Genomic DNA, 72,089 nt, shown 5'->3' on the forward strand with positions numbered 1-72,089 from the left:
TGAGATGGTATTTGGCGAGATGAAGAAGAGGATTCTTCGTAGATTACCTGACATCCGGGGAAAAAAAAACCCAACCAGATAATCATCCAAAGCGGAAATTGAACCCACGCTCGATCGCAACTCCGGATCAGCAGGCAAACGATGTACCGCCCGAGCTACGCCGGTGGCTTTGTATCCCTCTATAAAGATATTAATTGCGTATTGTAAAATGAATTTTGGATTCTGAAAAGAACATTAAAATGTAGTGTTCCGTTCTAAATAACACAACGCATGGCCACGTGTTAAATAAAATAAATTTGAGATACTGTGAAAGCTGTTTTACTACAAAGCGTTGAAAATTAAACCTCAGTTTAGTATATAGTCACGAAGCTTGAGTTGTGAGGGTACTAGAAACAATAGACCGTGCAGGTACTATTTCGCATTGTCTGTGATGAGGCGATAGTAGCGATTCTAGTATAGTGAGGATCAGGTAAGAACAGTTCCTAAACAGCAAATATTGCCGTCTTCTCAGTGTTGCCAACTGTTACCAGATATCACACGATCCTACGTACTGAATGACTTATTTACGTACCGTACTTTACCTTAATGTTGAAAGGTTATTCTAAATAATTCAATAATTAGTAACATATTTTCGTAGGCAAACTATACGAGAAAGGGATCAACATGTTAGGTATTTTGTCTGGCAATATGAAATTCATTGATTTGACTAAACAACTGATTTACGAGACTTAACCTAAAAATGTATTTTGTTTGACCACATAAAATTGTTAGTACTAACTCCGAAAACTTACCTGACTATAGTTTTGAATTATAACCACAACGCAACACACAAAATAACTATTATGTATTAATATTAATTAATTATTATGTTCAAATTTCACTAGCTTCAAGTAACCGGTTCAGAAATCTAGTACAATTTTAATTTCATGGAACTCCAGTACTGACAACATTTGTCTCATCTGCCAACATAACAGTTACAAAATCACTACCATTTGTAGTATTTATCAGTATCGAAATTCTAAACGAAGTTGGTAAAAGAAAATTCAACCTGCAAACTAGAAAATCACCACAATCCACTAGCATATGTAGTAATGGGGGAAAAATTGTTAGGTTTCACCCTTAGGGTATGAAGTAAGCTGACCCGGACTAATAGTTAGCAACTATCTATGGATGCATATTTACTACGTATTGAGCTTCGTGACTGTATATACTAGACTGTGATTAAACCGTAATTTGTTCACTCTTCTTTTGCGTTCTTTCTGGCTGGAAGAAATATATGACTCTAGACAGGTAGCACGTTGCCGCACGCAAGGTCATTCATGCACTCTTTTCTTGACATCACTGGTTAATAGCAACCCAAATCACGCCATCAGGGATGGGTAAAGCTGCTGGTTTATCGACTTTTAATAATGACTTAACTAATAGCCTATACTGAGTAGTTCATCGCTAGGTTTTCCTTAATCAATGAAGCAGAATTGCTGGGTAACTTTCGGCATTATACTTCGGATTCATTTCGCCATTATTACACTTCCCCTCTTTCATCGTCATCTCCATTTCTTTCTTTACTCCGATGTAGAGTCGCCTGCGGACTGCCGCCGAACTTGGATCCCGTGGATATGTGGTCATTCGTTGTTGGTGGTAGTGCTATGCACAGTGGGCTCTTCACTTGCCTCATGGTAACTCACGGGAGTGGGGATGAGGGCTACGTGGAATTATAAAGGAATCGTGTAGGCTGTAGGGGAGTTCGGAGGCTGCGCGCAGGGGAATCTCTAGCGCTGAGGGCCTTAGGGCATGCACATCGTTTCATCCCGGATAGTACAATGGATCTACTCGAGCGGCCTGCGTGCGAGGACAGTCCCAGTCCGTATCCTCCTCAAAAGGGGGAATAATAGATAGAAAATATACTGAGTAGGCCTATATGCTTCATTTACTTCCCACAGATAGGTGTACATGTTAAATTTACTCCATTTTATTTCGAAGACTAACCAAGCATTAGTAGGTTATTGTTGTTATTATTACTAATGTCCTCTTCTTTCGCTTTCCGTGTTTCTGTCCTTACCACAACCGTCAAGGACACTGAACGACACGCACTGTCGCTCACTAAGGGTACGTACGATAAGCGATAAAAGAAATGAGCTAGCGACGCTTCGGTATTATCAAAGAATCAAGTGTTCATATCAAAGCAACGAGGACGCGAGAAGGGAACATTTTGATTTATCAGTAGAAGATATTCTATGCACCCACTTAATGAAATAAGATATATAGGAAATATCTGCTGCTCATTCATTTATTCATTTTATTCCATAGATCTTACATGAGCAATGAAGCTTTAAGATGTGGAACATGTCAACATTTTACAATATTACAATTACAATTTTTACAAATTTTTATAGTTTTACAATTTAGTAATTTTCTACAATTTTTACAATTTTGTACAATTTTTTTACATTTTGGCGAGATGTAGTGAGATGAGATGAGGTCCGAGGATTCGCCAAAATATTACCCGGCATTTGCCTTTTCGGTGGCGGAAACCTCGGAAAAACCCAACCAGGTAATCAAATCAAAGGGGTTGATGCCAAGGACTCGCCATAGACCATCCGGCTTCAGTCCCACGGCTGGGGAAAACCTCCGAAGAAACCAAAGTCCAAAGGGGGATCAACCCAAGCCCGAACGCAGCTCCGGATCAGCAGCCCAGCGAGTCTGCCGACTGAGCTACATCGATGGCTCTACTGAAAGTATACAATACATAGCCAATCAAATTATTAAATTTACAAACGCAAACGATCATTCATAAGTTGAGCTATATTATAATACAAAACAATTTAATTAAATTTAAGGCATAAACAATTCAACCAGTTGTGATATGCAGAAATTGATAATACATATCATGCAAACTACTTCAAATTACAAACACAAACAATTTATCAGTAGAGCTATATAGATTACTATTCAATTTAAAGCATATACAATTCATCGGCCAAAACTATACAAATATATACAATACAAAGTAACATACTTTCATTAAGCTATACAAATTTGTGCAATTAATATCAAGTAGATTAATTCAATTTATAATCATAAACAATTCATCAGTTGAGCTATACATATTACCATTCAATTTACAGTAGGCCTATATACAATTCATCAGTAGAGCTACACAGACTAGTAATCATTTTAAGAACATATACAATTCATCAGCCAAACTATACAAACATATACAATCAAATTAGTTCAATTTACAAACTTATTTTCGTTAAGCTATACAATTCATATGAAGTAGATTAATTCAATTTATAAGCTTAAACAATTCATCAGTTGACCTATACAGTATACTATTCAATTTACAGTACATACAATTCATCAGTTATGCTAAACAAAAAATACAATACATAGTAAACAGATTAAGTCAATATAAAAACATATTTTAGTTGAGCTATATAAAATTGTGCATGTCATTTAAGTAGAATAATTCAATTCACAAGCATAAACAATTCATCAATTGTGTAGAAGGTATGAGTATGTAGAAATTTGGTTAATTCTTTTCTGAACCTTTTCTCGTTGTTCTTCAAATCTTTAAGATAATTAGGCAGTGCATTGAAGACTGTTATACATGAATAGCGAACTCCTTTTTTAAAACAGCTTAGACTAATAGAGGGTAGATGAAGATCTGATTTATGTCTTGTATTAAAATGATGAATGTCTTGCTAAGTTCAAGGTTAATATAACTTAAATACGTACAAAATTAAACCCGTTGCTCATACCAAAGATAGTATAAATTCGTTATGTTGTGATTGGTTCTTGTGATCACATAACATATGACGAATAAATACACAACTAATCAATTTGCCAATATCTACAATAATTAATTTAATACTCCGAAATAATAATAAATCGATTAATATTGGGATATATTGATAACCACCGGTAATTAGACAGATTAATATTATCTTAATCAGAGACCGTATGAACGACAAGACCGAAGAAAATGGAACTTTTCATTTTCGCCGCTTTTATCGTGTATCTTCGCTTTTATCGTTACTCCAATATGCACACCTCAATGACAATTCTCTCTGATATAGCATCGCTGCTTCTTTTACCGTTTATCGTCGCTCCAACGTGTACGTACCCTAACACGGCATGCGGTTACGAGGGATATCTTGGCTTGGCTTTTGCGTGGACTGGACCAGGAAGAGGTCCCTACACTTACACACGGTTTGGCCCTTTGTGAGCCCTTATATGCGATGATTGTCCAAGTCCGACAGGTGGCCTAGGTGGCATTCGTGAATCCAACACTGTCAGGTGGGTCATCCTGCCTCAGTCCCTGATAGAGCCAGGTCCCATCTACATTCGAGTAGCCTGACGAGTCCCATGGGCCCGGATCCCCGAACTTTTCCTGGTCAGCCGACGCTGACAGATGGACCATCCTGCCTCAGTCCGGGATACAGCCAGGTAGCCTGATGAGCCCCAGGGTTTCGGAGCCCCAAACCCTTCCTATGTCATCGTCAGAAACCAGTATTAACCCAAGACTTCACTCTAGCCCTAACCTATTTTTATTATTGTGGGGGGAGGTGGAGAGTGTTGATGGATTGATAGAGGGAAACGGGAGTACCTCGAGAAAAAACTATCTGCTTTGTTCATCACTAATATCATCACGACCTGGTCGGGGATCGAACCCGGCTGGGCTGCATTGGCCAATTGTATGCAAGTGCATATCTGCGATAATTACCCAAGTCCGAGAGATGACATGAATGGCATTGTCCACACCTGTGGAGTAACGGTCAGCGCGTCTGGCCGCGAAATCAGGTGGCCCGGGTTCGAATCCCGGTCGGAGCAAGTTACCTGGTTGAGGTTTTTTCCGGGGTTTTCCCTCAACCCAATACGAGGAAATGCTGGGTAACTTTCGGTGCTGGACCCCGGACTCATTTCACCGGCTTTATCACCTTCATTTCATTCAGACGCTAAATAACCTTAGATGTTAATAAAGCGTCGTAAAATAACCCAATAAAAAAATTAATGAATGGCATTCGCGAAACCGACACTGACAGGTGGGTTATCCTGCCTCAACCCCCTATAGAGCCAGGTTCCATTTCGCATACGAGTAATCTGATAAGCCCCAAGCACTCAGAGTCTCTCCTATATATCAGCATCGGAAACTCGTACTACCCCCAACACATCTCCCTAACCTGTTTTTACTATTTCAGACGAAGAAATGATACATGATATGAAGGGGAAGTAGAATGTGTTGGTGGAATGATAAAGGGAAACGGGAGTACCCCGAAAAAATCCTTTGCAATGTCTGCTTTGTCTACCACAAATTCCACCACGATCTGGTTGGGAATCGAACCTGGACCGCTTGGCTCGTTAACACTTGAGCCACAGACGCGGCCACCACAGTCATCACTGATGCATATGCCTGTGTTTACCCCTTCCTTCATGTCCGCGCCACAGCGAGCCTAGCCCCATTGACAAGACGCTGACTTGCCTCATTCCTCGAAAAACGAGTGTTGCACTTTACTGGTCTCGACCATTCAGCAACTGCAGGAATAATAATAACAATAATAATAATAATAATAATAATAATAATAATAATAATAATAATAATAATAATAATAATAATAATAAGGGAAATGCCTATTATTATTTGGTTGAGAAGCTTCTGTAATCCAGTCTGCTCTCAAAAAAGCTAAAAGTTAGGATTTATAAAACAATTATATTACTGGTTGTTCTGTATGTTTGTCTGAAACTTCCACTCTCAATTTCACAGAGGAAGAGAGGTTAAGGGTGTTCGAGAATAAGGCGCTTAGGAAAATATTTGGGGCTAAGAGGGATGAAGTTACAGGAGAATGGATAAAGTTACACAACGTAGAACTGCACGCATTACACTATAGGAGTTAATTATGCTATTCTTACTGGAGAAACCCTTCTCTACCCTTTGAACTTTCCATTTCAAATTCTACGCACTGGCCTGCTGTAATGTTAAATTTTAAATTACGGTTTATTTAACGACGCTCACAACTACAGAGGTTATATCAGTGTCGTCGGTGTGCCGTAATTTTGTCCCGCAGGAGTTCTTTTACATGCCAGTAAATCTACTGACATGAGCCTGACGCATTTAAACACACTTAAATGCCATCGACTTGGGCCAGGATCGAACCCGCAACCTCGAGCATAGAAGGTCAGCTCTATACCGACTACGCTACCGAGGCCGACTGCTGTAGTGTTAAGAACCACTATGTTATAAAAATAATTTTATTGCAAGCATTCCGAAGAAAGTAAGAATACTTTTTTTTTCTTTTTTCTTTTCGATGCGGTAACTTTCACTTTTTTTACTGGGAAAGATTCTGACATGTATTGTTTATAATGAAAAGCGAACTGAGAGATCTAATGTAAGATTGGCAATACTGCTTACAGCTGTGTTTACAGCATCAGTATCGTTAACTTTCCCGCTAACATCTAACGGAAGTTGAACGGCTGGTTCCCTTGAAACTTATTATTTTAGTAGGGACTAGGGACCGGGATTAACCGGAAACGAATCTTGATCGTAGCGCATCGCGCAATGTAATGACAAGGTCTTACAATAGAGGGCATTAGGTTAGGACATTTAAAAATAAACAGCTGATTTTATTTCATCTTGTACGAGGATACTCTTCCCACGAAGTCACGTTGTTCCCACTCGTTTCCACTCCCTTGGTAAAAATTAACGAGTAAAACGAAGTAAGTGAGTTAGGTGTGAGTGAAATCAGTTATATAATGCGTGATCAGTGCATGCTTTGTTAGATAACCAGTACCATCGTAGCGTTTAGAATATAGTGGTCATTATAGCATAGCTTTCCTGTGTTATTTTATTTTGTTGTTTATTAAAAGTACTATTCCGGAATTAATTAGTGTAATCATAAAGCAGGTGAAATATACAAGGTATTGATAGAGCGTGGAATATTTTAATGATTAATATAACAAGAATGTTGAATTGTAGGTGTGTTCTTTACATAATATTGGAGCAATCAACAAGAGGAGTGTATAAAGACTTCTGTTGCTCGATTTGATTTGGCTCTTTTTGTAGTCTGGCAGTATATAGGTAATAAAGTGGCGTAGTGCCAAGTATTATTTATAAAAGGGTTAGTGAGGTTTTCACTTTTTATGACATGTTATTTTTTTTTAATAATATAGGGTAATAGACTTTTGAAAAATTTTTTGCAGTGCGAATTGAGTACTTCATACCAAATGGCATCCCGGCTTAGAAGGTTAGCAGTAGGAACTGCAGCAATTGGTGCAGGTGCTTATTTGACATGGTTTTTGACTGGAGACGGAAATGTAAAGGTATGGTTTGTATTGAATTATTTTACAGAAAGTAGTAGGCATTCTGCACTCTTACATATAGAGTACCGGTAGTAATAGACTTTGCGTGTACATACATCGAATGGAACATTTAATTTCATATTCTTTCAAGAATAGTGTTTTGCAGCGTTATAACTCTTTCAATGATAGACTACCTCTGTATTCTTTGTAGTTTAATGGTTCAATCTATGACTGTCATAGATATACATCAATTCAGTAGTAGTTGTAACAAATTGGGATAACATTTAAGAATAAACAAAACACTTTGATTCGGGCATAATTTCACATCAGCAATAAATATATTATGCTGATAGGTAGCAATAAACCGTGCTTGCAAACTATACGCAGTCTTATCACATAATCTCTATCCGAAGTTGACAGTTCCGAACTTTCAGATTTCTAATTTGTGTCCAGTTTGAAAATCCACTTCGTGACTCAATAAATAATGGGAAAAGTTTAAGTGCCAGAAATATGTTAGGAATAGAAGCCAGCAGATTAAGTATTCTACTTTAGATGGACGAATTTTTAAAGTAAATTAATTTATTTATATGATTGATAAACTAGTTACAACTTTGATGGTGAATGATTCCATTTGCCAGTTGAACAACATTGATCAAAATAAAAGGAACAGACTTTTGTAACAATTAAATTATCATCAACCAAAGTATTTCTTTCTATCTGTTTTTATATTATTCATTGTATTTCATATTATTATGAAATTTCAGTGGTCAGAAAACCACCTCTTATCAAGTACTGGGTAAGAAGTTGAAGGGTCATAGATCCACTATTAAGGTTATAGCTCCAGTATTTTAAGAGGTTAAAGGTGACTTCATCCTCATGATTGATAGAAGTCCAGTGTAATCTCGTGACAACCGTATTGTTCCTTCGCCGTAATATTGTAGAACAAAAATCACTAGTTCCCGAGTTGGTAGTTACTTTATATATCAGCCTCAGAGCTTGCATTACCATCCTCCTGTATTTTCCATTTCACTGAAAATATAAGCTGTTTCACTTGACTTGGTGTGTACTTAACCAGCCAGTATCAAGTCTTGCTGACTAATGCAGAATCTGGGTCCACCGCAAATGTGGCAGAGAGTTTTTTCTCGAGGTACTCCCGTTTCCCTCCATCATTCCACCAGTCGACCTGGTTGGCGAGTTGGTATAGCGCTGGCCTTCTATGCCTAAGGTTGCGGGTTCGATCCCGGGCCAGTCGATGGCATTTAATTGTGCTTAAATGCGACAGGCTCATGTCAGTAGATTTACTGGCATGTAAAAGAACTCCTGCGGGACAAAATTCCGGCACATCCGGCGACGCTGATATAATCTCCGCAGCTGCGAGCGTCGTTAAATAAAACATAACATTTTCATTCCACCAACACACTCATTCTTCCCTCATTTCATCCATCATCTGCATTAGTTAAAAATAGGCTGGGGTGAAGCCTTGGGATCGCACAGGTTTCCATGTTAATGTAGGAAAGGGCTTGGGGCTTATCAGGCTACTCGTCTGAGAATGGGACCTGATTCTGTCGGGACTGAGGCAGGATTGCCCACCTGTCAGCATCGGATTCTCGAATTACACTCAGGTCACCTGTCAGACTTGGAACATGGACAGTCAGCACATCATGTTTATATAGCTATAATATATAGAGTCCAGGCCTCAAGAAACCAAGCCAAAATATTATATATCTGGCAGTGGCGGCTCCTGCATATTTCTTAAGAGGAGGAAAGAAGTTAACAGCGCAAAATGACACCTTCTTGAGAGAAACATGCTACAAATTAGCCTACATGCATACATGTAAGACCAGGTAGTGTTGGAGTTGGCCTTCCTCCCTTCTGTATAGCAATAATCTGTTCTTGTGAACTGAGTTTCCTAAATTTTTCAAAATATAATATGTTTTCACTTCCATTCATTGTTAAATAATTGCACAAATTAACAATTACAAGGAAATTCACAATCTCGCAGCATTTTTCAGGCACACTACAGCATCACACATGTTGGAAGAGACCAGCTACTAACACATAACCGGAACCGTTTTACAGAAATGAGAATGAGAAATAATCTGTTAGGAAAGTGAGAAAACTGCACCCACCCACGTGGTCTGTGTTGTCACATGTACATTTTACAAGTTCAGTATGACATGCTTTTGAAGAATGTCAGTTCTTGTAAAGTCATACTACCATTATTGTTCAAAGCTGCCGGTGGCTGATTCATTTTTTTATGTTAAAAATAATGTAGTTTGCAGTACTTTCAATTTCAAAGATATTTGTGCAAATCTGACAACTTGGCTGTTGTCCTGTCTAGTAGACAATGAATGGAAGTGAATTTCAGGGGCCAAAAAGATCTGCGATACTAACGTAGAACTACTTCCTCTTTGTTTTATATAAATCCAACTTCAACTTTCAGATATCCTCGAAAGTTTCAAACCATGAATAGTAGCTTTTATAAAGTGCAATGAATAATACATTTTGATCTATAATTAAAAAATATATATATATGGTGTCTTTCATAGCTTTGCGTTGAAACTGTTTTTATTGTGCCTCCTCCTAGATGTGTTATAGTCTGGTTGAATGCAGCATCGTTAGATGGCAGCGGTAGCGAGCTTGCTGTAGGACCAGTCGGTTTCTATTTCCCGCCCATGCACTGATTCAGAGGTGGATCTCCTCCCTATTCGTTCATTTACTTGCTTTGAAACTCTGCTTCTTTCTTTGGCCACTAGCGTGCTATTATCTATGTGTATTAACTGCAGTAAAGGAGGAATGGATTGACATTCCTCCACACAAACAATCTCGCATCTTTCTCACAGTTTTCTAGTAGCACATGAGTGCGCGTCGTTAAAAACTCGATTAACCGAGGTTTTCTTATAGCTGTGAACTTAAAAATTATCGGATCTTCCTCGAATTTCAAAGCATATATTTCATTTGGTATTTACTTTCAAAAGAAGAAAAATGTGAGGAGAACATTCCTCCCTTCCCTCCCCCGAGGAACCACCACTGATATCTGGTGTATGAAAGCTAGAACACTTATACGGATATACAGGTTGAATCAAACCAAAGGGACTGACACTCCGATCTGTGGGCACTACATTCTGGTAAGCAGATCAGTAGCTCTTGAAGATAGCATTCTTGCTGTTTTGAAAGTCATTTTTCTTGTAACTACAGCTGTTGTAGCTAAAGAAGCGACTTTTGAAGACTGTAGCACGTGAAGCACATGGAAGGTACAGAGCCAGAGCACAGTGTTGCATCTAGTAGCATTCCCCTCCCCACCACAGAGGCAGACAGTAGTTGGGAATTATTGATAAGCACAGAAGGAAGTGTGTACATTACGATGATACTTGAGGATGTTGTTGTTGTTGTTTTCTAATGCCAGGCGTTTGATAATAAAGTCATTTGACTTGCACTCCAATATTTTTCAAAGAGTATTGGAGTGAAAATGGCAAGTTGTGGCCGATTTAAGTGAACACCATATTTTAACGTTTTGGTGGCTACTTCATTCACACACAACCCCCAGAATGTCTGGAGGACCACACCTGCTGTTGGTCGACGGGTCCATTGGACCTAGCTGGGAGATCTTGTTGATCACCAGCTTTCCCTCCTTAAGCCACTGGAGGACGATTTTAGTGCCATAGCAGGTCAGCACTAGGAACAGAAAAGCAGAAAGAGGAGGAAGGAAAGGGAAATGAACCCCTAGGCCTCGAATGCTCTAATGCCGTCGGGGTCGAAGAAAGTAAGAGTTCAGTCAGAGGACTGGATAGGAAAGGGTAAAGAGGGAATTAAGTATTGAATAGAGGAAAATTATACCAAATTCAGTCATTAACTCATGAAGCTGACCAGTGCTAATTGATGAGTAGCCCCTCCCTTTAGTTCAGCTTGTAAAATTATGCTTACTAACAGCTGCACCACGGGAAGGTAGGGATGGGACATTGGGTATTTGTCCAGGAAAGCCTTCAATGGGAAGGATTAATGGCTCTCCCCTCTGTATCCGACAGATACCCTTTTGCAGCTGACCACATGACTGCCCTGATGGAATGCTCTATTCCCCTAAAAAATATCGTGGTCTTTCGTTAATGAAAGCATCTTGGGAGGCTTATGTACAACATATAAATATCTGTAATACTCTTCTTCGTGTTGATGACTGCCATCAACTGTTGATGACTTACTTGAGGATGTAAGATGGCAACGCCATTGTGACCAGTGTTGTGGTGTCAGAAAGGCTGCGAATTCAGTTTGTTTGCTGTTTCAAGAGGGCAGCAGGTAGGAGGAAGTTAAAAAATAGACTTACGTATGTATCAGAAGTCTGTTCTTTGCTTGCAACAGCTTTAGTGAATTACTTATTTAAGAAAATGGAGAAAATCTTATCTGAATTTCAGAGCAGATCCAAAATGTCCTCCATTACATTCTTTACACAACGATGTCTGAAGTGCTGGGACACTCATTGGAGCTCATTCTCACTAATATTATGTATTTCCTTTGTTATTTTATCTTTATTAACACTTGTTAATTAAATAATTGATTAAATGGTGATCTTACTTGTGTTAATTATGTAAGCATGTGCGGCTTACAGCTGTTTCGGTGTTATTCGACACCATCCTCAGAGCCTACTAGATCTCTGTGCTATCTCAACTTCGCTGCCTGTTGTGTGGATGCGTTCATGTGATGAAGAGTTGTGTCAAATAGTGTGTGTGTTCTGAAATTGATCTGTGTGTTGACACTATTCGACACAACTCTTCATCACACGAACACACCCACACAACAGGCAACGAAGTTGAGATAGCGCCGAGATCTAGTAGGCTCTGAGGATGGTGTCGAATAGCACCGAAACAGCTGTAAGCCGCACATGCTTACATAATTAACACAAGTAAGATCGCCATTTAATCATTTATTTATATTCAAGTGTTAAAAGTAGTGTACGAAAGATTCAACATGGATTATCAAGACAACTTGTTAATTAGTTTGACAACGCAATGTTTCGATGGTTGTGTAGTTCCTGAAATGGGCCACCAAAACTTGCCTAAACACAACTTCATGGATTTTTGTATAGTCTAATATTAAATGCGTTTATTTAGTAGATATGTCTCTGTCTAGAAGTTACTCATATTTTCCTCGAGTTAAATGTTGCATTTCTCCCTTATTGGCATTCTAAAAACCTGGCATGCTTGCTTGAGTATAAGTTTACCTTAGGATGATACATTTTTAAGAGTGATAAAAATTCATAGCATGACTTTCTTTGGAAGAAAAATAAAGGCCCATATTGTGGATTTACAACACCTGAAAGGAAAAGGAGACTTCAGGCAAAATTTTCCAACCATTTCTCGTCAATTTTTTTAATTTGGAGGTTCCATAAGAGTGGCCCAAGTCACATGGAATTGTCCCATATAATACGAAGTGGTTTTCTTGTACGAAAGTAGCTACTGTAACTTACAGAAATAGGTTTAATACAGCTTGCGGCTATAATGGAGAGAAGTGCCTTCGTGAGGTGTGTGTTTACCAATGATATTTAATTATCATATGTGAAGTATACTCAAATATTTGAACCTTGAATGTATACACTTCTAACAGCAACATTATACAAAGTGATGTACTTTGTCATGTTGTTGGTTCTGGATGTTAAGACTTCGTGCTGTTAAACGTGAAATATGTATATGAAAAAAATATGTCAGAGGTTGTGTTTCTGGGCTGTAAGTTTATATCAGATTTTACTTCATAGTTTGTAGGTAGTATTAATTTTCTTGTTTGAGTTAATTGAATAGATAATGATGGTATACACAGATCACTTCATTATTATTATTGTTGTTGTTGTTATTATTATTATTATTATTATTATTATTATTATTATTATTATTATTATTATTAACTCACAAGGAGAGGACATGCTCTGTATATCACCAAATAGAATAAGATTGTGTGAGATGAAAGTACAAGACGTGCTGTTTAAAGTCATACCTGGTATAGGTGGCCAATGACCCCTCGTTTTGGAAATATTGGCTATTGTTTGTGACATACTTCCGTTAGGTGCTCAATAGGGAAGCATTAGCCTGCGTACCAGCGTAGCCCATATGATTGGCTGCTGAGTTGTTATCCAGGCAACCTGAGTTCGAATCTTAACTGGATCTATATTTTCTTCTTTTAATAATGATTAATATTGTGATCACAGTTATCTATTTACATACCTGTATCATATTTCTCAATGTATTGAATGCTTCATCAGGTTTTAAACAAATTACTAATTAACTAACATTGTATTGTAAAGGATAAACAATGAAATACTGCTCATGTAGGAAGGTAAGATGTGTCACTGGCGTCTGTTCTATTTCTGTAGCAGCTATTCCATTTCATTTTGTATCCGATTCATTATGATGTCATAAAAACACACAAAACATACATATTTCCTGCACCATGCACAGCAAATGAAAGAAGGTTGTCCACAGTCACACACATTTTTCCGCACTTTTGCTGCGAAACAGATATCCTTCACATTCGCAAACACTTCTCGTTCGTTTATCAATTTTGATGCATACCACGCATATTTCAACATGGCTTGGAATATAGGAACTGACAACTGAAAGTGAATAAAAGTAATAATAATAATAATAATAATAATAATAATAATAATAATATCAAGCTTTAAAAAGTGAGAAGGCATTAGGATTCGAACTCGGGTTGCCTGGATGACAACTCAGCATCCAACCACATGAGCTACGCCCTTACTCAGTCTAATGCTTCCCTATTAGGCACCTAACGGAAGTATGTCATAAACAACAGCCAATATTTCCAAAACGAGGGGTCATTGGCCACCCATACCAGATATGACTTTAAACAGTGTGTGTTGTACTTCATGTCACAAAATCTGATTTAATTTGGTGATATACAGAGCGTGTCCTCTCCTTGTCAGTATGAATTTTATGAATCCAGTTTATTGTGCATATAATTTAAAATGAATTGTATTACTACTATTTCATAGTTCTAAGAAATGTACAGAAATATTGTGTTATGGCAAAAATTGATTGAACTATATTTTGAAAATAAGTGTTTTAAGTCAGCTTGGCTCTTATTACACAAATAGTTTTTTGCACACTGTGTATAGACCTTCTCTTGACTTAACGGGATAGATTTTGTTTGCAGTCAATATTCAGCATCTGTAGTGTCCGCAATTTGTCAATGTTTACATGAATGATAGTCTCAGAATGGAATAGAATATGTACTAAAGAAATGTTAATAGAACGTAATACAGAGTTAAAGACTGTATTATATGTCGCTGTTAAAGTAATGATACCTAATTGAAAGGTAACGACAAAATGAATATTTCTCTTGAACAATTTTTTTTATAGCTTTTGGTATGAAATTTCTTCCAAAAAAAAATATGAAACACTCTTGAAACAAAAACACATAGAAATACAATATTAAAATGTACAGTAGAACTTGCTTATAACGACATCCAAGGGACCTTAAAAATTATGTTGTTATAAATGAGTGTCGTAGTAACCGAGATTCATGTTATCAGTCTAATGAGGTGGAAAATGAAAAATTACAAATTTAAATAGGCTTATTTCAGATTTATGTATTCACTTTTAAGCCTACCATGAACTTAATAAAATACGCGTACAATTATAAATACAGTATTCTATATTAAAATAGTTTGTTCAGTACTTACCAAACTTTTTTACTTAGGAGTGAAGTAATCAATCATTTTACTCTGTTGTCTCAATTTCACTGCTCTCTCCTCTACCTTCGATCCATTCTGTTCAAATGCAGCAACAATTTTATCCTTGCTCTTCAAAATCATTTGGACTGTGGAATTAATTAGGCCAAACCCATGATAGACGTAAGCTTTTTAAATTCCATTCTCAATTTGATGAATTACTTCAACTTTTTCTTCCAATTTTGAAACTTTTCTTTTAGTGCCATACTGCGTTAAAAGCGTGCACTTAGTGAAAACTTACTGTCGAAACTGACCGCACACAGATACCGTTAATACCACATGAGTTTGGACAGATTACAATGGGATGGGGAACCTGCCTGTCTTCCAGAAATCTATGACAGAAGGAGAGAGTAAAGAATATGCCAGGTTACCAGATTTCAACAAAATATTTCTTAAAATACTTTGGTTCTTAGAAAATCGTATTCTAAACTGAAGTTGAAAATGACGTTATATGCGAGGTAGAAAAGCATATGTCTTATGGGGAATTAGTTGGGACCACAGAATATTTGACGTTATAGGCGAGGTGTCGCACAAAACGAGGTCGCTATAACCAAGTTCTACTGTATTTTAGTGTTTTGTCTTCCTACGTTATTTAATAGACCTACATAACATATTTTGATAAATCAATTATAAAATTATAGAAATGAAAACTTCTGGAAGAAGCATTCAAAGAGTCCTCACCAATTTCATTCAGAATCCCCATAAACTTATTCCAATCCACTCTGTCAAAAGCCTTTTTCAGGTCCACAAATACTATATACACTTCTTTATTTGTCTCTAGATATTTTTTGCCGATTGTTCACAGCAGTTCAATATTGCATCTCTCGTACCTTTTCCCTTTCTGATGCCAAACTGCTCTTCTTCCAACTCTCCTTAGAATATAAATGTCGATTTAGCATTCACAGGAGAATTTTCGCCGAGTGTGATATCAGGCTGATAGTCCTGACCTCATTAAATTTCTTGGTATTTTTCTTTGGTATTGGCAGCAACACTATCTCGGTGAAATTAGCCTTTCTCATATATTTCGTTGTATAATGACTAGGGCTAGGATTTTAATGACCTATAAATCATGAAAAAATGTCCTAAAAACAATGCATTTATGACCTAAAAATCTAAAAAAAATGCACTTAAAAATGCCCTAAAAATTGATCTTACATAATTGCCTTAGTAGGAAAAGAGGTTTTGTACTACTTATTATTTAGACTGGTAATTAAATTAAATTTTACATAATTTATTCTAAGTAGTACACTTTAATTAATTATTTTATCTGATGTAGTTTTCATGTATGATCATTCATCTCAGCTTCGGCATGTGGACGTGAGGTCAGCAATCGGCTGGTCTGTCTTGGCCCTTCATGGATTGTAGCACCATGGATTTACTTTATATACTTTTTAGTTTCCGTGTAGTCTACCACAAGGCCACTCTTATCTGGAATTAGCAGGTATAGAGGAGTCTATATTGAAGGGTGGTTGGACTGGTCCATTACGTGGGATGTACTACGTTTTAATGACAATATTTGTGTAGAAAAACGATTGAAATATTATACAAAATAATGAGTATTAATGGACAAAATATGTAAAGAAAATATCAAAGGAAATAGACATTATTTTACAATAATAATGGGGATTTATGGCCAAAATCAAATGAAAATGGCTAAAAAATGACCGAATAAAAGAAAAGATGCTCTTATGAGTTGAAACAGGCAAAAAAATGCCCTAACAAATATGTCTTAAAACACTCAGTTTATTACATAACACATAACTACTAAAGCAGCTATGTTTCTGGCTTACTAGAAAAAAGATGCAATTTCATCAAAATCCTAGCCCCAATAATGACAGAATTTCCTTTTTGTCTTCACCCAGGCATTTCACTAATTCAGTGAGAACTCAAACTTCTTTTGCTTTCCCATTCTTCATTTCACTAAGCGCTGGTTCAACTTCCCCTTAAAATAGAAAATCCTTTTCCGTCCTCTCATATGGCTGCTTCATCTTTTATAGCCAAGTTATTCGTCCAAACATATTGCTCTTGTACATATTTCGTCGATCTATTCAATATTCCTTGTTTGTCATTTCATTGTCGATTTCATCTTCTATCAATCACATGGATTTCCAGTTCTTGTTTATGAAGTTCAAACATTTTACTTTGCGGTACATTAAATCATAACTCTCTTTTCTCTCTAAATTTTGTTTTCTTTACATTTCTGTTTCATCCAGTCTTTCTTCGCCTTATCAGTTTCTCTTCTTAGTTCGTTGTTTAGTTTCCTATAGTTTCTTCTACTGTCCTCTGTGTTGATGATTTTCCATTTTTTTCCTTTCTTCTATCTTCTCCAACATTTTTCCTGTGGTCCATGGTCTCATCATGCCATGTTTGCAGTTTTTGTTGGAAAAGATAAATGCAGTAGCTTTCCATTGCTTTCCGCACACCACTCTCTCTTTCGACTGTTACTAAATCTACGTATTACTCTGTGAAAACATTTATTAAATCTACATACTTAGATTTCAACAAACAAATTTTGATAACACAATCTCAAGGGAAAAAATGGAACTCTCTGCATCATAATCCAGAATTAATTCCCGATTTACCACGAAAATCGTCTGTAGCTGCATTTAGATTGGCAACAGGCCATGACTGTTTGGCCAAACACCTGCATAGAATTGGAATATATCAGTCCCCTAACTGCCCATTGTGCAACTCAAACCAAGAAATGGATTCGGAACACCTCAAAATCTGTGCTTCAGTGGCTGGCCATGATAATATCTTTGAAAAATATTGGAGTGCAAGAGGTCAAATGACTTTATTGTCAGACGCCTGGCATTAGAAAACAACAACTACTCTCTCTTTCAAATCTTAAAAGATCCCAGAGGGTCCCAATGTGGAAGTGAGGAGAGTGGATTTGACTAATTAGGCCCTCTGTACTTCATGGAAATTCACCACAAACGTTAAATACCATTTTATCAGGGTTCCTGACCAGATATGAGACCAAAAAATTCCAGTTAGCCTTTAAGAACTTACTTGTTGCATGAAATAGCCACCATATTGACAACTTATTTTACAAAATACCCACTGAAGGAGTGGCAAGTTTAACACTTGAATTGCCCATTTTATTTAACCAAACAATACATTCCCTAGATATGTGACATCTTATCTTCACTAGTAATTTCTGAAAGCAACTGCTCGCTTATGGATAACAGTCTAGGTTAAACAAGAGATAAGGCATACATTCTGTGCAATTTGTATAATACCATGTCATTCATGTCTCCAGATAATAAGTACTTTATTGCGTTTAGAATATAAAGTCATTTATGCTCGACCATGCCGAAATGTAGTAATTATACACCTAGTAGCAGCCCTTTAATGGACCTCATTAAAGTACACCTATTCATTAAAGTTCAGGTGTTCCACCAATCAGAAAACACCATTGTAGCAATATGAAAGTGCAAGTATCGATTATTCTCGGATATGCAATCGAAAGACAACTAGCAAAACGTCACGGAGGCTGGAAATCCAATACTGTCGCAGAAGGTTATGTTCTGTTACTATAATAATTAGCGTTAATTTAAATAATATTCAAATAAATTCAGTTTTTCAATGTCTAAATCAATTTCAAGGTTATATCAAGATTAATGTTTATTTTACTCTCTAGATTATATGCAGGTCAGTGACATTTGTTTCTCGGAAAAAATCAATACTTTCGCGTCTGCACACAACTCACAATTTACGAGATATTGCACAAGGTCAGTTCCGCTCCCCAGTCAGATAAGAATAACATGAATACTTATGAGTAATTTCAAGTTAGAAATATGGTCGAGCATAAAAAGTCGTATGAAACTTGCCTATAATGGTAATTAAGACGCTCGTATGAAAATTATGAAACTCGCGCTCATTTCATAAACATATTCGCGTCTTAATTACTACCATTATAGGCTCGTTGCATAATGTACTATTATGCTCGACCATGCCGAAATGTAGTAATTATACACCTGGTAGCAGCCCTTTAATGGACCTCATTAAAGTACACCTATTCATTAAAGTTCAGGTGTTCCACCAATCAGAAAATACCATTGTAGCAATATGAAAGCGCAAGTATCGATTATTCTCGGATATGCAATCGAAAGACAACTAGACATTTGTTTCTAGGAAAAAATCAATACTTTCGCGTCTGCGCACATCTCACAATTTACGAGTTAGGCTATTGCACAAGGTCAGTTCCGCGCCTCAGCCAGATAAGAATAACATGAATACTTATGAATAATTTCAAGTTAGAAATATGGTCGAGCATAAAAAGTCGTATGAAACTTGACTATAATGGTAATTAAGACGCTTGTATGAAAATTATGAAACTTGCTTGCGCTCATTTCATAAACATACTCGCGTCTTAATTACTACCATTATAGGCTCGTTGCATAATGTACTATTTCATTGTAATATCAGGAAAAAAATTCATGCCATATATTTATCTTCACAAAATTAATATTTGTTTTTCTATAGGTTGTATTTTGTTTTTACTCATTTTAAATGCAATATTTGCTTTAATAATAATTTTCGTGTTAGTTGGAACAGATTCACGCAGCTACAGCACCGAAGGAGAGACGCGCTAAAAGACATCTTCCAACAAGAGATGAACAAATAAAGTCTCTACAAACAGAAAGCTTTGATATCCTCATCATAGGAGGTGGAGCTTCTGGATCAGGATGTGCCCTTGACGCTGTTACGAGAGGTACAGTGTAATGTGCATTGCACACTTCTGTAATAGTTGAACTTACAAGAAGTAGATGTATCCTTAGTAACCATACTTTGTTATATATATTTAATAAAACATAATTAATGAATATAGACAAATTTCCACACAGTTTACCTCGTCCTTGCATAGAAGAACACACACACTTTTGGACATGTTATTAGATACTCCAATTTAGATGTTGACGGTGGTTGACGTAACATTAATGTTTTATGAAACATTTTATTTGAAATCATGTCATCTTCCTGAATAATTTCCAAGAAAAAATTGAACCCGAGACCTCAGACCCCGGCTCTCTTATACCCACATATATCAAGTGGGTTGACAAGACGTCAGAGACCCAACATTGAGTGCACACTTTCTGTGTAACTTAAATTTGTGGTTTTGTGGAACAATAACGTGTATTATACAAATCTGTCTTTGATGTTGGGTCTCTGACATTGTCACCCCACTTGATGTACGTGAGTATAAAAGGGACTAATTGAGCTGGAGTCTGGTAGAGTTCCTGGGTAGCTCAGTCAGTAGAGCATTGGCGTGCTCAACCAAAGATCTCGGGTTCGATACTCGGCCTCGGAACAATTTTTCCTTTGAAATTATTCAAGTTAGCTTCACAGGGAGCTATATCATCTTCCTGGCAGGGAAATTGGGTTAAGTGGCTTGTTCCGCTTTCATACCATTTTTTTCAGATCTTTCCAATCTTCTATTTCCATCTGCTACTAAGTTACAATTTGTTTCGATAATCTTATGTATGCATTGGAGAGGGAAGAGAACTGGCCACTCTACCTCATTATCTCCTGGCCTAGTTGTATCATGAGTGATGCCTTATTGGTGTTAGTTATGAGGTTCAAACCTGTCTTCGGATAGTTGACTAAACAACAACAACCATCTTGAATTTTCCATTCTATTAATAATTTGAATTCTTTTATTTTTTCTGTAATTTTGAAGATGTTCTAATGTGGGAGTAACTTTCAAATTATCTCTACATTCTTTTTCTGTCCCGTAACATATTATATTATGTAATGTTACAATGGTTTCAATTACATGAGTTTTATGTATTTCAATACTCAATAGAATATAATTAGTTATACAATGTAGACTTATTTATAACTTAAAATTGTTTAAAATACATAAAACTCGTGAGTCATTATTACATATTACTACTTATTATTATAACACCAATTTGATGGTTTACTATAAGAGAAAACAAAAATTCCACTATATATTTAGATATCGTAAAAGCAAGTTGTATCTGATGATACCATAAAAGGTGAAAACGTGTATACATTATTTATATTCAACATCTATTAACAAATGAAGAGCTTGCAGGAAAAACGATGAATGTCACATTTCTATTAAGGATTACATAATAATCTAATTGAGTCTATAACTGGAAGATGTAGTGCTGTTTCTATAGAAAATAAAGGAAAGGATTACTGTATTCGTGGTGATAATTCTCCTTTTTACCATTTTTCATAAGAACAACTTTAAATTTCGCAGTAATCCATTGAATTAGATAATGACATCAACCTTAAGAAAACTGTGACATTCATCGTTTTTCCTGCAAACTCTTCAAATGTTAATATTAAATTGATAAATCACACACACACACACACACACACACACACACACACACACACACACTTCTTTACTTGAATTCTTAATTGATGAAAATTTCTTGTTACCATTGTTTTACTTCTAGGTTTGAAAACTGCTCTTGTAGAGATGGACGACTTTGCTTCAGGAACTAGTAGTCGTAGTACCAAACTAATTCATGGTGGTGTACGATATCTTCAGAAAGCCATAATGCAGTTTGACATTGACCAGTATCGTATGGTAAAGGAGGCCTTACATGAACGGGCAAATATGTTGAACGCTGCTCCACATCTGAATCATCCACTTCCTATTATGCTGCCAGTCTATACGTAAGTATATTTGTTATAGTTGATGAACTCTTGCATTATGGAGATTCCTTCAAGGTGAATACAGTGAAATTCCGATTTTATATTCTCTGAATTTACGTTTTCCTAGATTTTATGCTATTACTTTACAATCTGTATTTTGACGTACAACAAACTCTCGATTATTCGTGATTATCACCGGATGAAACAGCACAAATAAACGAAAAACACGAATAATCGAAAATGTATATTGATTTGTCACAATAATGGTGTAGGATAAGAAAATCATAAACATATAATATGTATTTCTTGTATTGCATACCTTTACTTGAACCTGGTAAACCAACTAGATGACGCACTGTAAACCTTCTAGTCCTAACCTTTTATGGAAGGAATTTGCTTTTCAGCACACATTACACCGGATACTGGAATTCCTTCCAAACGTTTCTGATGGAACCATCATAAGACTGCAGTATCCAAATTTTCGTATGTTAATTTTTTAATTGATTTACGCTTCAAAGGACCAGTTACACTGCCACAGTTCCGTGCAAATTCGATAAATTTTTCTTTATTTGTTTTAATGTCTCTAATAATCACTCGCTAGTTTCTTTACTGATTCACCTATCTATCAATTCTAACTTTTCTTTCAGTGTTAGAACCACTTTTTTACGTTCCTCAGCCATTGTATTGGTAGGTGCCACAAAGAACACAATACTGTTCACCTCACCACCTAATCACATCAGTTGAAATCTCAATACTGTACAGTAATAATCTATAATAACCACGATATCATTTATATTGTATTGTTTCTAATTACAGTACTAAATACATTACTGCATTGAAATTTCTGTACTTTACGTTGTCAGATTTAGCTTTAATAAGTTTTTCCAGTAAGATTTTATTTGTGAGTGCAAAAGTATTTTTGTAATTTTAAGCAAATTACATTTTCAGCATATACAATACAGTTTCTTGCAAATAACAAAATATCTGAGTTTTTAGTCTTTCACGGTGACTCTGATTGGAATTAGGCCGTTTCTCTTCATGTTCTTCATAGAACAATTTGAAAGTGATTTTTAGAAGTAAATTGTCGGTGAACCTTAAAAGTACTGTGGTTTCTAAAAATATATTTCTTTACGAGATATGATTATTGAACTTGTTTCTTTATTTGCAGATGGTGGCAGATTCCTTATTATTGGTTTGGTATTAAAATGTATGATTTAGTTGCTGGATCGAAGACTGTGAAAAGCTCATATGTTCTGTCAAAGAAAAATGCCTTAGAATTGTTCCCTATGTTGCAAGGAGACAAACTATGTGGTGCTATTGTTTATTATGACGGTTAGTATGATACTTTTGATGTTATTGAACTTGCATATTTTTTTTATACGAAAGTAATGCACAATAATTAAAAAAAAACCTTTAATAGGTAAACAAAAATAAAAAATACACAAATGAACTCACATCTTTTAGCTACTGTTCTACATAGGCTCGAAGTTTCTCGACACATTTCTTCCAACATGGTACCAGTTTCAGTATACCCTGTTCATAGAAGTCCGTTCGGTTGGAGTGCAGACAGTTGATTGCACTTCTGCATTGGTCGCAAAGCAATGGCCGACCAGGAACTTCTTCATGGGACCAAACAGATGAAAGTTCGATGGGACAAGGTCTGGACTGTATGGTGAATGCTGGAGCACTTACCAACCAAATGTGTTGATTTTCTCATGAACAGAAGCCGCAACATGGGGACGAGCATTGTCATGAAGAAGTTTGATATTGTCAGCATTAATGATACGACGTTTGTCACGAAGGGCACGATGTAACTTTACCAACGTGTGAATGTAGGCTACAGCATTCACAGTGGTCCCATGTTTAGCAAAGTCCACCAACAAAACACCATGCATATCCCAGAACACTGTCACAAGCACTTTCTTAGCAGATTGCGTCACTTTGAATTTTTTCTTTACTGGGGAAGCAGCATGTTTCCACTCCATTGAGGCCTCCTTTGTTTCAGGCGTATAGTGGTATGCCCAGGACTCATCACCAGTGACAATTCCTTTCAGAAAGTCATGTCCTTCGACAGCGTAACACTTTGAGTGGTCCAAGCATATCATTCGCTGGCCCTTATGGTCGTCTGTCAGGTTCTTAGGCACCCAGCGGGCACTAACTTTATGAAATTTCAATGTATCATGCACAATATCGTACAACGCACTGTATGAAATGTTGAACTGCTGAGATAAGGTTCGCAATTGGATCCGCCAGTCGTTCAAAATTGCTGCCTCAATGCCTGTGACATTCTGCTGGGTTGCAGCTGTTACTGGCCGCCTGGAATATGGCGAATCATAAAGGTTCTCATGGCCATCTGCGAAGAATGTGCACCACCTGGAGATGTTGCTATGGCCCATAGAGTCTTCCTCGTACACGCCACACATGTCCCTGTGAATTTCACTCGAATTATGCCCTTTAGCCCACAAAAATCGCACAACACTTCGCTGGTCTTCACAAGTTGACAACAGTAACATGCGCGTCATCTTTGTTGCGTAGTTCACACTTCTCTCGCTAGAGCTGCACATGCAAAACAAATTGTGTCTGTAGTGAAAACTTCAAACTATATCTTGGTGAAATGTCAACACCCCAGCTGTAATACCAACGCAGAAAAAAATTATTGTGCATTACTTTTTGATCCACCCTCATACACAGTAAACCTAGGGCTGGATGTAGGTATAGTTCCTCCCCTAGGAAGTGCTCAAATTTGCTGCCTCCAACTCCTACAAACAGTTTATGAGCAGTTATTATACCAGTCATGTTTAATTTAAATTAGTTTTAAATGAAATGTTACAATTAAGGAAACAGTAAATTACTGGAATCAAAATACATGCATCTTGTGAATTATAAAGATTTCCTTCACACTTTCTTCACAAGAGAAAGCATTGATGTCATCAAAGTCGATCTGACGAAGCACATCAGACTCGATGCAGACAAACATATTCAAACTTACTCATTGTTGAAACAAAATTGATTTGTGATAGGCAAGGTTTGATCTCTGTAATTTCTTCAAGATTTGTAGTGAACATTGTGACTGTCATTAATTTTTTCTATAAGTAATTTGGCTGTATCTGCCATTTTTAATCCATTATTCAAATAGTCGTCACTGAATACATTTTTAATTTTATAAAGAGGCGTTAAATAAAGAATTGCCACGTATATCTTAGTGTTCTGTGAATAAGGCACTTGATCCAATATTGCAAGTGTCTTAAAATCATATCATGTAATAAAAGTGTGCTAATTCCATTATAAAGATTTTTGTTATATATTCCTATTTGCTTAACATTTTGAATTCAATAAAAAAAAAAAAAAAAAAGAAGTAATCATACAGACACAACACATTTTTACATATTGTACAGGGTGAACCGTAAGTAATGTCATTAATTTCAGGACGTTATTCTTTGAAATACTTCAAACAAAAAAGTTTAATATAATTTTGCTCGATTTTGCTTCCCTTTCGAGATAAACTTTGTTTTATATGAAACATTTCATAACTTGTTTTGGGAATGCCATTGATTTAATTCTCAATATGCTCAATCAATTAAGAGAGCAGTGTATTATGATAATAAATGATTAAAAATAATTTTAGTTTTGTTCTTTAAAGGTACTGAAATTTGATCCGAACAAATGTAACATTTTAAAATTCCTTTGCAGAACGAAAACTTACATTTGTTCAAATCAAATTGGAAATTAATTCAGTAGCTTTCCCAAAATACGCTATGAAATGTTTCGTATAAAATATATATTTTTTTTTCTCGAAAAAGAAGCAAAAATGAGCAAAATTGTCTTAAACCTTTTTGTTTGTTTGTTTGTATGTATGTATGTATGTATGTATGTATGTATGTATGTATGTATTTATTCACACTGCAATGGGTGTATACCCGGTGGCAGTGGTAACTAATTACACTCAATAATGACAATAATAAACTTATTAATTAAAATACAATTAATAATAATACTAGTAATTAATACTAACAATAATTTATAATAATAATAATAATAATAATAATAATAATAATAATAATAATAGGGAATATCCTAAATTAAATGAAGCACGATCACTTAAAATAACATTTAAAATAAATCTAATTTGTATCTTAAACCTAAGTTCGAACTAAAACCCACAAGTATGATATGTTTATATCTGCACAAGTACCTTTCAACATTACACTCATTTCGCTGTCAACTCACTCACTGCATTGGAACTACGACACATTTCACTGATTCTATCTTGATTTCACTAACACTTCAAAAACATTTCACTGTTCAAATACTTTGCACTGCCACTATAAACTATAAAGCTTCACTGACAGGAACACGTTTCACTTACACAACACACTTCACTGACACAACATAATTCTTCACTGAAATATCTCAAAGAATATCCCCTTGAAATTAATGTCATTACTTTTGGTTCACTCTGAATATTAACATTACTGTATGCATTTTTCATTTTTTTTTAATTATTATTTCTTTTAATTTTAGGACAGATGGATGACGCCCGCATGTGCCTTTCTGTTGCTTTAACTGCAACTCGTCATGGAGCAACTGTAGCCAACCATGTTAAAGTTACGAAGCTATTGAAAGAAAAGGATGCTTCTGGAAAACCTGTACTTTGTGGAGCAAGTTTACGAGATGAAGTTACAGGAAAGGAATGGGATGTTCGAGCCAAGTGCATCATTAATGCCACAGGACCTATGACTGATACAATTCGCAAGATGGACAACCCAAAAGTCAAAGAAATTTGTTGCCCAAGCTCTGGAGTTCACATTGTTTTGCCAGGATACTATAGGTAAATAATATAGAAGTACCTAATTTGGTGATAACGAAGTTCTTTATATTGACATGATGAACGCTGCAAGCTTGTAATTTCCTGTATGAGGAGCAAACTTTCGAAACCTGACATGTCCATTATCAGAAAATGCTACAAATATGTGACTGTAATAAACGAAGATTTTCTATTGTGAAATTCTATATGAATTGATAGAAAAAAAATTTAATATTATACCACATTAAATATTTTGTATTTTGTTGATTGCAGATATGTAAATTTATGGCATCTGAAGTGTATTTTCTGAAAATGGACATGTTGTTGTTGTTGTAGTTATTGTTGTTATTATTATTATTATTATTATTATTATTATTATTATTATTATTATTATTATTATTATTATTATTATTACATAATTATTTTATTGGTGTTATGAAGATGAAAAGAATTGTCATTGTATTATATTATATATTAAGTATGTATTATATTGTCAATAAGGTGCTTAGGAAAATATTTGGGGCTAAGTGGGATGAAGTTACAGGAGAATGGAGAAAGTTACACAACACAAAACTGCACGCATTGTATTCTTCACCTGACATAATTAGGAACATTAAATCCAGATGTTTGAGATGGGCAGGGCATGTAGCACGTATGGGCGAATCCAGAAATGCATATAGAGTGTTAGTTGGGAGACCGGAGGGAAAAAAGACCTTTGGGGAGGCCGAGACGTAGATGGGAGGATAATATTAAAATGGATTTAAGGGAGGTGGTATATGATGATAGAGACTGGATTAATCTTGCACAGGATAGGGACCGATGGCGGGCTTATGTTAGGGCGGCAATGAACCTTCGGGTTCCTTAAAAGCCATTTGTAAGCAAGTATGTAAGTAAGTATTATATTGTCTTGTATTGTAGTATTGTATTGCTTTGAATTGTATTGTATTGTATTGTATTAATTATGTTATATTCACAGCATTGTAGTAATTTTCTATCATACTTATTGAGTGGAAGAGAAGGCCGAATGACCTTAACTCTGCCAGTTAAAATAAACCATTATTATTATTATTATTATTATTATTATTATTGTTATTATTATTATGTTAGGTTTTGAAAGTTTGCTTCTCATATATCAGCCTCTTCTCTCCTACTCCCCTCGATTTTCAGTCTGCATATTATATGCTGTAATAGGTGCTGACTTTTGATTTTAAAAATTGTTATCAGTTGACTTATGTATTTCTGCTCATGTGATACTCAGCTTCTTACTGCACTGACCTTTTTGTTTTTATCAATTTTTTACATGTTTTTGTTCATGTTTATGTTGGTAATCTCTCAGACAACACCATAATTATTAAACTCAATCTAAGGCTGCTACCGTACACCTTTAACACAAAGATGTCTTTGGTTTCAGTCACCAATAAACACAGCATGAATAAAATTACAAAATTTTAATGACATGATCCTATCCATGTTGAGATGAAGATTTGTTTCTGCATGTCCGTACATGGTTTTAAAATAAATCTCTGGGGCAAGAGGATGTGTTCGTCTCTCTACTCAAATGAGTGCGGGGGCGACAGCCCCTGCTGCCCCTTGGAGTCAGCACCTATGTAATAGCGAATTAAATTTGAGTTCATTGTTCTTTCAACTCAAATAGCATTAAAATACTGCCATATTATGACAGACATACGTGTATTTTATTTAGTTTATCACTGAAGTGGTTTATTAATATTATTATTAAGTAGGCCTAACACATTTCGTGTTTCACTTTGTTTAGTCCTGACCAAATGGGTCTTCTTGATCCTGCTACTTCAGATGGCAGAGTAATCTTCTTCTTACCGTGGCTGAAACATACCATTGCTGGAACGACAGACCTGCCTTGTGAAGTCACACATAACCCAAAACCCACAGAAGATGAAATTATGTTCATTCTTGAAGAAGTGAAGAATTACTTGAATCCAGATGTTGAAGGTGAGTTGAATGTGCAGGTACTTACTTAAAGATCTTTTTGCAGTGATAATTTGGATGGCCAAAAAAAGAACTGCCAAGCTATTGATATCACTATTATAATTGTCTCACTGTCACACTCAACTTGCTGTTGTCTTAAGGGGGATGGTCATTTTTTGGTGAAAAATGAGTAAATTTAAAAAAAAAATCTTTAAAATACTTTGTGATGTGTGTGGAATGCATAGCATAACATTTTGTGGATATTTGTGCCCTTATCGGATGTTGAGTCGCCATTTTTAAACTTCCTGCGTTATGGATTTTTAAATCACTCGCCCACTTTTATTGTTGTTTCCGGTAAATTAAATTATATAAAAAATTTTTTTTTTATTTCTTTAAAATACCCTTTCATATGTGTGGAATGCATTTTGTGGGTATTTGTGCCCTTATCGGATGTTGAGACGTCATTTTTAAACATCCTGCACTATGGATTTTTAAATCACAAGCCCGCTTTCATCGGTTTCTGGTAACTTCATTTTTTTTTTTTTTTTTTTTTTTTTTTGCTACATTGCCAGACAAAAATGGATATAATTTCTGAACTATTAAAGATACATGCATGAAATTTAGAACACACATTCTTTAGACTATTAGGAAACTTTTCTCTGTAACAGAATTTTGTTAATTGATTTCATTTTAAAAATACGTCCATTTGTTTTGCAAGAAAGGAAATCAGAAAATTGTTATTAAATTTTAATTGTTTATTTTACAAACGTAGGGACTAATATCAAAATTCTGTTACAGACAGTTTGTAGAGCATGCTTTTGCAAATACATTGCAAATAACTATTTGAATCTATCTTTAAAAACAGTTTAGATATATCGGTTTTAGTACAATCCTGCATTGGGTATATTTTTTTCAAATTTGGAACCCTAAATAATTTTTTTTTTTTTTTTCAAAATATTTTTATTTGGTTGAGTTGCCACAGCTATAAGCTCTCCACATACAAAAAATTAATATTTTACACCAAATAGGAAAAAAGTTTAAAAAAATACCATCCTCTCCACTTAAGTTTCTAATATTTCATAAAGGATTTCTTTCTTGTCTTCTCCCTTCTTTTTCTCCTCAACTGATTTTCCGCTATATTCTTTTTTCCTGCTCCTTCTTCTTCTTCTTCTTCTTCTTCTTCTCCTCCTCCTCCCCCTCCCCCTCCCCCCTCTCCTATTGAATTCTGTTCATTAATATCAAAATAATTGACCCAGCTCCAGAATTCCCTAGGACAGTTTTCAACTATCAATTTTATTTTTTTTTATTGTTATTACAATGAAGAAAACTACAGAAATACATATTAAATATAATAGAAACAACTTATTATATACAATGTGAAGCATAAGGAATATCATTAATTTCAGGAAGTTATTCTTTGAGATATTTCAAACCAAAAAGTTTAATGCATTTTTGCTCGTTTTTGCTTCCTTTTGGAGATAAAAATTGTTCTATATTAAACATTTCATTGTACATTTTGGAAAGTTATCGATTTAATTTCCAATATACTCTGTGAATTTAAGAGACCAGTGTATTATGATAATAAGTGATTGAAAGAATTTTAGTTTTGTCCTTTAAATGTGCAGAAATTTGATCCAGATGAATGTAACTTTTCGTTGTGCAAAGAAATTTTACATTGTAACATTTGTTCGGATCAAATTTCTCCACATTTAAAGAACAAAACTAAAGTTCTTTCAATCATTCATTATCATAATACACTACACTGCTCTCTTAAATTCACTGAGCATATTGGAAATTAAGTCAATGGCTTTCCCAAAACACACTATGAAATGTTTCATATAAAGGATTTTTATCTCCAAAAGGAAGCAAAAACGAGCAAAATTGCATTAAACTTTTTTGTTTGAAATATCTTAAAGAATAACCCTCTGAAATTAATGACATTACTTATGGTCCACTCTGTATAATATGATATAATTATGTTATATAATTCTGTATTATCAAGCTTCTTCTCTACAACATACCTTGCACTGATTCATTATGTTTGTTATAGTAAGAAGAGGAGATGTACTGTCAGCGTGGAGTGGTATCCGACCACTTGTATCAGATCCTAACAAAGAAGACACTCAGTCCCTAGCTAGAAATCATATTGTTCATGTGAGTGAAAGCAAATTGGTAACAATAGCTGGAGGCAAGTGGACAACTTTCAGAGCAATGGCAGAGCATACAGTGGATGCTGCTATTAAAGGTACATATACTGTAGCAAATAAGTTTGTTTTAGTTGGTATGCTCTGTTAATTATGAGAATTTATTTCTTCCTAGATTATTATTTGTTTTCATTTCGCATGTTAGATGTTTATTGCTATTATTTATAAAAATGCTACTGTATGTAACTGAAATGAGAACATTAATTTGAGTTCTCGTTAATGGAACTTTGTATTTGTGCTATGAAAATTAAATTAAGATTTCACTCATTTCTCCAAACTTCATATGTGGAGTGTATCATATCAGATGTTATTGAATAATAGGATAAGAGTAGAACATCGATAGACATTTTTTTCATTAAACAGTACATTTCTGATTATAGGATGAGAGTAGAATACCGATACAGACTTTTTTTTTTCATTAAGCAGTGCATTTCTGCTGATTATACATCATTTTAACACTAGAGTTCTTTAATATCTCACAACATGACAGTGACTAAAGGTTGAAGTAGTTTCTGAACCATATTACTCCTACGTAGGCTAGTTACTGGTAGACCTATTTGTTAAAGATGTGGGCATAATGTATGTTAATAGATAATTGACTGTGTTAACACAGTTTTTACTTTCCCTCAAAATTTCTTTACGTACTAATGGTATCCTCATGTTTCATGGTACAGTGTGCTTCAGTGGCTGACCATGACATATCTTTGAAAAATATTGGAATGCAAGAGGTCAAATGACTTTATGGGCTATTCCATATGAAATCGATCAGTAAAAAATCTCGCATTTTTTTTATACTCCAATTTTTTCCCTATTTATACAAGGTGCTGAGGAGAGTGCATTTTCAAAAATATACTATCGAAAGTCAAACAGTTTTCGTATTGTTGAGCGACAAATTTAGCATATTTTATAAAAACAAGCCTCTTTCAGCGCTCATAACTCTGGAAACATTTACTGCAGAACATTGAACGGGAGCTCATTTTGAAGCTGACATTTGGTAGGTTATGTTAAGAAGTAATCCTTATTTTTATTGTACACAGAGAGACAGATAATCTGATTTTACTTACTTTTAGGCTTTTTGCCAATTTGCAAAAATGTAAAAAAATATTGAGAAAAAAACCTTGCATTATTAAGAGGGATTCGGCATTGTTTGCTTAGTGGCTCGGCAATAAGTTTCGAGGGTATTAAATAGATTATTTTCACACGCCTAGACTTGAACGGCGCAGTACCGCACGCACTAGCCGAGAGCTGAAGATACACGAGCATTGGGCGTCATTTTACTCCTGTGTTTATGAAAACTTGTGATAAAGCTAGCCCAGCTATGCGCTACTAGATGAAACATCACGTGTTTGTCTCCTGGCCTTGCTTGTCTCGGCTAAGTCCCGTCTCACAGTCAGCTGGTTAGTTCACGCACGTACTATTTATTTTCTTTATTTGATATTTTCAATACTTTCTTATCAACATACCATCAGTAAAAAAATCTGTGTTTATTTGTACTTTCAATGCAGAATCTAACTATATATTTTTAAAATATTTTTTCATAGACAAAGGCGTCTTAATGAGGAAAAATCTAAATTTCTCCATTTCCATAAAAAGTAAGAAAATCTGTTTATATGTCAATATAAACTTTAATTTCTCAGCATGAAAATAAACCATGATTTTGATCATTGGGTGAAAGGGTTTCGGAGCTACAACAGTTTATAAAGTTGCTAATTTTATGAAAATACGATAAATTTAAATATATTTAACTTAAACACTATGAAGTTCTGATGCCTCAAACTTTGCACAAAGCATTGTATCACAGTTCTCTACATACAAAAAAAAGTTTCATTGTATTTAGAAATTGTAAGGTCAATTTTCTCTACATTTCGGTCGATTTGAGATGGAATAGCTCTTATTGTCAAATGCCTGGCATTAGAAAACAACATTTTTTGTGGCATCAGAATACTTCATTATATGCTAAATATAATAAAAGAGCAACAGTTTAATATCATTCAATAACAGAGTTGTGACTTTTGTAGCTGTACTGTAGATATTGTTATAACAAAACAAATATCTTCACTTCTGCACATCTTTTTTTTTTTTTTTTTCCAGCATGTGACTTGAAACCTAAATACGAAAAATGCCAAACTGATGGTCTTCGGGTGGAAGGCGCACACAACTGGACTCCTACGATGTACATTCGCCTGGTGCAGGATGCAGGCTTGGAATGTGAAGTAGCCCAGCACCTCGCCCAGTCATATGGAGACAGAGCTTTCAATGTAGCCAAGCTGGCTTCACTTACAGGGAAGCGTTGGCCTATTATTGGCAAGAAAATTCATCCTGAATTTCCCTACATTGATGCAGAGGTATGTCTGTTTTCCTTCATTTTAGTCCCTCACTAATTCTTATTTCTCTTCTCTTAAATACCTAGGAATAACATTTAGCAGCGATCTCGGCTGGGGGGAACATGTTACTGACACAGTGGGAAAGGCATGGAGGGCGTTACACTTTGTGATGAGGGTAATAAGGAAAGGCTCTGATAAATCCAAAGAGATTGCATATAAATCACTAGTTCGTCCAGTAATGGACTATGGTGCTGCATGTTGGGATCCTTACACATTAGAACATATTAAGACACTGGAAAAGATTAAAAAACGGGCTCTCAAGTGTTGTCGTAATAATTCACCATTAAAATGGGACACACTCACGGACCGGAGAACGCGAATTCGATTATGTGCAATGTTCAAAACATACAGAGGTGAGCCTGCCTGGAGAGAAATAAAAAAAAAAGGTTGCAGCCGCCAAATTACTCTTCAAGGAACGACCACTCATATAAATTGAGGGAAAGAAGACAGAGGACGGACACTGGAAAGTTTTCTTTTCTCAATCGTATTATCAGGGACTGGAATGCTTTACCTGCAGACTTACTAAAGGCTTTACCAATAACCAAAAATGTATTTAAAAATAGGCTTAAGGACTTTACTAATAGACGGTAGTATATTATACACACTACTTAAAGGGTGTAATTGATATCTTGTTATTTGAAGTGTTCTATCAGTGAGGAAGTGTGTTGTATCAGTGAAGTGTGTAGTGTCAGTGAAGTGTGTTGGTGTCAGTGAAGTGGCTGTGCAAAGTATTTGAACAGTGAAATGGTTAGAAGTGTTAGTGAAATCAGGTGGAATCAGTGCAGTGAGTGAGTTGGCAGCGAAATAAGTGTAGTGCCGAAAGGTACTTGTGCAGGTACGAACCTGTCACACTCGTGGGTCTTAGTTCGAACTTACGGTTAAGATACAAATTAGATTTACTTTATGTGTTATTTTAGGTGACCATGCTTCATTTAATTTAGGATGCTCCTAGTTATTATTATTATTATTATTATTATTATTATTATTATTATTATTATTATTATTATTATTTTACTATTATTATTATTATTATTATTATTAATTATTAATTATTATTTTTTATTAGTTGTGTTTATTCTTGTCATTATTGAGTGTAATTAGTTACCACTGCCACCGGGTATACACTCATTTGTAGTGTGAATAAATACATACCATAAAAAATTTGACCCCTATAGCTTAGTCAGTTATCAAGAGAGAGTGTTTTTCTGCCTCGTTCTGAACTGCCAATATCTCTTAATTCTTTAGACGAGTATAGTGTAAAGAACTGATGGGAGTCATGAGATTATTTACAAAATAAAACAAAAAAAGGCCTTATTTAACATAAATTTATGTTTCATTTAGCTCTCTCTCTCTCTCAATGCGTTTCAGGTTGGTAATACAAATTTATGATATACTTATATTTTGTCTCTGCTTTCAGATTAGGTATGCTGTGAAGGAATATGCATGCACTGCTATTGATGTAATAGCAAGGAGATTGCGTTTGGCTTTCCTTAATAATCAGGCTGCACAAGAATCACTTCCAATGATAATCGACATTCTGGCTGAAGAGCTGAAGTGGAGTAGCGATATGAAGAAGGTACAAATTAACATTTTGTACTGTTGAGGCATTAGTTCATGTGACATTAAAGGAGGGAAAGAGTGATTGCTGTTAAATTTGATTTTATTATTACTATTATTTTTTATAATTATTGTTGTTATTGTTATTATCCATGTATTGTGGGTTCCTATCACCACGGCATGGCACGTACTCAGGTTGCGGATCGAGGAGACGGCCTCCAGATATGGAGGGTAGCTGTGAATATATTGAATAAGCAGTCGCGGACAGCAGATGGGGTGTGGTCCTCCAGCTTGGGGGTTGGGCGAAGGGCTAACAACCCATCACCGTAAAAAAACAGCTTGTTACGAATCCTTCAGATAAGCCTCGGAATGGGACTGATTCTCTGGCACGACCACAGGAAATGGAAATGTAAAAATTGGAAATTTATCTTCTGAAGAGGTGGAGAAGTTCAGATATCTTGGAACAACAGTAACAAATATAAATGATACTCGGGAGGAAATTAAACACAGAATAAATATGAGAAATGCCTGTTATTATTCGGTTAAGAAGCTTTTATCATCCAGTCTGCTGTCAAAAAATCTGACAGAATTTATAAAACAGTTATATTACCGGTTGTTCTTTATGGTTGTGAAACTTGGACTCTCACTTTGAGAGAGGAACATAGGTTAAGGGTGTTTGAGAATAAGGTGGTTAGGAAAATATTTGGGGCTAAGAGGGATGAAGTTACAGGAGAATGGAGAAAGTTACACAACACAGAGCTGCACGCATTGTAGTCTTCACCTGACATAATTAGGAACATAAAATCCAGATGTTTGAGATGGGCAGGGCATGTAGCACATATGGGCGAATCCAGAAATGCATATAGAGTGTTAGTTGGGAGGGAAAAAGACCTTTGGGGAGGCCAACGTAGATGGGAAAATAATATTAAAATGGATTTGAGGGAGGTGGGATATGATGGTAGAGACTGGATTAATCTTGCTCAGGATAGGGACCAATGGCAGGCTTATGTGAGGATGGTAATGAACCTCCGGGTTCCTTAGAAGCCAGTAAGTAAGTATTGTTATTATTGTTGTTGATATCATTATTATTATTATTATTATTATTGTTGTTGTTGTTGTTGTTGTTGTTGTTGTTGTTGTTCTCAATATGTTGAAGATGGGAAGTATTTCTTGTAGATTATAGGGAAAGATCTTCGTTGTATTGTTCGTTTGCCAAACATTTATCATTGCAGCTTCTGGTTTATTAATGTGACTCATTTCGTGTACTAGTACCTTATTTCAAACTTAACAGTTATAGTGCATTTTAGTATGAATTGGAAAGAAAGAAGGCTATCCACTAATCTTTATATGAAACGAGTCAAAGACAGGGTAGGAGAAGAAATGTCAAAAGGAAGTGAAATAGGGAGAGGAGTACGTCAAGGATGCACTTTATCACCTACCCTGTTCAACATCTACTTGGAGGATTTAGTGAAGAACTATTTTCAGAACATGGAGGAGTGATAGTCGGAGGAAGAAGAATAAAGTGCATAAGATTTGCTGATGATATGGAGTTGTTAGCAGAAGAGGAGACTATATTAAGGGATGTGCTACTGGAGCTAAATGACAGCTGTGAGCAGTATGGGATGAAGACAAATGCAAACAAGACGAAGACTATAGTTATAGGAAGAAAAATAAAGAAGGTAAACGTGCAAATATTAAATGAGGCAGTAGAGCAAGTGAACAGCTTCAAATACTTGGTGTGTACTATAAACAGTAATATGAGCTGCTGCCAGGAAGTCAAAATGAGAATAGCAATGGCCAAGGAAGCTTTTAATAGAAAAAAAGAACATCATCTGCGGACCTCTGGAAAAAGAACTAAGAAAGAGACTAATGAAGTGCTTTGTGTGGAGTGTGGCATTGTATGGGGCAGAAACATGGACATTACGACGAAGTGAAGAGAAGCATTTGAAATGTGGATATGGAGAAAAATGGAACATGTAATGTGGACAGACAGAATAAGAAATGAAGCTATGTTGGAAAGAGTGAGTGCAGAAAGAATGATGCTGAAACTGGTCAGGAAGAGGAAAAGAAATTGGCTGGGTCACTGACTGAAAAGGAACTGTCTATTGAAGGATGCTCATATTGCCAGTTGCATGTAATTGAACTGACAGTTTATTTTCTTTACAGTTCTATGTTTGTCTTTTGTTTATTTATGCCTCAATAAAATAAGTTAATAGTACATTATGCAACGAGCTTATAATGGTAGTAATTATGACGCGAGTATGTTTATGAAATGAGCGTCTTAATTACCATTATAGAAAAGTTTCATACGACTTTTTATGCTCGACCATATTTCTAACTTGAAATTATTCATAAGTATTCATGTTATTCTTATCTGACTGGGGAGCGGAACTGACCTTGTGCAATATCTCGTAAATTGTGAGATGTGCGCAGACGCGAAAGTATTGATTTTTTCCGAGAAACAAATGTCATTGACCTTGATATAATCTAGAGAGTAAAATAAACATTAATCTTGATATAACCTTGAAATTGATTTAGACATTGAAAAACGAGATGACAAATTGAATTTATTTGAATATTATTTACAATTAACGCTAATTATTATAGTAACAGAACATAACCTTCTGTGACAGTATTGGATTTCCAGCCTCCGTGACGTTTCGCTAGTTGTCTTTCGATTGCATATCTGAGAATAATCGATACTTGCGATTTCATATTGCTACAATGGTGTTTTCTGATTGATGGAACACCTGAACTTTAATGAATAGGTGTACTTTAATGAGGTCCATTAAAGGGCTGCTACCAGGTGTATAATTACTACATTTCGGCATGGTCGAGCATAAAAGTAATTTTTGTTTAATATTTTATTATATATGGTTGAAGTAGTCGCAGGGTTTCCTTATTCAAACTCAATATGGAATATGAAAAAGCTCTTAAGGTCTGTTTGGTTCCAAACTTTTGTTATGTATATAATTCTTAAAGTCTGTACTTCATACCTGATCTTTGGTCAATTTCTGTATTATTTTCTCAACAGTGAAATCGCGGACAGTATCTTACTATTGGTATCATCGTAGATAGTATCATGCTGTTAGAACTTGATGTAAATTGCTGAAGGTACCATAATAAAATGTCTGCTCTTTTACATACAGAAACAATTCGAAGAAGCGCAGTCTTTTCTACAGTTTGAGATGGGTCAAATGGTGAATAGAGCTTCGAAAGACAAGATTCCAATCAATCTGTCAAAAGATGAAATCCAGTCTTATATCAAGAGATTCCAGATCATCGACAAGGACCGGAAAGGCTATGTCTCTATCACAGATATTAGACGTAGCTTACAGGTATGCTTATATATTCACTCTCTTAAGCTTTTAAGTCTTTTGAAATTGAGTCCATTTTAGAAGAAAAATTCTCACACCATTTCTTTCAGAAGAGGAAAAAACGGTTCTGAAAGGAAATGTTATTTTGAAGCTACCATTTTGTTGTGGCATTCTTGCTATATATTCAGCATGTATGTTGTCTGGGCCTAGTTGTTGTCTTCAACACATTTATTGCTATGTTAAGCTTAGACTGAAAATGTTATCAGAAATTATATTTCAGAATTATCTGTTATGGTTAACATTGGTTATTATGGTCTGTCCAAAACAACTTCCGACCTGACAAATGGCGCCTTTAGCATGTTACCATGGCTACCATTCAAATCAACCAATCACGAGAGACCCGTAACCATGGTAACGGGACGATGTTGCCGTGTCTATGTTTACATGTAGCATGTGAATACCACGGCTTAGTGGTAAATACAGTGGTTAGCGTATGCTTTGTGTGAATTAAAAATATTATTTAGTTGTCTTATTGTTTTAGTGTATCGATAATTATTGTGTTTAAATTATATTACACGTATTATCTTCGTTGTCATTGATGGAGTGTGGCTATAGTTTCTGCGAGAGCTTCTAAACAGGTCGGAAGGAAGGAAAGGCAGGCGGAGAACAAAGAATATTGGACAAGGTGTCCCATTAAAGAGTCAAGCGTGAGAGATGGTGGGTTATGTAAGAGAGTATTTTGAGACGAAAAAAGATAATGGCGGGCCTCTTTTACCTTTGGCGCAAGTCGTAATGAGAACTGCTGCTTGTGTTAAAATTAATAAGAGCACTGTTATTGATATTGGAAAAGAAAAAGGCCATGCAGATTTTTAATCATAAATATTTTTTACTTTACAATTTTTTTCAACGTTTTTCTAACAATATCACATTGAAGAATACCGACACTCATAAAAGTAAAGGCTTCGTATTAAATTTAAACCTTTCGACACTTTTCTAACGGAATTACATTAAAGAATACCGGTACTGCTACTGCTACTGCTACTGCTACTGCTACTGCTACTTATTATTGACTAATAAAAATAATAATGTACATAAATTTTTAATGCCTAGTGTTCAACAAATTGGTTAGAAACGTATGTGTTCCTGTCAGCCGTTCATTACTGCACTCTTATCGGCAGCGCGCTCGCTTACACGAAAGATGGGCAACATGACAACATTGCTCCCCCTTCTCTTTAAACTGTCAAGTCGGAAGTAGTTTTGGTCAAGGTATAATGGAACTCTGTGGTTAGAGAACTCAGTGCATAGAACTGAGGATCCGGGTTCGATCCCCGGTGCTGGAGCAAATTTTTCTCCATTAATAGCAAATGGCCTCCTTACATTGCTTTCCTTAAGTTCTTTTTAAAATTCTTTCTGAATTTTCTTCGCTTCTTGGGTAATCTATGACAATTACTACAATCATCACTAAATTATTTTCCAATGTCTCTGCGTTTGTTTGAGATTGTTCTTTCATAAGAGATGTTACATATGTATACCAGTAGCGGCCTGTGGTCACAAAGGTTGGCAGTTCTGCATGAAAAATAGTGTATTTAGCAAATGCATGCTGTTTATTGCATCTAAATCTGATTACGCGTGTAATTACAGCGCCTTCTCGAAGTTGACTGTGCACCCGAAATTGCACTCCAACCATACATGCTCTACACCTCTCCCACAACTAGTCACGTAGTGGAGATGTGCCCCACATGCTTTTCTAGTTTTTTTAAGTCAAATTAAATAAATCCTTCACTCCGGTGTTTGTCCATGTATTTTCTCCTCTAAACAGAATACACGGGTGGGGGAGAAAGTGTTTTCATGAGCGCAGCAAAAAACCAATCGTTTCCATTACACATTTCGGTATTAAAATGACTGGTAGGCTACATGATTTCCTCGACTTTTTCAAGAAATTTCAATGTTTAAATTTTTTGTAGGACGTCCTAATTTCTTAAGTTAACATGCAATTTCTCTTTTAATTTCGAAAAGGGTTGGTCGATTAGGTTTTCATTTAATTCATTTTTAATATAAAATATTTCCTTAGACACACTGACTAATCACATCACACCACCCACAGTGCTATAACACACTGGAACTGTAATGATATACAGTAATCCAGAAGCCTGTTTGTTCTAACGCAGGTCATAAAGAGATGAGGGTGTTGACGGTTCTTTTGTATATTTGGAGAGAGCTGCTTCGGTTGCAGCTCTAATGCAGTCTTATGGGACGCTGAAGAAAACCAGTTTTCTGCTGCCAACTACCCTACGTTGAGCTTCAGGAACTGCCGATCACAGATCCGAAAAGTACACTACAACTAAAATTCTCGAGGAGTTCAAGGCTCCTACAGACAGTAAAATCTCGAATCGAAGGAGAATGAATTGGAAAAATGAATTAAACAATGAACTAGATTACATAAAAGCACTTTTTACATTTTTAATTAATCCACAGTTAATTCCCGATTTACCACGCAAATCGTCTGTAGCTGCATTTAGATTGGCAACAGGCCATGATTGTTTGGCCAAACACCTGCATAGAATTGGAATATATCAGTCCCCTAACTGCCCATTGTGCAACTCAAACCAAGAAATGAATTCGGAACACCTCAAAATCTGTGCTTCAGTGGCTGGCCATGATAATATCTTTGAAAAATATTGGAGTGCAAGAGGTCAAATGACTTTATTGTCAAACGCCAGGCATTAGAAAACAACAACAACAACATTTTTAATTTTTTCAGGTCCATTTAAATGGCGGTTGCCGCCCCTGATGTATACACTCTAGAACCATCAGTTATATAATTCATATTTTTTACAGAGTAGTTGAAGAAACATTTTTTTTTTTTTTTTGCAATATATGTACTTTTTTTTTTTCCTCCAGTTATGAAAGTCTAAATTAGTTTTAGCAATTTCTCCATTGTGTCTAGCTATATTTCTGTCTCTTTTTAATATAAGTTTATCATTCCAAAAGGGTCCGTACATTGTACCTTTCCTTCAAGAATTATATATATTTTTTTTTTTTTTTTTTTTTTTTTTTTGATAGTTTCACAAAAAAATTTTCTGTTGAAAGTTAGGAGGGAACCCTTAAAAAAAAAAATCTGTACTCCAAATGACCTTTTTATTTATCCAAATTAGCCTTTTTAAAGTAATGATCCTCTGAATTGTAGAATATAACATCGAAACTTGCCAATCAGGTAAAATAACACCTTAATTTAAATATTTAAATAACTTGATAGTTCATCAATGATATTCTTTATATCTCTCTCTCTCTTTCCTGGTTTTTCTGTCATGTGGCATCTTCTCAATAATTGAAGCGTCGGCTGGAACAACGTTGTAAGTTACTAAATTTTCATTCGGCGTGTTTCCGTGTAATAATGTTGTATGTCCTGTTACCTTGCTATACTCTTTGGCTTACAACTGTCCATCAATGCAGTACGTGAAATTTGTCCACTCAAAAGTTTGCCACCCTATAAGAACAACGTTGTATGTGTATACATTTTTTGCAGCTCCTGTAAATTTTACCAAATGTAACTTATAACGTTGTTCCAGCCGATGCTTCAGTTACTAATCACGCATACTCCATGTGAAGTGATATTGTTGCACTTTGGGGCTGAAACATAGTTTGTATGTTTACAAACTATACCAAGTAAAATAAATTCCCAACTTTTAGTGCATATAAACCCGAGCTCTGGCTATGATAAATGGTTGATAGGCATGTTATTGGCCAATTTTTTTTATTATTATTGTTATTACTACTATTGCTGCTGCCACAGCCACACCACCACAACCACCACCACCACCATCACTACTTCTAATATTGCTATTACTTTTTACAGCACACAGGGGAAGAGGTCTCTGGTGAGGAACTCCATGAAATTCTCAGAGAAATTGACACCAACATGAACGGACAAGTTGAACTGGATGAATATTTACAGGTAATAAAAGAATATTACGAAAAATTTAAATTTTTTAGATAGGAGAAGGAAAAGGAGTGTCCAATTGAGAAGTAAAATTTAAAGAGAAAGGGAGAAATTACGCCAAAAAAATTCTGATAACAGATCGTAAAAATCTTGAGTGAAAGAGGGGAGAAATTACGCGAGTAAATATGGTATTACTATTTATGTCTGTCCAGTTCACATTTTACTGTAAACCGTGAGTTCATAATAGATGAACATTGATCTTTATCATATTTACATACCGTTATAATTAACTAGATACCTTGACCAGTGCTATGTGCGAACGTTTGAGTAGGGGTGATGTGGAGTGAGTAGTTTCTCAGTATATTTAGCTCACACCTTTGGAGTAACGGTTAGCACGTCTGGCCGCGAAACCAGGGGCCTGGTTCGATTCCTGGTCGGGCAAGTTACCTGGTTGAGGTTTTTTCAGGGGTTTTCCCTCAATCCAATATGAGCAAATGCTGGGTAACTTCCGGTGCTGGACCCTGGATTCATTTCACCGGCATTATCACTTTCATCTCCTTCAGATGCTAAGTAACCTAAGATGTTGATAAAGCATCGTAAAATAATCTACTAGAATAAAAAAATATTCAGTGGGTAGGAGGGAGAAGGAGGAGAACTGCATGCATGCTGACGCAAGTTATAGCTATGTTGAAAAACATTGGTCACATACCTGTAATCCATGGACGATCACAGCTTTTCCGCTTACTGCTATCCGAACAGTCGTAATCAACAAAATGCAATCCTCTCTTTTCACTCTCTCACTTACAATAAAATAAACTATAATGTCTTTATTGATTCCCTTACGATACTAGTGTTTTTGCAATAGTTAGTATGTTATGAACTTGCACAAGGAAAAGAAGTTATCTCTACAGGAACTGCACAGTGACTAATCCATATACTCCTTTTTTTTTCCTTAGTAATATAAAATAGACTTGTCTGGTTTACTGCGCATAATGTTTTGACTGGCCAAGCTATCTAAACGCAACAGTACATTTGTGTAATACATTGGTCACAATGTTACAAAGAAAATTCTAATTTCATGAGATTTGAAAGCTACATTCGTCATGTCATCTTTTCTTTTCCTCTTATCTTTCTCTTGATCCCTTCCTCTTTTCTTCTTGCATATAATTTTCGTTAAAAATTATTTACCTTAGTCTTATGGTTAATATGAAAGATAATTTGCACAATTTAATTCTATTAAATACAAGATTAATAGAAAATGATGTTATTTGATATTCTTTCAGACTTTTTTCTTGTGTTGTTTCTCTCTACGAAATCATAAATCTGAATAACATCTTATAGGTGGACTGCATTTAACCGATAAGTTCTGCATTAATATATCTCACTATCTTTTAAGAACTCCATAGATTTTTAAAAAATGTTTTGATATTAGAAATTTTACATTATTTTTATAAATACTTCAAAGAAAATTTGAATTTAATGTTATGTGATTAAAATATGCATCGGTTCACATAGGCTATAATTCTAGTGGGAGTTTGTAATTGAATGGGAAATGTTGAAAAACATGTAGTGGATTGAGTCTTTTGTGCCATTTATAAAATTTTAAAATGGATAATTGTATGATTGGTGTATTTAAATGACCTACTTTGTCGTCATATTTTCGAAATACTATTTGTAATATATAAATCAGGATTAAAATCATTTTTAATATACTGAACCTTATCAAACAGGGTTAAACAGATTGTCAAGAAAATCAGATTACGTAAATTAAAACTAAATCGTTTATAAACATGTTATAGGTGCTTTATTTAAACATTTTAAATAACAACAAATTCACATCTTGGCACTGGTGTTATATGTCTCTTCACAGTAACATTACACTTTCTTTCAATTTACTTTTGCGAATCTCATGATACTTCTGTGGATCTTAAGTCTAAATACTGGGAAACAAGAAGGAAGATAGCTTCATTGTTTGATTACACTCCTTAAGAACACAACACTTCTGTACATAGATGCAGTCATGATTACATGTCTTTACTGTTCCAGTATAAATGCTGACAGCAGAGTGCTGCATTGGAGTTAAATCGCTCGATTGAACTCGGTCGAGTGTCGCACCCTCGAGTGAGATATGATCGGTCTTGATACGCTCGTAATAAATAGAAGCACAGTACAAGGTCATCTCACCGACATGTCTTATCTTGTATGGAAGGCGACAGATAAGATACACATATGTTTTGCTCACACGGTAAAAATAAGGCTTTATTTTCTGCGTTTATGACAAACATTTAATGGAACAGTGAATGGAACATACCAAAACAGGAACATGAAGTTATAAATAAAATAGTATGAAAAACTTCGATATAAGTTATTATTGCTAATTAATAATTATTCAATATTTGATTTACCACATATATAATATGATAGGTCCATACATAGTGTTCCGCCTATATACTGTGACAATGTAGAAATGTTTTACAAAATGTTATTGATATAGCAGTAGATTAATAACAATATTAGTACAGAGATAACGTCACAGAAAATATAATAAAACGAATAATCGTGCTGCATAACTGTTACAGACGCAAAGATTGATACACTAATTATTAGAGATTATTATTATTATTATTATTATTATTATTATTATTATTATTATTATTATTATTATTATTATTATTATTATTATTATTGTATTCTTCACCTGACATAATTAGGAACATTAAATCCAGACGTTTGAGATGGGCAGGGCATGTAGCACGTATGGGCGAATCCAGAAATGCATATAGAGTGTTAGTTGGGAGACCGGAGGAAAAAGACCTTTAGGGAGGCTGAGACGTAGATGGGAGGATAATATTAAAATGGATTTGAGGGAGGTGGGGTATGATGATAGAGACAGGATTAATCTTGCACAGGATAGGGACCGATGGCGGGCTTATGTGAGGGCGGCAATGAACCTTCGGGTTCCTTAAAAGTCATTTGTAAGTAAGTAAGTATTATTATTATTACTAGAAAACTTTATACATTTCTTGCATTATCGTGATTGTGTTCTCCGTTTATAATAATTACATTTACATCCAATAAAATAGTCGACCTGGTTGGCAAGTTGGTATAGCGCTGGCCTTCTGTGCCCAAGATTGCGGGTTCGATCCCGGGCCAGGTCGATGGCATTTAAGTGTGCTTAAATGTGACAGGCTCATGTCAGTAGATTTACTGACATGTAAAAGAACTCCTGCGGGACAAAATTCCGGCACATCCGGCAACCCTGATATAACCTTTGCAGTTGCGAGCGTCGTTAAATAAAACATAACATTTTCCAATAAAATCTATCAGATGTGGCAAAAACAAAATCACTCCTGTGTGGGGAAAAAAAAAAAAAATTTACCTACAACATTTATATTACATTTTAAAGCAAGTTTTGTAGTTGTACTATGGAGAGGTTAGTTAAACACTGCAAAGTTTTGAAATGATAAACTTCTATGATGTTACTACACAGTTCATCACTGTAACAAGAACGAATGTCTAACGCTCAGCTTATACCGTTCGAGGACTTATCGCTCGTGACAATTTTACCCATCATGCATGTGCGCTAGCTATCGGATTATGCTATGAACTACTTGGCGCTCGAGTGAAATCTCCGATGCAGACCTCTGGCTGACAGTCTTTAAAACTATACAAGAGGATGAATTTTACAACAAATGTTTCTTTCCTATTTTAGATGATGTCTGCAATTAAATCTGGTCATGTTGCTTACTCACGCTTCGCACGCATGGCTGAAATGGAGGAGGAGCATCATGAAAGAGAACTGTTAAAGAAGCAGATTTCTGTAGAACGGAGTGGTGGAGGACTTTAATCTAGAACAGAGGCAACTTCGTAGTTCTTCATAGCTGTTGTTTCTCCCCGTGGAATGCAAGTCCTAACAGTCCATGTCATCACTGGTGAGTATCTGAATGATTCTGTACAGTATGAATGTAGTTAAGTGTATGCTTGCTCAGTGATACTAGTGAAGCAGAAATATTGTTTATGATGCTATGCAGTCTTCACTAGGACGCTGGGTTATCTGTATTTCAAAGTGATAAATGTAGTAGTATTGTTATATCAATATTAATACCTACTTTTCATAGAAGTGTTGCTACCATTTTTATATTCTACAAAGAGAGTATTTCTTTGTGACTTAAATTATCAGGTTACAAAGGTTCTATTGCTTCAGTATATACAGTAAGAAAATAAGATTGCTTTACTACTTAAGCAGACTGGTGCACAGCTGTGCATAAATTGAATTTATGTTTCAGCAACATAGAGGAACTTTCTGTGTAAATTGAAATGTTAAAAAGCAGAGGAATTTTGACACAATGAAGATTGCACAAACATGCAGCGTATTTTAGATAAGTATATGTTAAATTGCCATAATTCTAGAAAAATGGAAAATAAACAAGAATTATATATGAAAATCCATTTGCAGCTATGTATAAAACAGTTACAATGCAGATATTTCTGTTAGATACATCGATGAAGACGAAAAGCACATGGCATAGTTGTCATATGGTAGGCAGTATGATTAATTCATTACACAACATTTATTTCATTCTTCTTTTTTCAGTAAATGTAGACTTTTAAATTCTTGTAATGTGTTAGAAACATTTTGCGTTGTGGTTTTCATGTCTTATGAAGAGAGAACCAGTATTTCAGTATTAATTGGGGTTTGGTTACACAAATCCATATGGTTTCTTGTTTCGTATATAATAAAAATTCGTTTTCTGCAAGAACCATGATTCATGTTGAGTATTGTATTTATATTTAGAATCTCATGTTGCTTTTGTAACAATTGGAAGCTTAATCTGCTTTAGTAGTTACATTAAATTGTAAATATATTAAACCATTGGCTGGAAAGGTTGTGAACAATAATATAAGACAGTGAGATAACTTATAGAATTCTGTCATAAAACGTGCTGTTTTCAATTAACAGATGATGGCCTACTCTTATTATTTATTTTTTATCAATCTGTAAAAAAATGCTATAAAACTTGTATTTGTTCGCTACTTATTAATTGAATATAATGTTTATTTAAACAAGACTTCTTTTATTCTTTATCTTTAGAAGATATGTAGTACATAATTTATTGTTACGTTAAATTTTAAAGAAATGTGAAATATGATGGTGAAGCTAAGACATATTATGTTCAGATTCATAAAAAGTTGCTTACTTATTGTGTGGTACTGTTTACCACCAGGACCCATATCTAGTCTTTGCCTGTTGTTGCAGTAATAGCCACGTTTGTACTTACTGGATAACCAAGGATAATATTGCTCAGTAAATATTGTGAGGAATATATTAAAATTTAATGATTTGTTAATAAATTATTGTTAATGAAATTTTACTTATTAGATTCAGTTATATTAATGGGCAAGAATTCTGATTATTATAATGTTTGCACTATCAACTACCTACCAGGTGATATAAGTAGAAATAGCTTGCCTTAATTAACCTCCCATTTAAAACGTTATTTATTGGTCTTGGGTGTGTTATCCATATGACAAACGTGTCTATGTCAAAAGCTTTATTTCTTCAGTATTTTGTTGTAGCAATTAAGAGAAGGTATTGAATAACTTGTATGACTTTAAAGTCAAGTGAATGTTACATTTGTAAATTTTGATACTCTCTTGCTGATTTGTGGAGTAAATTGGAGTGTACAGTATAGTATAATATCTTATAATATTTTAAATCAAAATATCAGAAAAAATAACTGTTCGAGATTAAACATCTTTTCAGTACCATTTCAGAATTTTTTTTACTGGTACTAATATTGTTAACAAGTACAATTTCTATATATTTTAGTGAAAAAAATTTATTGCAATATTTGCACCAAACAAAATATATAATAAGAAATAGTGTGAAGACATTGTGTTCATTTATATTTGCAACTCATTCTCAAATATTGCAGCCATAAAAATACCTGTATTTTTATAACAACATTCTTTTCGAAGTGAAAGAAAATTTGTTGCTGCCTTAGTAAACATGTATTCACTTTGAAATGTTCAACTTATTTTGAGAATATGTGCACCATATTTTGTTACTTAAATGGTACTATTGAGTCAGTCGTAATTTCGAGGAAAATTTAAATATCAGTGAATGAAAAGAATGGGTTTAATATTGAACAATTATGCATAAACCCGTAATTTTGGCATTAAAATTATATAGTAATGAGGATTGTTTTCAATTCGTATTTATCATCTGAGCAATAGGAAGTACTTCGTGATATGTAATGTAGTACAAGGTACCTGACATTATAAAGACATGTAACACCAGTGCGAAGATGTGAATTTGTTATTTAAAATGTTTAAATAAAGCATGTATGACATGTTTATAAACAATTTAGTTTTCTTTTACATAAACTGAATTTCTTCACATAATCCATATGGTTCAGTACCGGTATATTAATAGTACATTATGCAACGAGCCTATAATGATAGTAATTAAGACACGAGGATGTTTATGAAACGAGCATAGGCGAGTTTCATAATTTTCATACGAGCGTCTTAATTACCATTATAGGCAAGTTTCATACGACTTTTTATGCTCGACCATATTTCTAACTTGAAATTATTCATAAGTATTCATGTTATTCTTATGTTACTGGGGAGTGAACTGATCGTGTGCAATCTCGTAAATTGTGAGATGTGCGCAGACACGAAAGTATTGATTTTTTCTGGGCAACGAATGTCGACGACCTTGATATAATCTAGAGAGTAAGATAAGCGTTAAACTTGATATAACCTTGAAATTGAATTCGACATTGAAAAACGAGATGACAAATTGAATTTATTTGAATATTATTTACAATTAAGGCTAATTATTATAGTAACAGAACATAACCTTCTGCGTGACGTTTTGCTAGTTGTCTTTCCATTGCATATCCGAGAATAATCGAAAACCTGAACTTTAATGAATAGGTGTACTTTAATGACATGCATTAAAGGACTGCTACCAGGTGTATAATTACTACATTTCGGCATGGTCGAGCATAAAAGTGATTTTAATCTTGTAATATATATTACAAATAGTATTTCATATGGGCGAATCCAGAAATCATATAGAGTGTTAGTTGGGAGGCTGGAGGGAAAAAGACCTTTGAGGAGGCCGAAACGTAGATGGGAGGATAATATTAAAGTGTATTTGAGGGAGGTGGGGTAAAGACTGATTAATCTTGCTCAGGATAGGGATCGATGGTAGGCTTATGTGAGGGTGGCAATGAACTTCCGGGTTCCTTAAAAGCCATAAGTAAGTAAGTTAGTAAGTATTAGTGAATCTTTACATATATATTTTTCAGTCAGCCATGAACAATAAAGTTGAGTTTCATAATCTAAGACAAATCATTTCAGTCATTATGGTGACAAAAATACGAACTTGATATAATCTGTATTAACATGTATAGTTTGACAACTTCAAGTGAAACCCCGTAAAACACGCCAACTTCTGGAATCTCTCTCTTTCTTTCTTTCTTCTCTCTCCCTCGCTCCTCGTCATTCAGTCACCAATCACCACGTAAATATCTGAGAGGGTGTGTGTGGGCATCGCGACCAATAGAAGAACCACTCTCCAGTATTACCACAATAACGGATTCTTCATTTTTGCCTCGACTGTCGGCTAGGAAGGTTCCATTATGCTAGCATTGCAGGCAACTAGTCAACCTTTTAATGCTTTTGTTAGCAGGTTTGACAAACTGTGAGTGGACCTGCAAGTACAGTGCATAGTGCTCTCTCCCTTCCCCCCTTGCTTTCTCACTTGCTCCTCCCCAAGACAGCCAGCGCTCACGTAGTAACTCGGTCAGGGTTTCAGTTCGATTTGTCAATCTATAGTAATTGCGTAATAGTATAGGATATAGGCCATTCTTTATTTCATTAAATGTATCTGCACGTGAGGGGAAGAAGAACAATAGTATAAGATATAGGCCATTCTTCATGTACCTGCACGTGAGGGGAAGAAGAAAGTGGACTGAAAAGCTTTCCCTCCTCCCCTTACTACACTTCTACTTCTAGCTAGCTAGCTCATTTACCTCCACTGTAAGTTTCACTGTATTAGCTACGATGCACACATGCATTTGGTTTCATGAGATAAGGAATAGCCTGTAGCTGTTTTCTTGTCTGTGTAACTTATACCGATATCTTGTAAAGAAAAGCCACGTGGACAAACTTGATGAATTGATTGGTGATCTACTACAGTGTGTCCCGTAGAATCACTACCACAAAGAAACCTAAATATCTCCAAAACTAATAGTGACAGAATAACCAGACTTAGAGTCGCAACGCTGTTATTTCCGGCGTGACTCCGCCTCTTTGCTTACATCTTAGGAAGTGAAGGCTCTATAAAGTCTAGGTAGGTAGTATCGTTCGCCATTTTTGTTCTTTCATTCCCGAGCTACCATACGAGGAATCTATTTGCCACACTGTTAAACATTATCATGTCGTAGCTCCTATGATAATAAATCAAACGCACTGTAATTCAGCAAATAATTGAGTGGCAAATAACGTCTTCGTGTGCTTTCTGCGAACTCCAACGAAAGAGCCAAAATGGCGGGCGATTATATTAAGTATTTATCGAGCCTTAAGAAATGAATAACGTCTTCATAAGCGAATCACAAGGTGCACACATTTAAATGTAGCCGACCTGCAACGGGATTGGCTGCTGGAAATTAGAGTGACGGGACTATAGATTTTATGTTAGAAAAAACTCACCAAGTTTCAGTAGATCTCCACATGTGCGCCTCTGGTGGCCCGAACAATATCAAGACTGTATTCTATCTCCCTCCATGTGTTCCGCAGCATTATAGGTGTCTGGGTTTATCATTTCGCTGCAACTTTTGCACAAGTTGGATTTTGTATGCTGTAAGTCGCAATCTTTTATGGACAATGTTGTGAATAGTCTACTTCGGAATACCCAGCTCTGAACTAGTCTTTCAAATTGATTTCCTTGGGCTGCGCTTTGCATTGCAATGGGGAACTTCAATTCGGCTAACCAATAACAACATTCTAGTTTCTGCTGTACCGTGAATTCCGTCATTTCAACACTATGTGTTGTCATACCCCGCACATGTGCACTAGAGTCATAATTTTCATTGTGTTACCAAACTTGGAGAGTTTCTACATAAAACAAGATGAGAAACATATTTCTAAATTCACTGAGTGACGAGATATTTCAGCGATTTGAAGCGACTTTCAGCTTTTATGTCAGAGAAGTTGCCTATTATTCAAGACGTTCAACCTGAACTTGAGAACGTGTACTGTATAACTTGAACGTCGTAGCAACAGATGGTAGTCTGTACGGTCTGTGTGCTACCATAACCTCTTTCGAGCTGTGTTTTGCACGGGCAAGTCGTACGCAGGGTATTTGTTATCATCGGTTGCGTACAACAACATTCCACAACACAAATCAAATGCTTCGTGTCCATGTTGACCGTCCAAGTTAATGTCAACAAATATGTAAGTAATCGTCTTAACCCTCTCTTCATATCCCGACAGTAAGAAAAAACTCATCTCAGTACGTGTTTCCAAACAGTTCACATTCCTGTCACTACCGGCTTTACCGTACGTATCGGTACGTACTCTTCAGTATGAACGCCGTATTTGCCAGGCAACTTCTCTGGCACATAGGTAATACACCTTTGTGGAAGTGTAGGAAGATTGAATTCTCTAGGCTCATTGGCTATAGCGAGCCTTGACACACTTTGAACTGAACACACAGTAGAATGATTAAATTATTTTACGATATAGGTGAGATGATAGACCCTATCTCACGTATGTCAAAGCATATACATTCGTGACCTGTTTTCTCAGGAACTATTCAATGGACATGGATGAAATTTTCACAGCATGCTATGTGAACTAAGTGTGGTCAGTGATCTTCATTCAGGTTTGTGTTTATAGTCTGAGAACATATATAATATTTTTCCAAATTCACTATATATTTTCTGACTTTTAATGTACAAACTGTCATTACACAGAACATAACATAAAAAGTCTGAAGATCCACAGTTTCGTTCACATCTGTGGAGTAACGGTCAGTGCGTCTGGCCGCGAAACCAGGTGGCTTGGGTTCGATTCCCGGTCGGGATAAGTTACCTGGTTGAGGTTTTTTCCAGGGTTTTCCCTCAAAATGAGCAAATGCTGGGTAACTTTCGGTGCTGGACCCCAGACTCATTTCACTGGCATTATCACTTTCATCTCATTCAGACGCTAAATAACCTAAGATGTTGATAAAGCATCGTAAAATAACCTACTCACCCTCTCACCCTCCACAGTTTCAGCACTGTAACCTTCACAATCTCTGAAAGTTTCATAAAAATATCTAATAGTTCCTGGGTAAGCAGGATTAAAAAAAATGTTCTGAAAATTTCATTTCTAAGAAAAAGAGCTTCAAAGTTTTTCAACATGAAAATATTATTCAAACTTGAGTTTTCTACCTGGAGGGTGATTAAAAGCACCCTTCACCGTAGTTTGAGCTTCCTTCATCTTTCAGGCATAGGTGTTTTCTTCTTTTCTTCTTTTTTAGCCTCCTTTGACATCTCTTGTACTGTGTACTTTGCTTTTGATACATAACTTGCCAATTATAGTCATGACGCTGTTATTCCCAGCGTGACTCCTCCTCTTTGCTTACGTCTTAGGAAATGAAGGCTCTATAAAGTCTAGATGGGTAGTATCGTTCGCCATTTTTGTTCTTTTGTTGCCGAGCTACCAGACGAGGAATCTATTTGCCACACCGTTAAACATTATCATGTCGTAGCTCCTATGATAATATATCAAACACACTGTAATTCAACAAATAATTGAGTGGCAAATAACGTCCTCGTATGCTTTCTGCTAACGCCAACGAAAGAGCCAAAATGGCGGGCAATTATATTAAGTATTTACCGAGCCTTAGGAAATGCATAACGTCTTCACCAGCGAATCACAAGATGCACACATTTAAATGTAGCCGACCTGTAACGTGATTGGCTGCCGGAAATTAGAGCGACGGGACTATACTTACAGAATGGTGACTATTTCTTCCTGCCTTTACATCTAATTGTTGTAGTATTTTATTCTGGAAATATTGCCACCATTCCATGTGATAACAGCATCACACACTTCAAGTTGTAGAGTCGTGTATCCAACAAATACATTTTTTAACACACAAGTTCACATATACAGGGTGTTTCAAAAGATGAAAAGTACGAACTGAAAGAAGCAAAAAAACTCCAATAAACATTGATCCGCAAATTAACCATTCAAGCAATATTCCCTTAGGCAGAAGAGGCCCTGAACCATGACCTCCTAGGTCACCGGATTTAAATCAAATTAGATTTTTGTTTGGGGTCATGTAAAAAGCCTAGTTTACACTTCTGAGGTCAACATACTTCAGTTATTGCGGTTTCGATTTGAACATGCCTTTCAGCAAATAAGGAATGCTCCAGGACTGCCCGAGAGAATTTGCAGAGAAGAGCACAACATTACGTTAAGATGCATGAACAGCATCTTGAACACCTGTTCTTGATAGAATTCAGTTAGGGTGTCTGCAAATCTGCTCTTAGTCAGCAAGGAATTTCAACAGAAAATGTGCATTATCTCGACAATGGTTACTTTGCGGACAATATGTATTGGATCTTTTTTGCTTGTGTTAATTTATACTTTTCATCTATAAATTATTGATCATCACTTTTGAAACATCCTGTATTGTTGAATGTTTCGTTCACATTTTGGATCCTGCCATGCAGGCAGAAATAGAGTGGAATTTATTTTCAAAATATGTGTAACTATTGCACAAACTCAAAGACTAATTTGAATGCAGATTCAGGAATTTCACAGATACGAAAAAAGATTTCTGCTTTTTCTCTACCCCTTGATATGTGGATGTATTGGTCACGTTGAAACTCTAGGTTCAACTAACTGAACTCAAGTGTGGCACAGTTCTGGAGGATAGAAATTTGCGCTTGATTCCAAAGGAATTCTGTACACTTTTACCACAGGACAAATTTCCACTACAGGAAAGTCATACTGCCAATTTACTTGCAATGTTTGGTTCAACATATGTCTGTGAAGTGTTATTTCACTTGTAAAAGGCGGTGAAACATGAATACCGTTTGAGACTAACAAATGAACACCTTATGGCCTCGTTGAGGATCATCTTTTCAAGGAACTTCAAACCAGGTTCTGAGAAGATAATGGTCCAGACATCACCAGTGTTCTCCTAATTTACTCCTATTTTTAAGCTCCTGTTGTGTGTTGTTGTTTTTATGAATTTCGAGTAATATTCCAAAAGTAGGAGTGTTGTTAAAAGTAAATTTATGTTGCTGTTATGTTAACACGGTGTTCACATTGTACACTCGTGAGTGGCACTCAATATCTGTTTCTTTTAAGGGGTTAGGTACAGCTTACAGCATTAAAATTTTGCAAATATTCAACACTTTTTTCTCCTTTACTGTATCTTGTACAATAATGAAAATTAGTGTTTAAGGGGAGAGGATGGTATTTTTTGGTGAAAAATAAGTCAATTAAAAAAAAAAATGTTTAATATACTCTGTGATATGTGTGGAATGCATAGCATAACATTTTGTGGGGTATTTGTGCCCGTATTGGATGTTGAGTAGCCATTTTTAAACTTCCTGCATTATGGATTTTTAAATCACTCGCCCACTTTTATTGTTGTTTCCGGTAAATTAAATTTTCAATTTTTTTTTTCTTTAAAATATCCTTTGCTATGTGTGGAATGCATTACATAACATTTTGTGGATATTTGTGCCCTTATCAGATGTTGAGACGCCATTTTTAAACTTTCTGCGCTATGGATTTTTAAATCACACGCCCACTTTTATCGGTTGCCAGTAACTTCATTTTTTTTTGCTACATTGCCAGACAAAAATGGATATAATTTCTGAACTATTAAAGATACATGCATGAAATATAGAACACACATTCTTTAGATTATTAGGAAACTTTTCTAACAGAATGTTGTTAATTGATTTCATTTTAAAAATACGTCCGTTTGTTTGCAAGAAAGGAAATCAGAAAATTATTAAATTTTAATTGTTTATTTTACAGAAGTAGAGAATAATATCAAAATTCTGTTACAGACAGTTTGTAGAACATGCTTTTGCAAATACATCGCAAAAAACTGTTTGAATCTATCTTTAAAAACGGTTTAGATATATCGGTTTTAGTACAATCCTGCATTAGGTATATTTTTTTTTTCAAATTTGGGCCCCAAATAATTTTTTTTTATATATTTTTATTTGGTTGAGTTGCCACAACTATGAGCTCCCTACATACAAAAAATTAATATTTTACACCAAATAGGAAAAAAGTTAAAAAAAAATTTAAAACACTGTCCTTCTACAATATAAACAAAATATTTTTACGATTTAAAAAATTATTTACTTTTTTTTTTTTCTTCAAAATTCAGTTCACTGTGCAGTGATGAAGCGTTTCCCACATAACTCAAAAACTATCCAACATTCTGTGATGAAATTTCTTGTGTGTATTTATGCATGTCATATCTACAATATGATGCAAGATCACTCCTCTACCTATGATAGATTGTCTGATAAAAAATAAATTCGTTTAAAAAATGATCAAATATCAGTATTTTCTTCTAACACAAAATAAAAAAAAAATATTATTTATTAAAGAATGTAGTTGAAAGAGCATGATATTGTAAATATGAGTTTCAGCAATAAAGTAAAAGAGAGAAAACATGAAAAATTTAACAAGTTTATGAGTTATGAGGGAAACGCTTCAACACTGCACAGTGAACTGCCACCATTTTTAATTTTCAATAAAGAAAAAATATAAGTAACTTATTTTAAATCGTAAAAATATTTTTTTCATACAACAGAAAGACAGTGTTTTATATATACCAATTTTCATTACTGTACAAAATACAATAATGAAGGAAAACAATGTTGAATATTTCCAAAAATTGTAACCCCTTAAAGACATTTTAATTTTAATCTCAGAGTTAAGTGATTGTGAAATGTGGAAGAATGAATTTTCTAAATGTGACCAAAGAAAACCATGATAAATTTCATTCGAAATAGGTACCAGGTAAGCAATTTTATTATCGAATTTTTTGACCAGCATTCATATAATTTTTTATACATGTACAGTAACGATAATTATTTACATATTTACGTGACTATTGTAATCTTACATGTGTACTCTCTAGGGGGACAATCCACAGCATTCCTGCTGTCAGTTCTCACCAATTTCGTGTACAACCAATTAGCACCATTTCAGAAGTAAGTGTGTGTATGTGTGTGTGTGTGCACAGTTAGTTCTTCCATCGTCGTCGATTGAAAAAATATTATTTTTATTGATGCAAAGAAATGCCCTTTTATATGATAGACACATTATTTATTTTTTAAGAAACCATGACGAATTAAACTGACATAACATTAATAAGCAATTTTGGGTTCACAGTCTTCAACAGTAATATATAAAAGGTACCGGTATGTTGTTTTCATCTTGTTTTGTGTGTCTAGCTTCTAAAAATATTATTTTGATAGGTCCTAACTATAGTAATAGCATAACATAAACATTATATTAAGGTACTTATCTACCCTTGAGAGAAAAATTTACCATTTTTATCCAATTTTTAAACACTTCCTTCCCTCCCTAATTACTCGACATAAAATTTAGGATTTTCACACAAAATAAACCTCTCTAATATTTTTGGGGGGTAGGGAGGAAATTTTTTAAAGGAAAAACTGAAGCTTGTTTTAGTCCTTGGCCCACAGTTTTTATGTTAGAAAATAGTAATATGTGTTACAAGAGCATATTGTTGATGTTTTCATGTTCGAGGAAAAGATTGAAAAAGCGAAACGTAGTTGAGCTTTTTTAATTTCCGAGAACATGAAAACAAACATACCGCTCGTGTATCATATATTATTTTGTGCGAAGATCGTTTATTACATACCTGAAAGAGGAATTTCTAATTAGTTGCAATGAAATCTCCATCTTGGTTTCTGTTCAATGACGGCAACTTTTAAAAACCAAAATATCTATCTTCAACATTGTTGCTATAAAATGTTTTCTTTGTTTACTATATTCCAACATTCCGTGATATACGTCTGTCTTTTTTTTCCCCCCCAGTCTATAAATGCGAACTTAAAACAAATGGTAAGGTTATGTAATGATTTATTTTTCATTTTAATATTTTAACAATATTATTTATATAACATATTGCAGTAATAACATCGGCATCTGGAATCCTGTTGATTTTTTCACGACTTCCTTAATGTTACTTGCATTACAAATGCAGTAACTTTTGTGGTGTTGTAGAGTTTACTTAATTTTCGCAAATATTTAAAAACAATAATTAACAGTGCAATTTAGGTGAAATTGCAGTGGTAAGTTTCCAATTTATAATTATTACTATGTTAAACGTCTCTAAAAATAATATGTTAAAAGCCTAAAGCAGTAAAATGAATATGGCGCTTAAGCGGTAAGAAGAGGGAAATTGTTATGTATGTTACGTTGTGAATACTGAATGTGGTATTTCGCACTTACCGCGTATTGGTTTTGTGCGGAAAGCAAGCAAATACGCACGATCTCGCACAAAAATTTTTTTCACTGTCTTATTTCTGAAAGATCACAGAATAAGCTGTAAAAACAGTTTTTCTGTCTCTTATCCCAACACTCCCGATTGAGTATTAGAGGAGGCCGTATGGCCGTAACTCTTCCAGGTTAAATAAACCATTATTATTATTATTATTATTATTATTATTATTATTATTATTATTATTATTATTATTATTATGAAAAATATCATTTTAATTTTTTAAAATTTCAAACATAAAAATAAAAATGTAAGATTTTGGAGTTTTAAATTAACTATCTTAAGCAATAGAACACTGTAGTTTGGTGCTTAGCTACGTTAATCAGTTTCATTTTGGCGCAAGAATGAGGAAAATATCTAAATTCTAAGTGCACTTTGTGCTAACATTAATGTTGTAAAACTGAACATGGAGAAAAATCATCTACATCCTTAGGGTATGAAAAATTGTAAAACCGAACACGCAGCTTCCTGACTGTATGAAAAATAATAGTCAAACTCTATCACCAAATTCGAATTATTACACGAAAAATTTATAAAGTTGACAGAATGTGACGGGTTGACACTTGCAGAACTGCACTTCCGTTTAAAGAAAGGATGTTTCCAGTCAATAAAACTCAGCTAATTAATTATTTAATTAACCAAACATCATAGAGACAAAACTTTTATATTTTTCAAAACTAGAAAGTTCGAGCTTTCAGATGACATAAAAATAAAATATAAATTTTTTTAAGGCAAATAAAAAGTTAAGGGTAGTGAGTACCTTAATTTTGTTGTGTGCTGCAAGTATCCCAAGTAGCACATCATTGTAAGTCCACGTTACAACACAGGTACGTTAAGATCGAATTCTAGGAAGTTCATATTTCCAGATGAATTTAAATTAGCCTTTGTTATTGTATTGTTATCATCTCCTTATCATCTTTGTCATTATCAATAAGTCATAATTCTTCAATAAAAATAATGTAATTTACTGTCAATTGTCATATTAAAATTTAATGGTGAATTCATTATAATACCAGTCACAAACAGTAGAAAAACTAATATGTATATAAATTAATTCATTTTATGTTTCACCGTCTTCAGAGGAGGATATGGAAGGTGCTTTGTTTGTCCTCGATGTTTCTATATCATAAATTGTAGAACTAACTTCTGATTCACTGTCGGGCGACAGTGAAAGAGCTGTGGGCTTCTTTGGTATGGGTTGTTCTTCTCCAGGATCATGGTGATGCTTAATTATGATTTTCCACCGTAAAGTTGTTCCTTGAGTGTTCTGTTGTATGTCGGACATATCTACTTGACGTTTTTGGACATCAGGAATATTAGGAGAGGATGACTGTGTTGCTGAGTCTTCATCCGATTGACTCATGTTCATATCAGATTGTGACTCCTCATGAATAGATTTTTCATGCTTTACCTCAGTGAAAGTGTTTGATGTGGTAGATCTGTTACCTTCAAATTTATTGCTTTGTTCTGATGTAGCATTCTGTGGTACAGTAGCTTTTTCGATGTCATATTGCATTGTACTACTTTGGGCTCCTAAGCTTTGGTTTCTGCTTGAGGACTCTGCAGACAGCAAATGTGGTGACATTATAGTCTGAACCTGTTGAGTATTTGTGAGGTTATGTAGAATTTCTGAAGATATCCTTTCTAAATTTCGTTTCTCTGAACATGTTTCTGGTAAGGTAACACTTGAAGAATCTCCAATTCTCGTAGTATCTCCAAACATTGGAACTTGCGTCACATCAGCAGTGTAGACTGGCTCAGAATTTTTTTGCCAGATGAATTTACCACTACTTCCTTCTTCTGACCGTTTGTCATCATGTATTTGCTCAATCTTATTACGTGTTTTACTGTATCTGCTTAGAACTGCCTCTCTCTGACTTGAGTCTTCAAGTGTATCACATCCTATTTCTTCTGACTGTCTGCTAGCATATATTTGCATAGGCTGAGTGCTTGTTTTCTTGAATTTAGATGGAATTTCTTGATGTTTACTAACATCTTCAATAATATTGCATCCTATTTCTTCAGACTGTCTGCTAGCATATATTTGCATAGGCTGATCGCTTGTTTTCTTGGGTTTAAATGGATTTTCTTTATGTTTCCTAATATCTTTAATAATAGCGCATCCTATTTCTTCAGAATGTCTGCTAGCAAATATTTGATTGTTTGTTTTTTTGAATTTAGATGAAATTTCTTTATGTTTACTAAAATCATCAATAATATTGCATCCTATTTCTTCAGAATGTCTGCTAGCATACAATTGCATAGGCTGATCGCTTGTTTTCTTGGATTTAAATGGAATTTCTTGGTGTTTACTAATATCTTCAATAATATCACATCCTATTTCTTCAGACTGCCTGCTAACATATATTTGATTGCTTATTTTCTTGAATTTAGATGGAATTTCGTTATGTTTACTAACATCTTCAAAAATATTGCATCCTGTTTCTTCAGACTGTATGCTTGCATATATTTGCATAGGCTGAGTGCTTGTTTTCTTGTATTTAGATGTAATGTCTTCATGTTTACTAACATCTTCAATAATACTGCATCCTATTTCTTCAGACTGTATGCTAGCATATATGTGATTGCTTGTTTTCTTGAATTGAGATGGAATTTCTTGATGTTTACTAACATCTTCAATAATATTGCATCCTATTTCTTCAGATTGTCTGCTAGCATATATTTGATTGCTTATTTTCTTGAATTTAGATGGAATTTCGTTATGTTTACTAACATTTTCAATAATATTGCATCCTGTTTCTTCAGACTGTATGCTAGCATATATTTGCATAGGCTGAGTGCTTGTTTTCTTGAATTTAGATGGAATTTCTTTATGTTTACTAACATCTTCAATAATATTGCATCCTATTTCTTCAGACTGTCTGTTAGCATATATTTGCATAGGCTGATTGCTTGTTTTCTTGAATTTAGATGGATTTTCTTGATGTTTACTAACATCTTCAATAATATTGCATCCTATTTCTTCAGACTGTATGCTAGCATATATTTGCATAGGCTGAGTGCTTGTTTTCTTGAATTTAGATGGAATTTCTTTATGTTTACTAACATCTTCAATAATATTGCATCCTATTTCTTCAGACTGTCTGCTAGCATATATTTGCATAGGCTGATTGCTTGTTTTCTTGAATTTAGATGGATTTTCTTGATGTTTACTAACATCTTCAATAATATTGCAACCTATTTCTTCAGACTGTATGCTAGCATATATTTGATTGCTTGTTTTCTTGAATTTAGATGGAATTTCTTTATGTTTACTAACATCATCAATAATATTGCGTCCTATTTCTTCAGACTGTATGCTAGCATATATTTGCATAGGCTGATTACTGGTTTTCTTGAATTTAGATGTAATTTCTTTATGTTTACTAACATTTTCAATAATATCGCATCCTATTTCTTCTGACTCTCTGTTACTATATATTTGCATAGACTGATTGCTTGCTTTCTTGTATTTAGTTGGAATTTCTCTATTTTGATTAACATTTTCAATAATGCTGCATCCTATTTCTTCTGACTGTTTGCTACCATGCACTTCCAAAGACTCACTACTTGTTTTGTTGTATTTAGTTGGAATTTCTTGATTTTGAGCAACGTTCTCAATAATATCACTTCCTGTGTTTTCAGACTGCCTGTTACCATACATTTCCAAATCCTGATTACTTGTTTTCTTATGTTTCGTTGAAATTTCTAGATTTTGTTTAATGTTTTCAGTAGTACCATCTTCTATTTCCTCTAATTGTCTCTTTCTGTATATTTTCTCAGTCCAGTTTGATTTTGACTTCGTATTTAACTCCGATGTTGCATTGTTACAGTCTGATAGACTGCACCTATGGTAATCGTGGATTTGTTTAGTTATTTTTGGAATTCTGGTTGTTTTTGGCTTAGCTCCAGTACTGGAAACTTGAGATAAGTTGTCTCTGTCTTGGGGCAACTTGCTTGAATGAACTGTTTGCTCCATTACATTCATTTGCTTTATTGCTCCTTTTTTAATACTGTGGCGAAATGAAGGTGATTCCACATTTTGTTTACTAGATTCTCCCAAAAGATTTGGCCCGGCATTGTTGCGGATGGAACATTGTTCAGCATACCTGCTATCGTAAACATGTTGAGGTATATTGTTGGATATGTAGTCAGATGATGTAGATTGTTTAGAATAGAAAGAGTGCGGCTGTATTTGACTAAAATGGTCATGAGAAAAAGGATATGTTTTTCCTGCTTCGGTTAGCATAGTTTGTTCATTGTATAAAGATGAATTTTGGTCATATCTCATTTCCATTTCCATTTCTGGATGTGACAATTGCTCGTGAGTGGTCTCTGGATGTCGGAAGCTGACTGACTTCCCTGGTTTCGGTTTTGAAGTATTTAAATTCTTATGAACTTCAGCACCCCATTCTGTAGCATGGACGTTTTCACTTCTATTTTGTCTTGAAGATTGTGTAGGCGAAATTTTACTACTAGATCGAGATATTGGTTGTTGTAAATTTTGTAATTGCCTGGTTGGTTTAGAGTACTCTTGAAATGAACTTTCTTTTGCGGACTCGCTTTTATTGTAACTTGTAACTCCACATATATCTACAGTGGCCTGTTCAGGCTCACGTTTTAGTTCACTTACACTTACTCGTGGGGTTGTTGGATACATAGATGCCCCGATTGCAGAAACACTTTCTTGGAGCACTACAGCATTAGAAGTTTCTGGAATTTGGTTCAGCATGGCACTCGATGTTACAAGAGGGTCTTTAGGTATTGGATCCTTGTAATTACTGTCTATTAATATGGAAACCAATTGATTGAGGAGTTCTGGTGATATATTTTTTCCATCAGATTCATTACCCTTTTCTATATGTACATACTGTAATCGTCGATGTTGATCTTCATCATTGTCATCATCATCATCACCATTATGCAACAAGTCTGAATCTCTTTTAACTTTAATGTTTCTAGTCGAGTGACGTGAAGGCATTTGAGGCCTATTAGGAGTGCCAACTGGCATAGCGATAGTAGTAGTTGACATTGAAATAGTGGTGGGACATGATGTACTGTCTTCTATATTGAATGAGTGTAATATTGCTTCTTGCAATGCAGTATGAATCTTTGCGGAAAATGATTCTATATGGCTTCCAACAGAAGATACGTCTGGTCGTGCATCTTTGACAGTTGAGGAGATAGATGATGATGGTTTAATTCCTTCTGATTTTATAATTTTTGCTCTTTGACTCTGCATTGGACTACATGTTTTTGTTGTAATTTCAGCTTTACTTTCCCTTGAGTGAGCTCCATCATCATTAGAAGAAATATACGTCTCACATTTTAGTATACTCTCCAATGCTGATGATGAGCGAGAGATACTATCTTCGCATTTATCAGAATTTCTGACAGAATTTTTATATGATAGTTTTGACTCAGTTGTCGAGACTGGTTTTTGTTTGTCCTTAACAGCAGTCCGTGAAATGTTATTATTCTGTGAAAGTTCGTGTGATTTATAAGTGCTTTCTGTTTCAGACCTATTTGTGGATTCAGTTTGTGGTATGTAAACCAAGTATGATGTTGCACCAGACAAAGTCGAGGTATCTTTTGTTGTTTGAAGTGCCTTTGCAAAGTCTACGTTTATGTCTGAATGTGGTTCTGGAGTTTGCAACTGGTTATAGGAATGAGTTGGATAATCATTCATTGTTTCTTGCCTGTTCTGTTTCGTGGTAAATTGCGGAATATAGGCAATGTATGAACTTAATGTTTTGGGAGTATGTTCTAGTGTAGATGGTGTGAAACTTTCATCATCCTTTCCTTCATCATCATCTTTTTCTTCTTCGGATTTATGTACATTTTCTTCTTTCATGTCTGATGGTGTTAACAAACATGCTGAATTATTTTCCATATGTGGATGTAATTCGTGAACGGGAAAAGAGGCAAGGTCTGAAGGTTTAAGGTTGGATCCGCGTCTGCTGTCAACCCCTGTATTTGCTGGAACCAAGGCATAATAAGATAATCCTGACCTCGTTATAGTTGAAATTCTTGGTGTCATAGTAGATTGGAAAGAGTGACTTTCGACATTTATATCTGAATGTGGTTCTGGAGTTTGCAGCTGATTATAGGAATGAGTTGGATAATCATTATTTGTTTCTTGCATATTCTGTTTCGTGGTAAATTGCGGAATATAGGCAATGTATGAACTTAATGTTTTGGGAGTATGTTGTAGTGTTGATGATGTGAAACTTTCATCATCTTTTTCTTCTTCTTCTTCCTTGCACGATTCCAAATGAATTGATGAACTTTGTGACTCGGATTTATGTACATTTCCTTCTTTCATGTCTGCAACATTAACCTGAGGAAGATTTGTTACTTGTGACATGTTGTCTGATGGTGTTAACAACCGTGCTGAATTATTTTCCGTATGTGGATGTAATCCGTGAACGGGGGAAGGGACAAGACCTGAAGCTGGATGTTTAAGGTTGGATCCGCGTCTGTTGTCAAGCCCTGTATTTGCTGGAACCAAGGCATAATAAGATAGTCCCAACTTCTTTATAGTTGAAATTCTTGGTGTCCTAGTAGATTGGAAAGAGTAACTTTCTTCATCCTCTACAGTTCCCATTGAAGTTGACGCTAGTTCATATTCATTGAGTATGCAATCTTCATCAGAACCTATTATCTTTTCTTGTTCAGCAACATGAGATTTTGATTTTTCTCTTGCAGAAGGTGTTTGCGTAAGAAGTGCTCCATAGCTACCTGATGGACTGAGAACTCTGTCTTCAGGTATACGTAATAATTCTGTTGCCGAAGTAGATGGCCTACCAGATCTATTTGTAGATTCAGTTTGAGGTATGCAAACAAAGTACGACGTTGCACAACACAAAGTCGAGGTGTCTTTTGTTGTTGGAAGTGCTTTTGAAAAGTCTACGTTTATATCTGTATGTGGTTCTGGAGTTTGCAACTTGTTATGGGAATGAGTTGGATCTTGCCTATTCTGTTTCGTAGTAACTGGCGGAATAAATGCAATGTGTGAAGTTAATGTTTTTGGAGTATGTTGTAGTGTTGATGGTGTGGAACTTCCATTGTCATCATAATCTTTTTCTTCTTCCTTGCACGATTCCAAGTGAATTGATGGCTCGTGTGACTCGGGTTTATGTACATTTCCTTGTTTCATGTCTACAACATTAACCTGAGGAATGTAAGCAAAATACCGGTATCTTACTTGTGACATGTTGTCTGAATTCTTTTCTGTATGTGGATGTAATTCGTGAACGGGAGAAGGGACACCTTCTGAAGCTGAATGTTTAAGGTTGGCTTCGCGCCTGTTGTCAAATCCTGTATTTACTGGAATGAAGGCATAATAAGATAGTCCCAACTTCGTTATAGTTGAAATTTTTGGTATTGTAGTAGATTTGAAAGGGAAACCTTTCTCTGCATCCTCTGCAGATCCCATTGACATTGACGCTAGCTCGTATTCATTGAGTATGCAGTCATCAGAACCTATTGTATTTTCATGTCCAGCAATATGAGGTTTTGATTTTTCTCTTGAGAAAGATGTTTGTTTAAGAAGCGTTCCATAGCTACCTGATGGACTGAGAACTCTGTCTTCAGGTATACGTAATAATTCTGTTGCCGAATTAGATACCCTACCACCTCTTGAGTACCTTCCTCTAAAATTTTCACGGGATGGAATTATAGCAAAATATGACTCTGATGGTGGTATTTCAATCTTAGTTCCAGTTGGCAGTGTAGATGCTAATTCAGATGTAATTGAAGACGTGGGTTTTTTCGAAACAATGCCGGAGTGTAAAGTAAAGGTAACTTGAGATCTTTTCTCTGGAAATTCCGATGATAAATTGCTTATTTTTGGTGTCTTTTCATCTTCTGGAGAGGACTTTTGACTCTCATTTGTACTTCCACGTATTTCAGACAATTTTTCTTCTAAATCTTCTTCTGTTGCTACAGTCACCAAAGGAACCCTCTGAATGGCTGTTTTCTCCACAACAGTTTCATATTCAGTGCGCAGCGAGGATATGGAAGGTGTGGAAATGACACTGGGTTTCGTCATCCGTTTATTTCTGCCAAAGCAGCCTGTTAGCCTTTCAAAGAACGAAGGTTTTTGTTTGTATAAAAGATATGTCATCTTGCTATCTTGTTCTAGGACTCTGTTGTCTTCTTCTTCGTCACATTTTCTCGAATTCTGCGTGTAAGCGTCTTCTACACTTCGTTTTTCATTTCCCATTCCTACAAATCGTGCAGAAGAAGACTGGTGAGTTGATGATCTGTTATTCATTATACATAAGGCAGTGAGAGCAACTAACGAAAGTAGAGCTAATATTCCTATAAACATTCCAATTTCATTTGCTTCATTGAGAGATGCACCTGAAAGAGAAGATAATAACAACAAGATGAATGGATTTTGATTAAAGTTAGAAAAGTTTGGATTGGCTATGATCGTGAAGATTATCTCTGATAATATTTGTCAACTATTCAATAATGTTTGATTACATGCATAACTTAGATCGGACGATGCAACTTATGATAAATTGTAAAAGAACATGGAGTCCAAGTAGTTCTTGTTGGAACTTTAAATTCTGTATCTCTCCACGTATAATGCTTGTTAACTGTCTAACATAAATATGTACATATTTCACACCTTGATATTACATAAAAATCCGGTCCCTAGTTATAGCCTACAAGTAGAACAATGAATAGGTCTATATCATATTTGTATGATAACTTTACTTTTCTGAATAGAAGTCACAAAGATACAATTAAAACTAAGCCTGATGTTGTGGTATACAAGATCTTACATAGTACGTAATCAAGATTTAGAATGTTCAGAAGTTACATTTATGTGTGTGAATATTTGTTGATTGAAAAATAGATAAGTATTAGAGATAGGCTACCTAATATTAATATATGCCGTCACCCTGGAAAGCGTAGTTGGTATAACGCTGGTCTTTGTGCTCGAGGTTGCGGGTTCGATTCCGACCCAGTTCGATGGCATTTATGTGTGCTTAAATGCGACAGACTCATTTCAGCAGATTTAGGTAGTGTGTAGAACAGGCATGTCAATTGATGCCCACAGGAGTAAGCGCGCGCTTTAGAGCCCAGGAGAGCCTGAGCGCTTTACAGCGGAAAGGAAAGAGACAGACGAAAGAGGTGGTATATACCGCTTGGTCGAGCTATATTCAGGGATGACCAGCACTGATTCAATAGATAAAGGGAAGAGAACTTATTAAAACTGTATCCATGTTAATTTTTAGATTTGCCTGAGAAGTATAAGTGCATTATAGGAATGTAAGTTTTAATTTTAATGCTCATTTTTCACAAGTTTGATTTTTTTAATTCAAAAGAAATATTTTCTCAACTTTTCGTATAGAAAAGTGAAATTTCCAGGTATAGACCTATTTATTTAGTAGCCTTACAGAATGTTTTCGTAAATCTAATATACCGTATATACGTATTACCGAAGATAGTGTATTGAAAATTTTGAAAATATTCGCATGGAAATTGTTTGTAAAGAAATGAATTAACAAAGCAACTACTATTACATCATAAGCAAAAGATACGCGCCCATGTCCACACCTGTGGAGTAACGGTTAGCGCGTCTGGCCGCGAAACCAGGTGGCCCGGGTTCGATTCCCGGTCGGAGCAAGTTACCTGGTTGAGGTTTTTTCCGGGGTTTTCCCTCAACCCAATATGAGCAAATGCTGGGTGATTTTCGGTGCTGGACCCCGGAATCATTTCACCGGTATTATCACCATCTCATTTAGACGCTAAATAACCTAAGCTGTTGATAAAGCGTCGTAAAATAACCTAGTAAACAACGTATCCATGTTAATTTTTAGATTTGCTTGATAAGTATAAGTGTTATAAAAATGTCAGCTCTATAGCTTCAGCAGATTTCGAGAAAATAATTTAATATTCTGATGATAGGAAGTTGCTCACAAATATCGCCTTAAAAGCATAATGCGATAAGAGTTTTGTTATGTAATATTAGTTACACTTAAAACAGATACAGTACCTAGGTAACTTTGCTTTGTACTGTAATATTGTTTTGATTAGTTTATTGATTACTTTTGTAAGGCTAAAGATACCATCAATATAAATTCCAACTTCTCATGTCATACTCAATCTCTTTCTTTGGAATATCACTTTCTTTATGAATGATGTGTTTCATCCACTTACTACAGTATAATATTATACTACTATGGAATTTAAGTGAATATTCCTTCTTAACTCTATATTATGTTATTAAGATTTAAAACACAAGTGCAATATTAAGAAATCAGTGTTAGTACTTTTGTTTTACAGACAATATAGATAATATTAAACAGAAAGAAGCCATATAAAAATAACGACATAAAATTACACGTTGCGTTTGAAGTTTGTGCACCACTGTTTTCTTAATCCAACAGGTTGCTTATTCATATACACAACCCTTCCTCTTTCCATACTTAGCGCTTGTTGCCCGCGCACGACGTCAAGGTCAGAAAAATGCGCTTGCTTTGACATCACTGATGTAGAAGTACTGCGGGACAAAATTCCGGCACACCGGCGACGCTGATATAACCTCGGCAGTTGCAAGCGTCGTTAAATAAACTATAATGTAATTTTTAATAGGCCTATATGCCAATCAACTCCAATGTTATATGCATGCATTCCGTATCTCCTTCATGCTGAATGAATAGTAAGTTAATCTGTTTAGGAAATGTTACGTATTCGGTCTTTGGCCGTGACTTTTTTTTATTATGGTCTATTATTACATCTTTGCAATTTTAACGTGTGTTACTCAGAATTGTATGTTTGTTGAGTACATTTTGGGAAAATTATTTAGCCCTGAAAAGAGCTGTTTTTGAGTGTCCATTCAATCATCACACCAATAATCCCTGTCGTCGGCGATTTCTTGTAGTCAACTGGGAAGGGATAGACCTACATTGATTATTGTTAATACTCGCGTAAGTATATTATAAGATTGAAACAGGTAACTTATAAGACAGACGCTGAGAACAGGTATTTCCTTGAAAACAACGAAATGTTTTTTTAAGCATCTCGTTCTACTTGGCATAATGAGAAAATAACAGTAGGTAAACGTGCTGAATCCTTGATGGTGATATAGGACTATGTCATTCTTATAGTTCCATTTCGTATCTAGTTGTACACTGGGCACAGTATAAAGAAGATACAGTAGAGACAACTCTTGTCGGCACCTTTGATGTTGTTGGTACTAAAATCAAACGTAGGGAGGTGTAGTTCTCAATGAATCCAATCATGTCGCTAGTATCGGCAGCGCTAACAGCTGATTTTAGCGATCAGCTGTTCAGACATGCTAAACTTTCAGATGAAACTGTTGTAATTATCCCTTTGTTCTGTAGTGATATTTGTGTCTTATTATGTAGGTCTAATGAAAATTCATTTTTTCTTTTCAAAATACATATAAAATTGCAGTGTTTATGATTGAAGTAAAACATAGACTACTATTAGCGAAGTGCTTACCGTTTTATTCTGTTTCTTCATATCTATTGCATTTCTTTCCATATAATGTTATTAGCTAGTCAACAAAATTTTATTATATCCATTGTTGACGTAACTTCATCGAAACGAATGTCATGATCTATGTAGCTAATGATTCAATATTACGTTACCAACATAAGCATCTACCAGTGACTTTAAAATTAGCGTCAATTAGTAAATATTTTCATGATGCTTATATACGGAAGTAATTATTATTATGATTATGTTGCCATTCCTTTGCCTCATGTCTTTCATATTGTTAAAAGATGAGTAATGAATGTTTTCAGTTAATATTAAATTATGCCAGCCTGTCGTAGATGGAGAACCATCTGGTGGAGGTTCCAGACAATACACCCGGTTTCGTGACATGCGCACTCAGAATTTCTTCCCACGAAATGGGCTAGTTGACCTTACTGTATCTTCTTTATACTGTGCACTGGGCTCAAAAAGAAATGCCGATATGCCGATACGAAATAGCCTATATCGTTTTCCGAGGACTTTAGCAAACATGGCGAGGTGGAAGCTTTTTTTTTTTCTCTCCTCGCTGTTATTTATACTCGCTTTAACCAGCGAATAGGGATTATAAAGAATGGACACTGAGCGAATTTTCCTGTGTTTTGTTTCTCTGTGCGCCGGCGTTTAGTTCTACTTTCAAGCGCTAGAGGTAGTGTAATCGAGCATACGCTAAGATAATAATTGAGAATAGAGTTGAGACACAGGATTCAAACATCGCCTACCTTATTGCATAATCCAGTAACGCTTTGCTTCAAATAAATTCAAGTTAACAGCTTTTCCTTATTTCTCAGTGACAAACTAGTTGTAATAATAATAGTTTCTATTTCAGATATCATAAATTATATTATAAAATAATATAATACATTATAAAATTATGTATCAAATTCGTTTAATATTTGTATATAATATAATATAGGTATATGGTTTTACTTCTGATAAGAGTTTTGTTTTTCCATTTTCACTGCTATCAAATCATTACATATTTTAATTGTTGTTGGGGTCAACGTCTCAACTCTCATTATAAAGGAACTCTAGAATCTAGACATTACAGTTAATGACGGATTTATTATTTTATGGATCCAGTTTATTTTATTTGAGTACATAATGTACCTAGATGTATTAATTATATGCGTTATATTTCCGCTGTGTCGACTGCTAGCTGGTGTGATGTCAGCACCAACTCTAGGGAGAAAGCAGAATCTCACGCTCTAGCTGGCTTGAAGATCATTGAAATCAGTCCGGCTACATCAAAGGTACCGACGCGAAGTGTCCATTCTTTATCATCCCAATTCGCTGCTTTAACATCTTGGTCATATCGCGAGTTAATCTTTGGTTGAAATCCGAAGGCCTGTGTACTATTGTTGAGACTGGTTCTATTGTTGTGAACTGATGGCCTATATATATTACTGATTTCTTACGAATATGATTTCGGTCATGAATGAGGCCGGTATTTTCAGGGATGTTGTGGCCCGAATTTCCTGGCATTTGCCTTACGGTTGAGGAAAAACCCTGAAAAACATCAACCAGGAAAATCAACCCGACCAGGAATCGAACCTGGGCCCTCTGCGTAAGAGACCAGTATGCTGACCCCTACACCACAGAGGTGGTCGGAAGCTATTTTCTTGAGATTAGTGTTTTAAATACTTGTGAGTACGACTTTTATAACATGTTCACGTTATTATTCAATATGAAATGATTTTAAATTATTCATATAGGGCCTACTTTTATTTTACAGTATTAATCAGAATACTACACGAAAATAGTGAAACTTCAGTTTATATCGTATTCCACAGCCTTCCTTATTATCCATGGATGCTATCATTGTTACAATCGATATAGCCTAATATGGCCAGTTACGTTTCATATTATATTGTTTCCTAAGGAAGTCCTCGTAACACGATAATATATTTTCAAATCGATAGCGAGCTCGACTCGGCATTTCTTTTGCAGCCCAGTGTTCAATATTGAATTACTTACACAACACTCACTATTACTCGCTAATATTTACATTATTTTACGCATTTATTTGCCACTATACTTATCGGTTACCGCAAACAAATTTTGCAGATCATTTTGTAAAGTTATACAGAATGTCCGTGCCATATTCAGTAATTGACTTGAGAAACCATTACGGGTTGAAGTGCAGAATTCGAGGCATTACATAGGCCTACCGCACATGTAAACATGTAATCTTTACTCTGAAGTAACTGTGGTATAAATGCACATTAAAATAAATAAATAATCAGCTGAGACGATTATTTTCCTTGAGAAAAAAAATTGTGGTTTCCCCTGGACAAAAAAATAGCTAATTACATGTGTCTCGGATTCTGCACTTTCATCCCATTTTGAATAAGAAATAATTATTAGTAGAATAAGAAATGAAGCTTTGCTGAAAAGAATAGTGCTGGAAGTGATCAGGAAGAGAAAATTAAATTGACTGGGTCACTGACTAAGAATAACACATTAAATGAACATCAACCTTTATGAATAGAAGAAATCACACTAAAGGCTGCACTGAAAGGAATGGTGAACGGGAAAAGATGTTAGATGATACACAACATTAAAATAAAATAAATGTAGGCCTACGTAAAGATGAATTTTCTGGCCCTATAGAATTATCCATTATGGTTACCATTGGTTATTAATGGAGAAAAATTCGATCCGGCGCCGGGGATCGAACCCGGGACCCTCAGTTCTACGCATTGGGTGCTCTAACCACTGAGCTACGCCGAGGCTCAATCCATAGCACCGGATCGAATCCAGAGCGAATTTTTCTCCATTAATAGCCGATGCTATAACCATAACATAATTCTGTAGGACCAAAAAATTAATCTTTATGTAGATCATTCGCCCAACAGTGTATACGGGCTATTCCATATGAAATCGATCAGTAAAAAACCTCGCATTTTTTATACCCTAATTTTTTCCCTATTTATACAAGGTGCTGAGGAGAGTGCATTTGCAAAAACATACTTTCGAAAGTCAAACGGTTTTCGTATTGTTGAGCGACAAATTTAGCGTATTTTAGAAAAACAGGCCTCTTTCAGCGGTCAGAACTCTGGTACCGTTTACTGCAGAACATTGAACGAGAGCTCATTTTGAAGCTGACATTTTGTAGGTTATGATAAGAAGTAATCCTTTTTTTATTGTATAAAGAGAGAGCGATAAT

At 35.2% G+C, this 72,089-nt stretch overlaps 1 protein-coding gene across 3 annotated transcripts; it reads left to right on the forward strand.

Moving 5' to 3' along the window:
• Nucleotides 1-6,478: 6,478 nt before the first annotated feature.
• On the forward strand, nucleotides 6,479-48,186 carry Gpo1 (glycerophosphate oxidase 1). 3 transcript variants are annotated; one of them, XM_069842302.1, is made up of 13 exons: nucleotides 6,479-6,714; nucleotides 7,198-7,317; nucleotides 19,583-19,748; nucleotides 21,469-21,691; nucleotides 22,839-23,002; nucleotides 26,192-26,498; nucleotides 28,249-28,442; nucleotides 30,469-30,663; nucleotides 32,714-32,967; nucleotides 34,424-34,582; nucleotides 37,713-37,901; nucleotides 41,737-41,835; nucleotides 45,533-48,186. In XM_069842302.1, exons 2-13 carry the CDS (start codon nucleotides 7,222-7,224, stop codon nucleotides 45,665-45,667), a joined length of 2,181 nt encoding a protein of 726 aa, XP_069698403.1. In that variant the 5' UTR covers nucleotides 6,479-6,714; nucleotides 7,198-7,221; the 3' UTR covers nucleotides 45,668-48,186. The 3 variants fall into 3 exon arrangements, with proteins under 3 accessions (XP_069698403.1, XP_069698404.1, XP_069698405.1); XM_069842303.1 differs by lacking the exon at nucleotides 6,479-6,714 and adding an exon at nucleotides 6,761-6,915; XM_069842304.1 differs by lacking the exon at nucleotides 6,479-6,714 and adding an exon at nucleotides 6,954-7,075.
• Nucleotides 48,187-72,089: the final 23,903 nt, after the last annotated feature.

Source organism: Periplaneta americana, chromosome 12, assembly GCF_040183065.1.
Source record: "Periplaneta americana isolate PAMFEO1 chromosome 12, P.americana_PAMFEO1_priV1, whole genome shotgun sequence".
Lineage (NCBI taxonomy): Eukaryota > Metazoa > Arthropoda > Insecta > Blattodea > Blattidae > Periplaneta > Periplaneta americana.

What these genes read in the sequence shown, in the direction of transcription:
- Gpo1 (XM_069842302.1), top strand. Translation starts at nt 7,222, where the DNA reads ATGGCATCCCGGCTTAGAAGGTTAGCAGTAGGAACTGCAGCAATTGGT. An exon ending in CTGGAGACGGAAATGTAAAG is followed by an intron (nt 7,318 to 19,582) that starts GTATGGTTTGTA and finishes TTTTCGTGTTAG; the next exon opens with TTGGAACAGATTCACGCAGC. An exon ending in CTTGAATCCAGATGTTGAAG is followed by an intron (nt 28,443 to 30,468) that starts GTGAGTTGAATG and finishes TGTTTGTTATAG; the next exon opens with TAAGAAGAGGAGATGTACTG.